The 72089-nt window shown below is 38.2% G+C and overlaps 1 protein-coding gene across 1 annotated transcript; it reads right to left on the minus strand.

The window, feature by feature from the left end:
• Positions 1-8811: 8811 nt before the first annotated feature.
• KLHL13 (kelch like family member 13) lies at positions 8812-41670 on the minus strand. The gene is given in 9 exon segments (XM_079318882.1): positions 8812-10357; positions 11901-12014; positions 18904-19699; positions 25826-26022; positions 26266-26398; positions 27566-27707; positions 40980-41082; positions 41085-41092; positions 41574-41670. Coding segments are annotated over 9 exon segments (2061 nt in total). The 5' UTR covers positions 41654-41670; the 3' UTR covers positions 8812-9869.
• Positions 41671-72089: the final 30419 nt, after the last annotated feature.

The following is a 72089-nucleotide window of genomic DNA, read 5'->3' on the forward strand; positions in this document are numbered from 1 at the left end:
ACTGTTTGCAAGAAAAACATTGCTGCTAAACTGCTGCAGCCCTTTCCAGTGTCTTAATGGTGGAAAAAAGATAAAGTACCTGCTACAGGCCTCAAGAAGGAAAGGGATGAAACTGCTTTAGATTTGCCTCTGTGGTGCACATCTTTACAACCAAATGTTCATGTATAAATCATTAGCTGTGATAAAACATGCACTAAAAATAATTTCCAAAAGGAACATTCAGCTGCTATTTACCCATTTTTTTTAGTCATTCAAGATGGTTTGATTTTTTGTCCCCTTTTTAAAACAGTTCATCCCACTCCACCTTGACATCTTGTTTACAATTTGTTTCTAGCCAGAGAGAGCTGACAGATGTGATGTGATTAGCAAGACAAGACAGCCTAAATACAGAGCAGACAGCACAGCAGACAACACGCAAGGGGCCTTCGAGCTCCTCTGCACACTCCATCATCCCCACCAGCCCTGGAAGTTTCCAGCTGACAGTGGAGATGGGCATTAACCCCTGCAAGTCCACACAAGGGTTGGTTTCAAAGCAGGATGCACTTAGGAGTAAACACAGTTTATGTTGAACTATAGAGAAAAAGTAGATGGCTTGCTGCAGCCCAGCTCTTTCAGACAGGAACATTTCCAGCTCAGTTCCATTATCATTAGCAGAGTTACTAAAACTTTGTTTAAAGTTCTGCTTGTGTGCTATGGCCTTGTCCTTGGTGCCACTCCAGCAGTGCTATGGGAGCAGGAGCAGAGTCCCACAGCTACTCTGAGCTGCAGGAGCAAAGCTGCCTGTGGAGAAACTCTTCCAGTATTCACAGCTGTCAGACATGGAGTCATCTGTCTGTTTTCCAAGCAAAGGGGTCAGGATTGGGAGAGCAAACAGAAAACTGAGGATCTCTCTAACAAACCTAAATAAGCATTTCTGGTGTTGGCAAATTCAGATACCTGGGGTCTCTCTTGCCAGGATCTTTACATTACAATGCTTTAATAAAAAACCTGCTCAAAACCATCTCAAAACCCTCCCCCAATCAAGCAATGGGTAACACATCCAGAGAAGAAGTTACTTTAGACTCATTTGATAGGGTCTTTCCAAAATACTACTCCTCAGTTTTGAAAGGTGCATTAGACCATCTAATATTCACCCCTCAGTACCACATATCTGAGAATATGCTGTCCAGGATCTGCAGACAATGGGATCACAAGCCTCAGCAGATGGCTTTACTTACTACTCTGGTGAAGTGTTTTTACTGAAGGCTATCAAATCCCATGGAAGAAGTCCACAGTTAGAGAGTAGAAACTACAAGTTGAACAAGAGGCATCCCACCTTCAGCAAGAGCAGCACAGGTTGGTTCAGGGACTGATGTTCCCATCACAGCAGCCATGCACAGCATTTTGCAGAGGCATTAACCAACAGGGATGAGTTCAGAGACAGGAGGGGCAGCCTGCACTAGATATTTGATCACAGCAGACTTTCATTCACTTTTGTGATGAATCCAGTTACTTGCAGCAGTTCAAGAGCTGTTTTCATAAAATAACCAGTGGTCATGAGATTCTCCCTTGCCTTCCATAAGTGGCCAATACAGCCATTTGATAGCATAATCTTTGCTGTTGCCATCAAAAATGTCACCTGAGCCCCCATCCTCTTTCAGTAGATCACAAGATGTTAGGGCTTTTGAGAAAAATAGTATCAATAAACATTTGGAGAAAACTAGTCTTTCTATCTTAGCTGATAAGCAACTTCAGAAGAGTGTAATAAATTATTTGTTCCCATTTTGTGTGTAAGGGAATGCAGGCTTCCCAGGTGGCTTAGAAAAGAAACAGGGAAGAGAAAGATCTTCCTCCAGCAAATGGAACTAAGAAAATACAGATGCATGATACCCTCTGACCAAGACCCAGCCTCTGGGTGCCCCTCCCAGACTCAGGCCCTGCTCTCCCCACATCCCCATCCAAACCTGAACAAGTGGCAGTGCTGGTTACTGGGAAGCTGAGAAGCCACCCTGCTGGACATCACCTCTCTCTGGAGGTTCAGGGCACTCCTGCTCTCAGGGCACTGGTTTTGCCCAGCAGCTGCAACACTCAGGGCTTCTTCCAGCAGGTCCCTCTCTCCACTCCCACCACTGTGCCCATAAGATTTAATAATAAATTGAGATTCTTCTGCTTAATCCTGACCCATTTCCAATGGCAAAGCAGTAACAATGAACTCAGGGTAATGGCTCCAGGCTGCAAAGTCAGTTCTACATGGGGTATAGGGAGAAGGCTCAGAGCAGAGGCTTCTGTAAAAAGAAACTTCAGTAATTTTTAGTTTGTTTGCTAATTGAAAAAACTGATTTTAGACTGCTATTTCTTTCAGCCAGTGAACTGTTAAGGAAGTTGGAATTTCTCCTGAAGACCATATGGCACATGTCGTTTCTATCAAGTTATCAAAATTCCAGAAAGTCCACGTTTATAAGTGTGTAAATATGGAAGAGAAAAATGAAATGTGATTCTTTAGGAAGTGTAGTTTCTGCTGCAACCCTAAGTTCCAAGCTGCAGCTGTTTATTGAATGGCATTGGTCTCTCATGCCACATGATATTAAGACAAAAAAAAAATTAACTTAATTTTGAAAAAAACAGCAAAAAATGAAGAGTGGGGTGAAGAATGTGAAGCATCTTTTAAAACTCCCAGCCTGTTGCCTGGTCTAATGAAAATGCTGGTTTACAATAAGGATGGGTTTTCTTTGGGGAGGAAGTAAGGATAGGGAGAGCTAACAAGGTCACAGCTTTTTTCTCAACAGCATCCCTAAGTAGAGGGCACATACTTGGTGACATGAAGAGGTCTCAGTCGTGTCCCTAACTTTTTAAACCTCTGCATAGCCCAGCCTGCCTGGAATCAGACTCACAAAATGTCTGAGAAATATTTAGAGCCTTGGCAGGAAACTGAGGGCAGGGGGAGAAGAAAACTCCACTCTCTTCCAAATCAGTGTCTTGATTAGTGCTAAAACTAGATGAGATCACTCAGAAATGCTCTTAGAGACCTCTAGATGCAATTATTGCACCTCAAATTTGTCCTATGTTTTAGGGAGCCAAGATTCAAAGTATTTTAATGAACAATCAAAGATAAAAGAGAAAATCCTTCCTCCATGCAGGTGGATGAAGGTATTTTTATAGCTGTTGTCAACAGTGGAGCCCTGGTGCCTGCTCAGAGGGGCACAGCAGCACCTGCCTTCCCAAAGTCACATTCCATCCCTTCAGCCTCCCAGGGCCACAGGTTGGAGCCCAGCTGGGACAGAGGTGGCACAGATGGCCCCTGGCTCTGGGCAGCTCTGGCACAGTGGGGACTGGACCCATCCACCCCCCAGGAGCAGGATGGGATTTGAGCTTCAGTGCCCTGCTGCAGGCAATTACCCATTGTTATTCCATGGTGTAAGAAAAAGTCACAGAGCAGGGGATAATGCAAAGATATTTGGTTTTTACTTTCCCAGCACTGTGTCACTGCAGGCCAAATGGAAGCCTCCTGGGTTATTACACAAGATAAATTTGACAAGATTTTAAATCATAAAATTGTCCCAAATGGCAGAGCTGCTGACAGCAGACACTATTATTCAGTTGCATCTGATGTTTCCATTTTTTTGTTTCATCTTGCCACAGGAAGAAACATCCCTTCCTTAAAACTCTGTGAAGTGTAAAGGAGATGCAAGAAACCCACAAAGAACTGAATGATGAACCAAAACTTGACATTTCATGTTTCCTGAGGTTGACTAAATGCAGTAATGCTGAAATAACTAGATACATAAAATCTCTTTTAAAAAGGCTTAGGAAAAAAACCAGAAAAGTGTATCCTCTAATATTCTGTATAATTTTAAAACATTATTCAGAATTGACTAGATAGAAAACACTGTGACTTATGGGAACTAGGGCATCACTTATGTGATATGAGCACTTGAGACATCCCATATACACACAAAGTCAAATATTAATAGTGTGGTGTATCAACAGAAGCAATCTCTATTTTGGGGACAGATGTAGGGATTAATTTTATTGTCTCTATTTACAGCAACAATTCTTTCATTGCTAATATCCTCAACTCCTGACAAAACATGCCTTAGAGACAGCAGCTCTCTCTCCCCTTTTTGGAAACTTGGGCTGTGCTTTAACTGCAATTAAGAAGCTGCTTTGATTTGCATTCCAAGTTCACTGCTCCTGACCCTGGTAGAGCTTCTTGAGTCACAAGGTTGTTCCCCTGAAGATGGAAGAACATCAGTCTCAATGAGTCTTTCTGGGTATGAGTCTTTCTCACAGGCAGGGCCAAGGAAACCTCAGCACCCAGTGCCTTGCCCATATAGGAGCAGGGAATACACACTCAACACAGTGCATTGTATTGTAGGCACTCATTGCAATTACATCTCTGAGGGACAAATATTCAAAACTAAAGTTAACATGCACAGGCCAAAACAATCTGCATTCAAATGTATTAAACAGTGCAGGCCTGTTCTTCAAAGCAATTTTTCTCCAGAAGTGTTAAAGAAAAGAGATGTCCCCTCTTTACCCCAGATATGCAGCACACATCAGCAGGAATTTTATAACTCTGTGATGGTATTTATTGACAGCTATCAAACACTTGGGTAAAAATATGGAAAAATACACTGGCAGGCACTGAGCAAGAAACATGGGGAGGGGACTCAGGTGATCAGTGGTGTGTTTATTTTGGTGCATAAAACATGTAAGGAAAATTATTTCCACATTTCTAAGAAAAGTTTACAAGCAATGAAAAACAAATTTAAAAGAAACCAAGCAATTTTTTTTACAGTAATGTTGAACAAGGGAGGTAAAGGCAAAGTTGTTAATGAAACAGAAGCCAAGTATTTTGAAACAATCCTGGTTAGAAGGAACACCAGTTAAAACAGACTGATTTTTCCTTTATTAATGAATACTGTTCTGTAAAACAATGTTTAGAATCTGAAATGTTCCTACAGCTCTTTTTCCTGCAGTGTTGTGCAGACAGATGAGAATAAACAAACTTGCTCTCTACTGAGAGCTGGAAAGTGTGACCCAATCCTGACCTTCCCTCCCACAACCTCCATCTGGGCTCAGAGGAAGGAGCAGAATCAAAGGCCTACAAGAAGTATGGTTACCCAAAGAGTTCCTGTGTCTGCCCCCTTCCAGAGCACTCAGCAACTCATGTGCACAACTCTCCTTGCAAAAGGGATGAGGATACTCTTGTGGTCTCTAGATGTCCAGGTAACTAAAATTATCAGCCTGAGAGATTTGCCTTCTGCACACAGATTTTAGATGGGTTTGGGAACATCTTGCAAAGCAGTGGGGGGCTGGTGGGGAATTAAATGTCAAAGCCATGACCCTCAAACCACAGCTCCACATGGTCTTTAGCTCCCCATGTACTTTAGATGTAAGAATCCAAGCTCAGATTTCTTTTGGAACTCAGTCAAAAGGCAGTAGGGAAGACAGGAGGTGCTCTTACACGAGGGAACAGATGCCAGACAGCACAGAATACTGTGGTCTGAGGGAGAACACAGCAACAGGCCAGCCAAGAGTGCAAGCAAGTACAGACAACTGAACTTTGACTCACTTAAGCCAACTATAAATTATTTAAAAAAAAAATAAAATATATATATCACTCCCTATTCAGTCTGTGAGAGCTCAAAGTCCAAACTAATCTCTAAACCATGACAACATTCTAAAACATTTCTGTTCCAGTCCCAAACACATTTTCATCTGAGGTCTCTTCACATTGCAAAATGATTTCTCCTAAACATATAGGAAACAGAGCTCCAAATAGAAAGGGTTTAATAACCATGTGGATAGCATGAAGCTCTGAATGAGCCACCTGAACCTTTTAGCTCCCACTACAGACTCAGAGAGGCATTACTCATTTCATGAATAAAAAGTTAAAAACTCAAACAGCAGCAATAAATACTCCCAAAGATGGGGGAAATAAACAGCACTTGAGCCAAAGTAACACATATAGTAGGAGACCATTCCCTCAGGAATGCCAGCCACTTATGGCTCCTGCTGTAGCACCACTCCCAGGTTATCTGGGCTACACAGTCTATACAAATTAAAGGTCATTAAGGAACTCTGGAGGACTCCTGTATGCATGATGATGGAATTCCTGAAAAAAACAAGCCATGTTGTTTCAATAAGACAGGTTGTGAAAACACATCCCACCACGTTTTCCCCAGAGTGGGTAATCAGCAGGTCCAGCAGAGCTGGACATCACAATACAGAGTCTTGGACTGAGAAAAGTTCACTTAATGACCTGTAAAAGACTGGCAACATGAACATGTGAACAGGTGACAGGCAGGAAAACCATCCAGATTTCCTGGCTTGCTCTCAAGCTGCAATCACTTTTTCACAGCTGAATGGGTCCTGCAATACTCATGGGAATAAAAACCTTATCAATTAAGCAAAGTATAACTCTGCCCTTTAAGACTTTTTTCTGACTACATTTGCTCACAAAGAATCATTATTCACATTTAAACTAAGATACAAAAGAAAAAATACTGATAAGCTACATATGGTGTGCAAGTACAGTACACTTTCACAGAGCATGGAAAGCATAAAGTGCCACATGAGAGCCTGACTCTCCCTCCAGATCTCTGGGAATCACTGCACACAACCCTTCACACACCATGAAAAGTGCAAGCCAGGAGGAAACGGGATACACATGACTCCTGCAACATGCACATGCCTTTCACTAGCTTAAAATGCTTTATATTTCCAAGAATACACAAGCTGAATTATGAATACATTTATCAACTTTCTAGTGGGGGAGGAAATCACAGAGAAATGACTATTTGCAGATTATGAACTCTCTGATTCTAACAGGGCAATGAAACTTCGCATAACCTGGATTTTCCCAGGTCTTCTTCCCCATTGTTCTTGTCCTATCTCAAAACACAAAACAAGGGAAATGTCATCTCAGATGTCTGGAGCCAGTGCTGGGTTTTGCAGGGATATCAGATGGGCCTTTGGGCAAATTGTATATGGAAGTGAGCACTTTTGGCATTTGCTGCTAATTGGGCACCAAAAGAGCAAAGTGTGAATGAATTTTGCAGTGTGTGTCTGCATCACTGGGAGAGGGCAGACAGCTCCTGTGGCTCTCCCAGCTGGCACACTATGTAGTCTTAATTTCATTCAAGTCCAATGGCTATAATTGCTTTTTATCCAGATGCTCTTCTGGTTTAGGTACTACAGCTGCAACATGAGAGAATCCAAGATTTATGCAGAGGCAGCCTGACTGGAAATGGAGATGAGTATTTGCTGTATTCATGTGTATACCAACAGCTGTGGATTCAGAGATGGAAAGGGGCTCTTATGCTCTGGTTAAGACAGACACAGTGAGCATCAAGCAATTTTATACTACATTACAGAAGAAACCAGTTTGCAGTTTTGGACAAGTCTTTGATGTTTGCTTTTCAATCCTAGTGAGTAAATGTTAACTAATGTCATTATAAACACTTTAATCCAGAGGGAGATTAAAAAAAAAAAGAAGAACCAAAGATTAATTTGATTGAAGCACTACATTTAATCCACTGATGACAAAATGTTCAAAAATAATTCTTCCACTTTAAGTATAGCAGATAATGAGTCACTTAAAAAAAAAACCAAACCAAAACAAAACACCCTCAACATTGTGGCCATATACCAGCTCCTGGCTATTCAAGGCTCAGACACAAAACTGACATCCTGGCTTTAAGTCACTTCAGAATGGTCAGAACCCATGTAAAGCTTCTTCCAAACAGAAAATACCAGTGAAGATACCCACTTTTAAACACTGTGTCCCTCATCCCCAGCATACAAAGATCAGGATATATTTACATTATCCTAAAGGAATTGTAAGTCCTTCAAGTACTTTTCAGTTTAATTAATAAGAGACACCGAATATGGATTTTGGGAGATTTAAACTCAAGCAGGATATAAAATCTGGTCTCCGAGCTGGAAAAAAAATTAGTAGCATGTGACACTTCAATGACTGACAAATCCTTAAACGACAGAGCAACATTTCTCTATCCAGTGCTTTGCACAGCATAAGAAGATGCTTATAATAATTCTTAGGGTGATGAGTCAATTTATCTTCCCTGACCAGTTTCCAGGAGTATCCTCTGGTGCCACTATTCCACCTGCAACAACCTTGCACAGCCACGTGGAATTGAGACTTGAATTTTTTAAAGAGGAAGAATTGCTTTTGATTTTAACCAAAACAATTATGAAACCTAAAGTTTACACACAGATTTTGGTAGTGACTAATAAACTATACAAAGAATAAATATCAGTACTTCCAAAACTGACACCACAGTAACCCTGCTGCTTGATGCATCAAGCAGGGACAAAACAGAAATTGCAAAGTTCCAACAAAAGTCTATTAAGCTTTACTTGGTTGTTATTAATAGGTAACACAATAAGCTGGTTTAAACAGTTTTCCCCAGAGGATGCCCCTGTGACTGCATTCATTAGCAAAATGACTTGTAACATGATGGGAAGTTCAGAACAAGCACAATGGCATAATCAGAGCTGCAGTTTGTCAGCAGGGCACTGTATTTTGGAGCAGCTAAAAATTCCTGTGAATTTGCACGGCTGCACACATAAGAAGTTCTCCAAGAAAAAAACATTAAGACTGTTTTTTCACCAGTCCCTGACAATAAAATGAACACATCAGACCAAAATAGTTTCTTAAAAGTAGGTCAAAAGTACCCATTCATGATCACTTCTGCATTGGTTTCCTAGCAAATTCATCTACCCGCATGGATATACGTAATGCGTATCCTGGAGACAGTGAGGCAGAGGAAGAAAACCAAATACATTAATGAGGTAGCTTAGACTGGGTAACTGCAGTTAAAAGTTTTATTGAACAAAAGAAGGTAAAACGTGGTAGTCCAGGTTCACTGAGCAAAAGCAGCTCTCTTACTGAAGCTGCACTTTGTGCTAAATAACCTTATTAACTGAGACTATACAGAGGACACGTTATGCAAGTTATCTCAACAGCAAAGGAGAAAGGTAGATTAAATTTGATCAGATGGAACAATTTGGTCAAATTCAGTGGCTTAAGTTACTGTTTCTAGCCCTTAACTACCCATATTCAGTACAGCCATACAACAGAATACACAACTGCACTGAATTCCCATTGCTAATAGTGTGTGCTCCCATGCAAGTGGAAGCCAATTCCTGGAAAAAAAAACAAATTAAAAAACATAAACAGGTTTAGGAAGTTTTGTTTGAAGCATCGTTCAACTGACTCAGGAAAAACACTCAATATATGTAATAAAAAACTCCTGGCCTCTACAAGGTTTGCTCCTGTACAGTGCTATTATTTTAAAATTATTTCATTTCTTCCCTCTGCCTAAGAAACTTCATATGCTCTGAAAGCACCCACAAAGTCAGGTGGGTAAACAGATATGTCAAAAATACTCTGTGTAAAGAGGGAGGTAGCTCAGGCCCCTTGGCAACCTTCAGAATGTTCACATTGATGTGGTCTACCTACCCTTGCAATCTGCAGTCAAAAATGAAAGGAAAAAGGATTTCAACATGAAATTTAGTGACAAGTTCAATACAAATTTGACTCACTGGGCTCCCAAATGTAAGCTATAAGGTACCTCACACCCAACATACAACATTAATAACGTACCTAGTTCATACATTTCATAGACAATACCCTCTCATTTGTTAAACATTTGGCTCGGGCAAGTACATCCTTTTTTGTTAACCACTTCAGAGACATTCTAGGCCAAACAAACAGCACAAATAATTTCAAAGTCTTTTCTTTTTTTCCAGTAATTGTATGAAATGCTGTAGGCTAAGCCTAACAGAAACTACTGAAGAAAAACAATAGAGCCCATGATGCAGTGCAGAGGTGTTACTAGGACATTGTGAGTCAAGGGCTGGTTCTAAGGTGCTGACAGAGGAGACTCTCTAGACGGTGACCCTGTATTGTCCTCCGGAGGGAAAACTGTCAGAGTGCAGGCTCGGATGCCACCAAGGGATTCTGGAAGGTCAAACACTTTATGCCACTCATCTTTTTCTGGATCATACTTCTGAACTATTTCCACCATACACCGGTTATTCCAAGAGTATCCTCCAACAACATAGATTTTATTTTCAAAGACAGCAACCCCAACATCACTTTGCCCACGTAACATGGCGGCAATTGGAGTCCATTGGTCTAGAGTTGGTGAGTAATATTCACAGCTTAGAACATCATCATAATCACTTGTTCCTCTAAAGTGATTTCCACCAATAACATACAGCTTGTCTCCTACAGTACACATGCAATGCAGACCTCTGACTGTCGTCATCGGAGCTTTCTGAGTCCATTTGTCTGTGTCAGGGTCAAAACACATGAGTTCCTTTTGGAAAGTGTCATGGGTAATCCCCCCTAAAGAAACAAGACACGTGTTAGAGTAGTGCTCATCCTAACAAGCATTAAATAAAAAAATACATTTAACTGAAAGAATTTCATCTTCCTTAAATCTTCTTCACTCTAGCTTAGATTACTGTCACAGAAGTACTCCACTTCCAATGCCATTTGTTCCTTTAAATGGGGGTATGGACAGAAGCCACGTCTCACACTGCACCTCGCTACACAATTGAGGCTGGCAGATTAAAAGAACAAAAAACTATTAACTGTGCTTCTAATTTGCAAAATTATTTCTTTGTTTACATTCATTCAGTTTGCTAGTTTTGCTTCTTACCATGAAGAATCCATTTCCCTTTCAAATTTTGATACTATGCGTTTTAAGTATCATATAGTAGAATTTTCATCAACTTCAAGTGACTAGAGAGAAGACACACACTTCAAATATTCTTCAGTTAATAGTTACCTATGGTTCCCTCTACATTTACCTTCTCTACAGCTCCCTGCAAAAGCATTTGGAGAGGCTTCAGGACAAATGGAAAAGAAAAATCTGTGGGATCTACATGAAAAAAACAGAGCAGGCAGCGTATGCACGTGCCACGTGCAGTAAAACAAGCAAAATGGGGAAAACACAACTGACAACAGCACAGCAATTAGGAGCTCAATGGACTTGCTCAAAGAAAAGCAAGTACCTGTACCTTACAGTAAATTCTAAAGCAAATTGCTCCTAATCTACTGGCACAAGGCCCCCAAATCAAGCTGCTCCAGCACATCTCCCCACAAGTTCTGGTCAGCTAAGCAACCTTGTCCCACCTCCTGCCCTCAATCTCAGCTTAATTCTTAAGAGGACATTCTTTAAAACTTCAGTAGGAGAATAAAGGCAGTAATCTCTGCAGCAATCACTGACAGACAGATTGAATCTTCTTTAAAAATTGAGGCAATAGCAAATTTTCAGACAACCCACTTGGAAAAAAAAGGTAATTAAACTACAACCTCAATGACATACAGGACCAAGCATATTCCAAATAAATAAATGGTGAAAGTACAGATAGCACTTATATACTATGATTAACATGAGAACTCAGCCCATTCCATTACCTCAATGAAGGCAAATAATGTTCTTCAAAGCAATAAAATTTCCAATGTGTTCCAAAGTCTATAGCAAGGGTGTGTTAAATTGCATAGCTATATTATATCATAATATATATTATAAATATTTAATACTGTTATACACAGTTATAATTATATAGTATAACAATATTGTATTTCATTATATTGCTATATAAATTTACATATGTGGCTACAGAAAAGTTTATTCTGAATGGCAAAGTGAGTAACTGCTCTAAAATTCACAGCTATTCAATTACTAAGCATAATATTATCTACAATAATTTTGTCAGAGCCTGCAGTGTATGTGCTGACTGACTTCATATGAAACTGCATCACTAACGATACCATGGCAATCCCACTGCAACCACAGAGTAATTTGTACTGTCTGCTGCTGGAACAGAAGAAGTTAGGTAAGCAATTGTTTCACAGAGATGATATCACAGGTATGATTTACCTGAAATGTACATTAACCCCCCATACACAGTTCCAGCGTGACCATAGTGGGGTTCATTCATTTTTGCCACGTAGCTCCACTCGTTCATTCTGGGGTTGTAACATTCCACAGTGGCTGTTGGAGACAAAGGAGAGCATTCAAGTGTTGAAAGCAGCATGGCAGTTTGGTGCTGAGCTCAGTGCAGGGGCACAAACATTCACAGAGGAGGTGCCAACAAGTAACACCTCTCAGCTGGAGCAGTCTCAAGAGAATTATTGAGAACAAATGGGGTTGGAAAGGGCCTCTGAAAATCATCTAGTCCAACTCCTGTGGTAAAGCAGGATCACCAAGAACAGGTTGTGTCCAGCTGGGTTGCAGCATCAGCAAACTTGCTGAGAGAACTCTCTGTCCCTTGCTGACTAATTTTCTATTGTATTGTAGTGTTTTATTAAGGGTTTGCACAGCAACATACAGCATATGCAAGTCACTACAAAAGCCAAGCTTAAAAATTAATTTTTAAAAAAGAAACATCCCTGAATCTGGAAAGGAGATAAGCAGTGTCTGTGTTCATGTACAACTCCATTTGTGCCGTTCTCTTTATGAGCTGGAATGTTGGAATGATCAAGGGTTTTATTAGATCAGAAATCATGGAAGACAAGTGCCAAGTTAAGAAGAAACCCAGCACAGAATGAATTCCTGAGAAGCAAACCTCTCTCTGATTTAAGATGGGAGCTGCAGGAAAAGGGCATGCAACAAGCACTGTGAATACAAATAGAAGGCAGATTCAGTAATGGAGCAGCTCTAGGTACTGGCAGCCTGAATACTACAGTATGATAAGAGGGGCACAAGATCCTCAAAAACTCCATAATATAGTGACTTTATGATGCACAATTGTCAATAATTAAGTTATCTTAAAGACAAATTAAATCTCATTTTAAATAATTAAAGACTGCTTAATCTCTGTTGCATGTTTATGAACTATACACGGAAAAAATCAAATCTGTATTTAAAAGTGGCATTTTACTTGTTCTAGGACAAGGTTTTTGTTGAATCAAGGGTAGAAAAATCTGAGTCAGCTCTGTGGAATCAGTGATGATGACTTAACAGTGCAGGATTACACACCAACCAAGAGAGAAAATACCCTTAGAATCTGAGAAACTTGTCATTATAAAGGCAGAATCTAGTTAGTGTTAGTTTAAGCCTAATTACAGAATTATAGACCAGACCAGTAAAGAACATCAGACAGTAAGACTGACATAGTGAATATAAGGCACCTTACTCTAACTCAAAAGCTATTTTAAAAAGATCCTCTGGATCATTTTGGAAGAATATAGCTATGATCTCAGACTACAGAAAAAAATTCCTAGTCATGAAAAAATTAGTGTAGAGCACATTAGAGTGACCTTCTGAATGCTTTTCAGTTGCTGCATAACTTCCTTATTGTTACAAAACTGGATGATAATACCAATTCCATGCAATTGGTGGCTCGAGTACATGCACTGAAAATAGAAACTTCCAGTTACAATGTCAGAAATACTGTTTGACAGTCAGTTCAGCATCATCTAAGGCTGGAACTGAAAAATAAGTCTATTCTGCACATAAGAATTAAATTGTTACAGCAAGCTGGATTTCCTTCAGCTTTTCCCCACCCAGGAGCTGAACTTCAAATTTATGTAGAAAAGTGACAGTCCAGAACATTAAATTCATGACATAAGGCAAAACACACTAAATTTCTGGTTTTTTATAAACAAATTATATATGTTGACCTGCATGTATAAAATTATTAATTTCATTTTTTTGAAACTGCTTCAAAATAGAAAATGCATCTGGTTCTGTGAGAGTACCTCGCACAAGGACTCCCAGTTTTGCCATCTCAGGGATATATAAATTGGACAAAAAAATAACAAACCAATACAAAGTAACTAAAAGCCATGTGTGTTTGCAGTACTGGTGATATACCAAATTTTTGATTTAAAAATCTTCCCAATATATGGACAAGTTCCCAAGTCTACTCTAAGACATCTGCCTGAGTTGTTTGGGTTGTATTAATAAAGATAGAAATCTCCTCTTAAAAAAAATTGTATTCTTTTCCATTTGATAGGTTGCAGGCCTTCTGCATCCCATCAGGGACTTAGCCATAAATGCAGTGAATGCTGGAGACACTCTCTTGCCCAAAGGTAGGTACAGGCACAAAGAACTTGATTCCACAAATGACACCTAAAATTAAATCCGTAAGTTGTGTTCTGTGCAGTGCCACTTTGACATCAGCAAACCCATGCTCACTCTTGTAAACATATTTATCCATTCCAATATTCTTTTTTTTTAAAGGAAAGCTCCTTTCCACTTTGCTCTATATAGCAACCAGAAGCAAAGATGTGCAGAAGTTTCATAACCAGAAAGAAACAGATTTGAAGTAATTATAGCTGTGCTAGTTCCACCCTAGAGCAGCCCCATCCAACCCCCATTCTCTGCTCCTCTCCACCAAAACCATCCCTCTGCTGCTTTCACAAAAGCTGCATCCCATTCCCAAAGTGCTTCCACTCTGCACCGAGGGCAGGAGCTTGTATTTCCAGCACACCCCAAGGACATGAAGAGCAGAGGCTGTGCAAAGGAAGAGCAGAGCCAGCAGCACCCAAATGAACTTGACATTCAATGCTGGACAGTTTTATCTCACTCTGTATTTCAAACTGCATTTAAGAGAGAAGCCATAGCCAAAATCTCCCTTTAGCAAGAGAAGACAAAGCATGCAGAATCAGTGCCCATTACCACCATCACTATCACCGTGTTGTAAAGACATTTATCTGAGAAAGGATAATGCTGAGCCCAAGACTCATCACTTTCTGATGTGGCTTCAAAACTGCCTCAAACATTCCTAGTACAGCTAAAATACTGTCTGACACTACTTCAGACAAACTATTCCAACTCAAATCTCACATCCACTGTGCTCTAAAACCCAGCTAATCACTTTCCAGCTGAAAAACGCTACACTTCTGGTAGATTGATCTGTATACTTGTTTCCCTGTTACCTTGCAAGGTCATTCACCTTCTCTTTTAGCAAGATATTCCTCTGCACTGAAAAGAAAAAAAAAAATTCAAAATTCCAGCTATTTAAGGTGCCCATAATTTAAGACAGACATCTCTAGAAAACCTCCAGACAGAGCAGAGTTCACAAAACACTCTAAAACTGCTGCTTTAATGCACTTGAGTGAGAGTGATGGATTCATTCTTCTAACACCATGAATGATTCAGACCAGGCTTTATTTATGTTTAACAGTAGAACTTTTGATGTGTTCATTAACATAATCCAGGGAAGACAGGCCTCATCTTAATAGAACTAAGCAATCTCAAAAAGACACAAAGTTTTGGCTATCCCAAGGGATGTTCAGCCTGCACTCATTTTATAGTGCCATCTGTGATGCTATTTGAGGAGTATGCTGATATTTAACAGTTTTCTGTCAGTAGCTTCTAAAGTGTCTTGAGGTCTGTTACAGCAGCATTTAGCGACTCTGTGATCCAGGCTCTTAATTGTGTTACATTATTTCTATAATACAGCTTGTTCCTGTATAACTACAAGCTGACTTGGTTAAATAATCCTGACTAATTTAGTTCTAGCATAGCAAGGAGCCACTCCAAAATAAGCCTCTGCACAAGGTCTTCTAGTTCACACTCTGGTCTGATATTCATGATACTCCTCTGACAGTAAACAGCCCAAGTGGGTACTGCTGCACATCAATCATCAACATTTAAAATATATTAGCTATATCTTTATATAATTATGTACATGTACACACACTCACAGGGGAAGTTTTTACATAAACATGGAGAGTTCAACACCATAGAGGGAATCTGGAAAATAAACACCTTCCAACTTGATGGGCAGAGGGTTAAAAGCACAGGTAACTGGCCTGGCAGTTTTTTCTTTCTGTCTTTATTGCAGTGAGATGAATTAATCTGTGGTTTGATCACAACCCAACATCCCCTAAAGTGCTTAGGAAAAGCTCATATATAAAAATCCCACCATCTACTTGAGTCTATCAACAGCAGAGCCTGAAGTATCTGGAAAACACCTAAATGCACCAGTTTTCTACTACTTACACACACAGCTCCTGCCATCATCAAGCACCACAACTGAACTCTTACAATGAGCTACAGACATCTACTTGTCAGAAGAGAGAAGAGAGATTCCAGTGCTCAGCTGGAATCTGCTGATGTGCTGAGCTTCACAAGTGTCTTTGTGAGCCACACCTGGTTTTCCCTTTGTCTCTTTTTCCAAAGTCCTGGTTTTTGCACACCTGCCTTTCCTCCTCATGCTCAAGTGCTGCTCTCCTGCCTTCTGGGAATACCTCTGGCAGGTACCTGCCTTGACATTTAAAAGGAACTAACCAGAATTATCTACAATCCTTCCAGGAGTGGTGCTTAATTCTGCACAGCCCTAAGCTGTCACAGGGTTGAAAAATCTGAATTATAATATCATAATTCAGGACATTTAAAGGATACATTTACCACATTCCAGCACATGTACCACGCACGTGGAAATTCACTCATCCTGTCCAGTGAACCAAACTTTTCTCAGTGGCATGCACTGGTAAAACAGCAGCTCATTATTACACTAAAGTATTACAGATGTAGAAAGTGGCATTTACAAAGTTCTCAGAAGATTAAACATCTGAAAACTGTTTTGAGAAGGTTTGATAGAAAGCCTCAAAAAGTATAATTTTTATTCCTCTGAATGTCAGTGGGAAAAAAAAAAATCATTTTAGTAACTTTAATCCTTTGGCCATTTTCCATAAGAGCCAATCTTCCAGAAAGCTCAAGTCAGGTTTCAGGATTTTTCCTCTCTAACAACAGACTGAAATTAGTTTGAACCCAAGGGCAACTTCTTTAATATCTGTCCAACACACATTTGACCTTCTCTTCTATGAAAAGACAGAGTTTTTCTCTTCTGAACAGAATGGGAAGTTTAAGCTGGATTGCATCTTCCAATTGTCAAAGATTATGAAAGAAATAGGAAAATGGAAAGTGACTCACCTCACAATTAACAAGGAAAGAACCTGAAGCCCTAAATCAAAGCATCAGGCAGCTACAATATTTAGCATTTAAAGTGCTATTCCCACAGACTGATCCAGTGGCATTTTTCAGGTCTGTGCAAATTGCTACAGGATTTTAATGATATCTTTACAAAGGAATTTTAGATAGGTGATACATTTTGTATTTTAATTAAAGAAAGCAGAAGAGTTGAGGTCAGCAGAACAATACTGCTTGATCTAATTTAATGTAACGCTGTGCTCAAAGCCTCCTTCACACTCCAGGTTGCACTGGCTTAGTGACAATATTATTTCATATTGATTTTGTCAGACTTGCAATTTTTTCACTGACATTTTTATAACCCTACTCTGTTCAGATTGTACATTGCACAAGGTCAGCAATCTGATTATCTGCTATTAATTCATACTGTTAGAAAATAGCTCACTGAAGCTCAATATCAGGTTTCCTGATATTCAAAGATCAATACATGTTAGTTTGTACATAAAGTATTTTAGAGGATATTGAGATTGTTTAGGATATATTTTTAGGTAAATTAAGTGCTACACAATAAAAAATTCTGAAAACCTCAGGATCTGCATCAGAAAATGGCTGTCTAGTTATTGCTAAGCAGTTTCTCTTCTTTGTGGAACAGGAGGTATTTTTAAAGGTCCCACTTCATGAAACGTTGGAATGGATTATAAATTTTTAGCAAAGCCAGGCCACTTTTGTGTGGTGGAAGCAGTGGACAGTATGTTTTCTATGAAAATTTGCAATGTGACAATGAATTAAACCTGTGTATTTGAATAACAGAGATGCAGGAATTTTAAGACAGATCCTGCAGTGCAAATCAAGTTTTGTATTGTGTTTCAATTAAAAACGTTTCTCACTGCACTTAGAGATATCTGTGCATTTCTGAAAAGCAAATCTTAGTAGCAAGAGGAAAAAGCCACAAAGGAACAGCTGAATATTGGGCTGAAAGCAACAAACTAAATAATGAGATGTTATATCTGGTTTAGATACAATACTATGCTCAACGTCCAAGCACAACCTGTGACATTTTAATTTTAAAACACAGGCAAATTTACAGTTGAGTCTCCTACTCCAGACTTGACTAAATGCTAACCACCATGGCTTTGCACAATGCAAAGGATGAATATGGGTCATCCTCTGCAGACTTGTTATCTCCTGGAAACAGATATGACAGGTTTTTCTTCTGTGTTTTTGTTTGGGTTAGTTGTTTTGCTTTGTGTGGTTGGGGGTTTTTTGTTTGGTGGGTTGTTTTTTTTTATTTGGGTTGGGAATTTTTTTGGTCAAGCTAAATTAAATGTCATTTGCAAGGGGGGAAAAGATGAATCATCAGGTCCCAATCATTCAGTCTTTCCTACAAATAAGTTACCTGCATACTCACGAGATCATAGGTGAAATATAATATTTTTAATAATCATAAAAAACATCAGAATATCTGAATCTCACTAATCTGTGAGTGAAACAAATCACACTCATTAGACTAAATTTAAAAAAAAAAAAAACCAACCCCAACCACACATCAAAAAACCCCTTGTCATTTCAAATGCTATTCCAGAAAATTTGTGTCTTTTAAAATGTAATGTTCATTGAACAGTGAGTTTCAGCTAGAGCCATGTATTCCTTAGGAGTGGATTTTGTTTCTCAGCTGAAGTAATGATTAATTTTTTCTTTTTAAAACTGCATTTATATTCCCCCACACTTACACAGGAAGACATACATGAAACATATATATGTTTCATGGTAAAGGCCAACACACACGCATCAATACACAAGACATACGTATTTAGAATTTGTTTTTGTGGGATCCATTCTAAAATTAACTTCTAATAGTACCCAGACAAATTTCTGCATTGGTAGTATTTCCAGAAATCAGCAGCACTGCAATGACTTGAGCTTGTTTCTCCGCAGCCATTTCCTGGCACAGGGCAGTTGCAGGCCAGCACAGGCAAGGGGCTGCTCCAGGAGGACTCACCTAGCTCACCCGCCGCATTCCGACCCCCGACTGCGTACAAATGTCCTTTGAGGGCACTTAGGTGGAAGAAGGTCCGTTTCTCGTTCAGAGATGCCACTTGCATCCACTTGTTGTAGCGAGGATCGAACCTGAACACCGTGTCGACCGCCGTCTTCCCCTTGGTGTCGTAGTTGCTCTGGCCGCCCACCACGTAGAGGAAGTTGCCGATGACGGCGATGCCGTGCTGGTAGCGGGGCGCGTCCATGGGAGCCAAGGACTTCCACTCGTGGGCCTTCTCGTCGTACATGCGCAGCTCCTTGCTGACCACCAGCTGCTGCCTGAGCACTCCCCCCAGCGTCACCAGGTGCGTGCTGTCCGAGCGGATGGCCGTGCGCTCCGACTGCATCACCGGCTGCATGTACGGCATCATTTGGTAATTGCTGGCTTCCAGCAGCAGGTTGACACAGGTGTTGTCAGTTCTCATGAAGTCCACGGTCTGAACGTAGTTGATAAGATCCTGGGGTGTCATCAGGGGGAACCTGATGTTTTTCATGAGCTTTGCGGCGAACTCCATGCGAGGCTCCTCGTAGCGCAGCCAGCGACACGCTGCCTTGAAGAGCTCGAGTTCAGTGCAGTGCTTAAGGCTATTACTTGAAAGCACGAAGGCAAGACGTTCAAAGGGGAGTTTCACAAATTCACCAGTACTTAATAATGCGGGGAAGTTCTTCAGGATGAAATTATTAACATATTTATCCACTTCTGTGAGATTGTATGTGTTGGCAATTCGCCCAACCTCAACACAGTTTTCCAACGAAACCTATTAAGTAAACAGAAGAAGGAATCAAAACACTTTCTTAATTTGGTGTCTAAATGATCATGTAAAATTTAATGAATACTGTAGAATCAGCAATATTTCAGCATTTTGTAGTGCTCAAGGTGATTTACATGTGAGTAAATATTCAATGCAGTATATATATTCATGACTGCAAGGGGAGACCCAATTTATTCCTTCTTTTGAAGAAAGAAATGAGACAAGTAACAAGCAGATGGCATATATTATGTCAAATACCTTATACAATGATGAGGCATAGCAGTTATATAGCACTTCATCTTTGAAAAGCTCTGAAAACATCTTTGTAAGAAAGACACGTAGAAAATAAAGTTAAGGGAGAGGTGATCAGCCCAAGGTTACAGAGAACAAAACAAAAGTCTCCCCATTAGACATTTTCTGACATTAGTAAAATTGTATTCACTTAAAATTAAAGAGAATGGCATAGTTAACCCCTGCATGTCACATATTTCAGACAACTTATATTTACAGTGTTCAATCTTGTGAATGCATTCTTTTAAAACAAAACTTTATCTTTAATAAATCAAGACAATGTTCCTACAGACTCTGTTCAAAATTAAATACATGTCAAAAATAAGACAAAGGTAGTGATTTTAGTTTATACTTCATTTTCTTAAAAGGTGAGCCTAGGAGGATTTCCCCTAAAAATACTCAGCTCATTAAATGCTTTAGCAGTATGGATCACACCCTAATTTAACTCAGTATTCAAGTGACTGTATCTTGATAATCATCTGTTTTACACAGTAGCTGCTTCTACCTTTTTATACCTTTGGCTTCTGAATTTCTAAAGTCATTTTGACCCAATGCACAGGGAGGAAGGAACATGTCAGGTATGGGACACAACTTCTGGTGGGTTTTCAGTGAACCCAGTCAGTTCATTTCAGGAAGCTCTCTGGTACATGTGCCCATCAAGTCACTCAAATGCTTCCTGCAGGGAATTGCAGCTTTTTAGCATTCAAACCTTATTCCAACGCTCACTTCATTTACACGTGTTCTAGTCTCTGTGCCTGTCAATCCTCCTCAGTGTCAACCATTTCCAAAACTTTGTGATTCTCATTACATTTGTAATGCCAGAAGAATTTAAGCTTATGAATCTCACAGCTATTTTTTTTAAAGATTGAGGACTATGACCCAGCTGGAGCCTAAGAATTCAAAAATCAACAAACAACCTTCTGATCATAACAGAAATCAGAAGATTTTAATACCAATTTTAATAATTCAATCTGATTATTGTCCTTTAATACCAGACTATTCAAGTGCATAAAGAGTACAGGAATAGGAGATGCTCTTAATTCAGTAGAAACTGATCTATCTTGCCCTAGAGTTAAGATCCACAGCATCCAAAGTCTTCATTCACACATCCTGAAACGCCTACTAATCCTGTAATCAGGTCCTAGCTATAAAATGAAGGTGCAGCAGACAGGAGTTCTATTTGTGCTTTATATACATGGAAATAATTTTTTATATTACAAGACAGACAATATTTTTTACATCAAAATACAATCCCACCAACTAGCAACAGCCTATAAAATATTCTGTGACTTGGTTTTGAGGATCAGCATCAAACAGGTTGCCCAGAGAAGCTGTGGCTGCTCCATCACTGAAGTTCAAGGCCAGGCTGGATGGGGTTCTGAACATCCTGGTCTAGTGGAAGCTCCCTGTCCATAGCAGGGGGTTGGAATTGAATGATCTTTAAGGTCCCCTCTGACCCAGGCCATTCTATGATTCTAATTTATGTACATTTCCTTTTATGTATTTAATTTACATAAATTAATTGCGTAATGGAAATAATAGCATACCATAAATTATGGAAATGAAACAGAACATTCTTACTTCTAAAATCTCTTTCAAGCTGCATTCCAAAATAAAGCAATGGAAAAATCACCTTAACAAACAACTGTCTTCCAGTATACCACAAATCTTAAATCTTGCTATATAGTTATGTATTTAAAAATCACTTTGGAATACATTAACTGGCACCAAATTAGAGAGATGCAACACTTCCTCCACATCAAAGTAGGCAGGCAGATGATATTGCATACAGGAAAGGCATGCTTGAACTTAAAAGATCAAAGCAAAATCTGCACAGGTTCTGTACCACTGGCACATGTTCAGGATGCAATGAAGTATTTGGAACTATCACTGACTGGCTGCTCCTTACCAAGTGCTCAGAGTGCATTGAGTTATGTATTACCATAATTATGTTATACTGTAAATCTATGCAACTGAGCATATTCCTGGACTTCTTATGTTTGAGAAATTTATTGACACATTAACACTGTTAATGACTGATGAACATGACATCAGCAGTTTCCAGTCAACCCCTGATTCTCGGAAAATTTACTTTATACTGTCTTTATTAATCCACTGGGACTGTACTGCACTCAGGGTTGTTTTTTTAATCTATGATTGCAAGTACTTCCCATTATGCTTATGACATTGTGCACTATGTTTGACTCACTAAAATTCCACCACTCACCTCAAATCAGGGTGATACCTAATATTGTCTTAGAGGTTACTTTTCTTGCAAAATTACTATTACCCTCTTTACTGTGCTATAAGATAATAATCAATGTACCAAACTAAATTATATTGCGAAGACTTAAAAGTCATAAAAATATATATTCCAGAGATGCTTAAATCCTGAGCCAAAAAATAATCTTTCAGCAAAAAGAAATGCTATACCTACATCTATTGGAATATTCAAAACTGGACAGAGTTCAATACAATAATGTTATTGAAATAAATACTTCAGTTACCCAAACATTGGGGTTTAGTTTCTTTGGTTTTGTTTTTGCTTTGGCTTTTTTTTTTTTTTTTTTTTTTTTTTTACAAATTAGACTTATGCTGTGGTTCTGTGTGGATCTGTCAATCAGGAGCACTTCAATGAAGAGAAGGAACTGCTGCTCTGGAAATCCCACTGAAGTGAACAGGAGGAATGGAAATGTCAGGTGAAAATATAAGACTGTACAGTGTATCCAAAAACTAATAAAAATATTCACAAGGAAAGAGCTAAACAGCTAAGCAGCTCCACAAGGAGTTGAGAACTTCATTTAAATAAATCCTATTTTGACTACTGAGCAGAGCTGCTCACTCACATTACTCATTGTAATTGCTCATTACAAAGCAGAAGTTGCAGAAAACACTAAAAAGCTTTTCAAAAAAAGAAAGGTCAAGCACAGCACCGTGTCATGCCAGCCTGAAAAACCCAAAGCAAAAGCCAAAGTACTTTCTTGAGAAAGCAGTTCACTTAATTCTTTGAAATTTTGAAGTAACTCTCAAAAACTGATTATGAAATATGACAAAACTGGACACAGCAAAATGATCACAAGTATGAGAGCCCTGGAGAACAGCTCAGGAAAAGTAACATGCAGAGAAAACCAAGTCCCAAGCCCTCAAATCAGGTATCTAACTTTGTTTTATTTCAGTGACTCTTAGACACTGAAGCACTTAATGCAGAGCTTCAAAGGGTTAAAGTTTAAAAGAGCAAAGACTCCTGAAAACCTCAGTTTTCCTGTGGTTTTCCATTGACAGAAGCCCAGAAAAAACAGTACAGAAATTTGACCAGCTCAGAAACAGAATCCATTGTACCCCTACAACACAAAGTCAGAATCCTTTGGCAAGTGTCAGAGCTGGTGCAAGGGTTAAATCCCATGCTCCCATAAAACAGATTAACCTGCTCCATCCTCAGATAACCAAGTTCATTTGACAAGACAACTTCCAAGTATTAAGCCCTTAATATTTGACTATTTCCTAGTAGTCAGAAAAGTATAAAACACCAAATTATAGAAAGAATATATTATTTTTCCAGGTACATCAACAACACTAATTTTCAATGTTTGGGAATGTTTTCTTTAATTACAGTGTAGCAACCCTTTCCCCATTACCCTGTGATTTTCCTAAGTGCTGTAATTCTTGGGTAAATTTCTCATCTTTCTCCATTTTGTACACTGCTGCTACTTTTGCAAAAATCAGTATTGTGTCTAGAACTCACTACTCTGAAAGCATTTCCATGGCATTTTGATGAATTTTAATTACATTACAGCTCAGTTAGACATGAGCATGAGAGTAGCCCTAGTCCATTGTGCAGCTCTAATTATTTAAAAGCCATAGTGACAGTAAGACTGAAAACATCTTAGGAAGTATTCCATTGTTTTTCTGAGAGCCTGTTTGGTTGCAGAGCAAAGATAATCAAGGTAATGGGCTACTTGACAGCAGGGCTGTAAATGCAGAGGAAATAATAAAACACTTTAAAGTCAGCTACAACTGATACTATTCTTTGAAGGTCTCATTATTTTTGTCACAAAAATTAAGCTGTTACCTTAAGCTTCGGTTTTTCTTCATAAATATTTCCAATACCCTCTTATGAAGTACTCAATTACATTATGCCTTACATAAACTGACTTCTATAATCTCTTTAATAATGGACTCCCCAGACAATTCAAAGACAATTAAGTATTTGTCTGAAATGGTTACCTCAGCTCTCAAGCCAGCTAACTTCAGTAGAAATAAGCTCAATACTTGCTCAGAATATTCATTTAAATTACAGAAATGCTCCTTTGAAAAGAAGCTCATTTGCTCACCAACTCTTGTTTCAACAAATTTAGAAGTAAGGTCATTCCAAAATTCTTTATCTAAGGACACTAAGAACATAACTAAGATAACAGAACAACCTCAGTTTTGTAGTTCCTCTATGGCTATACCATAAATGAAATTATCATCTTAAGCATCGGTCTAAATGAAAGAATTCCCCCCCAAAAAAACCCCAATAAAATTAAGAGAATTGATAAATTCTTCCTCATTCTTTGAAAATGCAGTATCAAGCAAGACATTTCAGAGAATGAGCATTTTCAAAAATAACTGAATTTAATATGAAAAAAAGTTATTTCCTTAACAAAAAACAAACAAGCAGCTGCCCTACCTAGAAAGGGGAAAGGGCAACACAGTATCCCAAGGGTTCAGCTCCCATCAGAGGGAGCCCTTTTCAAATACCTGATTCAAAACACCACCAAGACCTTTTTTCCAAGTTGGCATTTATAGTAATGTCAAACCTGAAGAGGCATCATTTTGGAGAGTGAAAAAACACTGAGCAATATAAAATAGGTGGGGTAAGATTGAAGAGTATTAAGCTTAAATAGATAATTAAATGATAATTAAACATTTAGCACAACATTAACAGATGTCTGGTCAATTAGAAAATACTTCCAACTAAAAAGTAAATTTAAAAAATCAAGGCTAAATATCTCTAATATATCATATAAAACAGATTGCCATTATTACCAGTTTGGAATCCTCTGGTTTGCATAAATCCTGGTACATATTTTCAGTTAGGGAGGTCACATTTCTAAGCCTGTACTCTGCAGAGCAACAGGAATACCTGCTCCTTTATTTCTCATTAGAGAATCCAAAAGCTGAATTCCTAATAATTTTGCAATGTGTGTGGAACACCAGTCTCCCTGTTAGAGTTTGGGTTCTAGTGATGTATATAAGCATTTAACATCAACATTAGAAAACCTCCAGGAAACATTAGAAATAACTGCAGGGTGTCTCTCCAGGCAGAGGTGCTTTGACAGCACAGCTCTTGCACCACTGCTGCTCTACAGCCCCACAGATCCTCACTGCTGGCAGGACAGGAGGGCAAGGAAAGGCAATGGGGGATCCCTACCTGGGAATTGCTGTTTGCTGTGTTTGAGTCAGAGAACAGGTAACTGCAGCCCACTGAGATGGAAGGGCTGTAACTACAGGAATGAAGTAACTGAAGCACAGCTAATGAATGGAATGCTGCAAGCAGACTAATGCTAGAGTGAGTGCAGCCATGCAGGGAGCATGAAACATCTCATATCAGACGTGTAGGGGAAGAATTTTAATGTGGTAGAGCACTTGTATCAAACTCATACTGTACATAATGCCCAGAAGAAAACCAGGTTTTTCAAGGAAACTATAAGGTAAATTTGTTCTCTGTGAATTTAAACTATGAATAATGGCAAGTTTTAGACATAATTTTGACTATTATGTAAGTCAGTGTCATTACAGAAGAAAAAACAAAACTTAATACCAAAGCCTTCAACATAAATGGGAAACAAATCATCTTACCCCAGAGATAAGAAATACTTTACAGAAGTCCAAAACAGGTAAAATCTGCAAAAAACTGGCAGCTTCCAGAGTGTCCTGAAGGTTGTCCATGTTAAGGGAAAGTTTTGCAGTATAGATGAAATCAATGATCTTCTTTAGGCCTATTTTGTTCACACCATGAAGCTTAATGCACATTAAATCCTGTTCCTTCATTCCTCCTGAAATAGACATGAAGGTAAATGTATATGATCATGGGGTTGAAATTACTTCATAAATTTAGAGATTATTAAAATATCATTTTGAAATTTAATTTTAAAACCCTATATGCAACAGCAGAGAGAGATGTTCAGCCCACAGTGTTTGCAATCCTGGACTGATTCACACACAGCACTGAACTTGTGTTTGAGTGTCTGAAAGAGCAATTTGGAGACAGCAGTACAGGGCTTTAATGAAAACACCACCTGTGAACATGGCCTTGAAGTAATCACTTGCAGAAGCCATCATAGCTCTGTGGACAGGAAACACCTCATCACCATCTCCAGGAACAAGTGTCACATCACAGAGCAAACCTTCCACTCGCAGCTGGTCAAAGCCCTGCAGGAAAAGCACAATGCAAAACATCCCTTTGATTTGGGAGCAGAGTAGGAATCTTTCATTTCCCTCATGTAAATATTTCTTTACTTCTATGTACATGTGTACTGTAGGTCAAAAAAAGTGACAAATAATTTGTCATCTTAAAACCATTATCTGTAATATATTCAATGATTATTATTCATTGAAAACAAGCAGAATAATCACTATTTTCCAGATACAGCTGATGAATGCAAAGTACACCAGGGCTAAGAAAGTAGCTTTATTCAAATAATTAGGTTATTTTCAGGAAGGAGTTTCTTTTGTAAGCTTTCACAATAGCAGTTCTTTCAGGTAGGAACTGCTATCTTTTTTGGACCTACCTATTCTGGTGACATTCTAGATATGATTCTGTTCCACAGCAATTTAAGGGGTTCTAACAGGCAAAAGTCTGTGGCCTAAAAGGAAAGCTGTTACCTGGTTCTATGATTACCAAATTTGTTACCAAAGCTGACATGCTAAAAACTCCAAAATAAACTTTCATTATATCTCTGATCTCCTATAAATTACTTATAACATTTATCTGTAATAAAAAAATTACTGTCATCTACAGCAGCATTCTAGAGCAAGATTGCCTCCAAGGATGGGCCCAGTTTTGGATACTGGAGGATGAAATACTCTCCTCCTTCATTCACTGTGGAACAAGCAGAAGCTCAAACATTAAACATTTTCCTTCAAACTGGTATTTTTCTAATACTAGCAAGAATGCAAATATTGGCTCTACAGATGTTCTACCACACAGTCAGACCCAGGACAGGGCATTACACCAAACCTGGCAGGGCTCTGCTGTCCTGGGGACATGCCTAAATTAAATAATGATATTTCAGCAAGCTTCTTTGATACAGCTGTCACCATCAGAGTTTAAATGTTGTTACCTCTTAGAACTTGAGAGTGGACTGGGATATGACCCTAGGAAAAGGCCAGGCTTTGTTCCAAGCTAATGCTAAAAGTTGCACCTCTATCTCAGAGGAAAAGAAATCCCAAGCAAGTCTTGCTTGTGGGCATTGACAGCACAAGAACATGAGAGTTTTGGAGGCTTCATAGACTGATAAAATCTATTGAGTGGACACATTGTTCAGAGCAGCCAAATTCTCAGTACAGCTCAATACAGGCACAAAAACATTGAATTACCTGTAATACCACAGAACTGTGAGTATTGCTGGTGAAAAATCTTGTGGTTCCTGTCTTTGAAGACTGCAGATGGGCAGAGACGCCCATATCGCTGCTCCCAAGAGACACTTTCATATGAGGATCCTCCTCTTCCACCAGAGATCTAAGAAAATTGGAACACACAAACCTTAAGACCAAACTCACTTTCATTCAGTGATCTTTTGTTCTAAGCCCACAGTCTTCTGGGATGAAATGTAACAGCACAGAGGCTACAGGAAAAAAAAATCAGCAGGAATCAGAACCAGTCCTTAGTGGTTCCCTTCAGCTAATTCAAGAAAATGAAGCATTAACAGTCTCTACAAAGGCAGAACTACTTTTTGGCTAGTAAGTTTTTCCTTTTCCTTCTATCTCCAGCTCACTGATTTAGACACTTGCACTCTATATTATTTCTACAATCCAGTATTGTAGGATGTTTGTAGAGGTTTCCTGGTTTCCAAAATCAAGCATCTTAGCTTCTCCTTGGCAAACTGGTCAAACACTGAAACTTCAAGTGTAATATGAAAGAAAGTATTTTCATTCTTACAGCTTGCATTACCTCATTCATGCATGACTATTCATAATAGAAAGTGTACATCCTGGAGTTTCAAACTGCAGTTTTAACCTCTTTTTGAAACACACATTTAGAATTCCTTTAGGACATTATATCCAGTGTTTTGCTACTATGCAGGCAAACACTTGATAATTTTAATTTAAGATTTGATTCCAAGCAATTACTGTCCAAAACTAGACAGGACGTGTCAATTTTAGGTAGAATTGTTAAAGAATTACTGCAGTATTATTAGCCTACTATTTTAATCTTGAGATGAATATTAGGTTACATATGAGAGTCTAACTCTGCAAACCTGAAATTATTGTAGAATGCAAATCAAATATTTCTACAGAAGTATTAACAACAACTAGTTTCTGTAAATTTTGTGATCTAATGTTCTACCTATGAGCCTTTATAGAGGTATAATGAATATGTACACAATTTTTATTAGCAAACATTAGCTATTAATTCACAGAAGAGGGCATCTCCACTGTTAATCAAGACTATATCTTAAAAAATTTATAGCTATTTGATGCCATCATCGCAAATTTCAGATACAAAAAGTTTCCCAAATTTTAAACATGCAGGTTAAAACATTGGCCTTCAAATTAGTTTCAGAAATTACTTTAAGTAACTTTTTGATTATGATCACTATGTAAGGACAAATTTTGGATTTGTGGAAGAAAAATAATTTTCATAATTTCCTTTTTAGAAAAGATATTTGCCCCCACCTTCTTTGGGTACAAAGACCATTGTAGAGCACTTTCTGAAACTCACATATTCCCCTCATGGCATCATGTGCCTTGTTCAAACCCATGAGTACAAAAGGTCAGCTAGGAAAACATATTCAAAACAAATTCACCATTCAACAACGTACATGGGTTTGGAACAGTGAGATTTTATACACACAGACATAACATTGTAGGAACAAGGGTACATCTAAACAGCTGTGACTTCTAATGTACTCAGCTGAATCAACTAATGTGGATGAACTGCAGCATGCAGGATTTGTGCTATTTTTGAAACACAATTATTTCTATTTTATAAAACAAATCTAAAGTAATTTTAACAGTTTCTAGGGTATACCTTAGAAAAGGGCTCTCCAGACTATCTCTGCATCCAACAAACACGACTATGCAACAGAGCAGCAAGCAATTGCTGGCTCACAACCCAAAATATTTTTTTTTTCACTCAGTTCTAGGGTGTTTTGGGTTTGGTGGGTTTTGTCCATTTTAGTTTTCATACAATAGCATGGAGGCAAATCTTACATAATTTCAAAGGACATCCAGTCTCTAAATTTATACGTCTAAGAAGAAACACAAAATAATGTGATGAGACTTTTATGCGTGGGTGTGAAGAACAACAGATTCAACAAGCATGAATCTGACTCTTCTCTCTTGAAACATCTTCCCAAAATGTCAGATCAGATAGATGTTACATGAAGGATTATTTAAAATACTTTCTCTGAACTCAGAAGAAAATAGCAAGTGAACACATCATTTAAAATCATTATGAAAAGAAACAGACAAGTAAACCAACCTTCCTGGCTGTTTGGAGTGGGCTTTTTACCATGTTTGCCACATCACTACTTGACTTCCTGACACACAGCATAATTCATAAGTTTTACAAATTAAGGCAAAGACCTTGAGCGTGATTGATTTATTCCAAGAACAGCTGGGAAAATGGAAGCATTTTTCTGAACATGACACACAACTTCCCACAGCTCTGTTCTCTACAGGTCATTCTCTATAGAACACAATGCTTAGCCAAAAGTGCACAGTCAACAGAGGATAAAATAAACCTTAAAATACTTGCAATACCTAAAAGTAGACATTTGACATGCTGTAAGTGTGGCAATAAGGAGTTACTTCTTCTACCTGATTTTCCATACATAATAAGCAGTTTTCTATATCACACACATAAGCTCAGCAGCTCACCATCTGAAGCTCTTTTGCAAACGAAATTTTCACTATTTCTCTTCCAAATTTGCTGTTATGTATAGACAGAAACTTGCACATGTGAATGAGGCTTTAAAATTGCCAAATTCACACTATAAAACTTCACCAGGGTATAACTTTCACAATTCTAGTCCTAAACATTAACTTGGCAATGTATGATTCCATGTGAATAAAGACAAGCAGGTTATATTAATCCTATATGGCTAAACAACTATGAACAAAAAAACCAAAAATTGTGATGAGTTTTTTTTTGTTTGTTTGTGGGGACTTGGGGATTTTTGTTTGATTTGTTGTTAAATACACCACCTTTCCAACCTAGAGCTTTACAGATCTGGAGGGCTGAGTACCTTCTCCCTTCTGCAGAAAGTGACATTCAGGAGCTGGGCTTGGCAGAAGTTCCAAAGCAAGTCAGCAATAACACCTGGCAATAAAGCACTGATCCCCTGAATTCCAGCCCTGTGACATTCACCAAGAGGGAAAGAGCATTCCCAGAGCAATCAGAAATTATGCCTTTGTCAGTAGCTTTGTAGCAGTTCAGCATTTATCTCCACACAACACGAGAACCTTTCTTTGTAAAACAAAGTGAAACTGCAACAGTGCTTAAGCTCTGTGTTAACAGTAATACAGAGAGCAAAACCCGAGCATTGCATCATATACCTTGCAACAAAATCCTAAAGCATTCAGAATGGAGCTTCTGTTGCAGGGGCTGTAACATTAAGATTCAGAAATAACTCTGCCATTCACACCCAGAACAGATGGGAAATGCACTGAATGTCCAACTGACTTCCCAACAAAATCACAGTAACTACATCTGTCTTCTTTGGACACTTACCAAAGGCATTATTTACATTTATTAACATAGGTCTGCTAAGCACTATAATTAACTCAATAGTAATGAATGTAAACATTGATTTTTTTTTTTTTTTTTTTTTTTTTTGCTTTAAGTACAGTATATCACAATTAAGCATACTACCAGAGGAGAAAGTTAATTCACTTCCTAATTAATTCTATTGTTCTGATCAATAGAAATCATTAAACAAGAAGTGCAGCAGTACCATTTTCAGCTGAGTTTTAAAAAGTTAGGAAACAAAAGTTAAAACAAGTTAAAACTATAGTAACATGTAGTGAGAATTCACAACACACTGCTCTAAAGTGGATGTTAAAATCACCTTCAACACACAGTTGGTCTGGAGAGAGTTAAACATCATAGTGATGAGAACAAGGGAATGTTGGAGCTGCCTGTGAAATGAATATTAACACTGCAAGAGGAAGGCAGAGGAGCTGCCTGACTTTCTGCAACCTCTGAGAAGCAGTGGCTTGCAGTTCAGAGAAAGGTGCCAGAGGTTAATTAGTTGCTATCACAAAGTAGGTTGAATCAGAATTTTCTTTCTACCCTGATGTTGATTCTTTCAAGTACAGCACAGTTTTTTCCTGGAGGCTGCAACCAAATGTGCTTTTCTTATGATTCCAAGTTAATCCTCCAAGTACTTCCAACTGATATTTTTGTAGTGGTGAAATATGGAGTGTTTATTATATGGATATTAACATGCTTTAACTTTCCAGCAAATGCTGACAGATATCACTGACTGAAGTTACAACATGATTCAGAGAGGCAAATTGCTTTCTAAACCACTTAGCAAATATCAACCTGTTAAAACAGTTCAGAGGCATCCAGGTGACCCATGATAAACAAAGACCCATGAAAACTGTGACATATTTTATTCTCAGCTAGAATACTCAAATCATGGAGTTGCCATTTTGTAGACCTTAGTAGCATAAATGAAATAAACCAATATTCTGTTATGATGTTTTCTTAAGAAGTAGTCAAGTTTATTCTGTTGCAACAGAAATAAGACAACTAAGAATATTATTATGAACTTGTTCATTTCGATCAATAAACCATTCATCTATTTCTCAGACTATTGTAGAAAGTCTTTGAAAACAAAGAAAGGAGATCAGCCTACAGCTACAGATATTTTAGAGTGCATGTTCTCCAATTTATTTAAAACCCAGTCTTTACATAACTCAGTAAGAGCTTTGCCAAAGCCAGATTTGCCAGAGAGTGAGTTCTGAAACTGGTGAAGCTCAGTAGCTCATTTTTGAAAGGATTATAACCTTATTTTCTCTGTCAAATCACTGTTCAATGAACCATGACCACAAGTGTTCTGGTCACTGGTAAAATGGCTTCTGATGCAATCACCCCTGGCACGTGCCAGGATTTTGGTATTTATCAGGTAACAATGACAGATTTCTGTTTCATATTAGGTTTTTCTTATTGCAGGCCAAATCTTTATGATTTTATGACCTATCAAAAAAAAAAACAAAACAAACAACTCTGGTACATTCCAGGGCTATCCTTTGCATGCACCTATGCATGCAATTTTCTAATGAACCTATTAATTAAATGGCCAATCAAATACAACAAAACTTTCATTCGCTATTAAAAACAATAGCAATTTTTTTTTTTTTTACTTTGTATGCATAATCTGCCAAAGAGTATTTTAGTAGGCTTAGTCTCAGAAACAAAAAAGTTATTGACTATATTGCTGTTTTCCCACTATGAACAGATGTTCCAACTTCATGACTAATGAAATTAGGAATTCCCCAGCAAAGCAGCTTGAAGTCAGTAAGCAGAACTGATATGGAAGCATTGTATTAAAGAAAATATTATAATATTTTTTTAAGAAATTCAAATATTAATATAATGTAGATGAAAAAATTATGCAGTTATGGTATTTCACATTTCCATCCCATATCTTCTACTCATACAATTTCAAGAAATCCTTTATTCAGACAAAGAAGTTACTTTTATACTTGTCCTCCCCTAAAATATCATCTCTTCCTTTTATTACTACTTTTTATCAAAAATTTCTAATTTAATTCTTCTATGGTATCAGCAACCCAGTAAAACTAACCAGTTTTATCAAGTGCTAATGATTTCTTATTAGAAAAGTTTCTATAGGAAATGCAAGTCCATATTTTAAAACAGATACATATTCCAGCTAGCAGAGAAAAGAGAAATTATTATTTTTGCTCCAATAGGTTGACATGGCAAGTTAACTCCTGTCCACAGACCAAGGAGCAGGTTCAAACTTCAGCTCTTGCTTTGGGGCACACAAGAACTGACACTGCTGCTGCTCAAGAGCCAAATGCAGCATGAACACAGGAGCAACACTGGAAGGCAGGACCTGAATTACTTGGCATGGATCACCTCTGACACACACAGTGCATTAGGAGTGGGAAATATTCCTTTTTTTTCTTTCATCACTACAACCAGTTGGCCTATGCTATCAGCTTCAGATGTCACTGTTTTTACTAGACAGTTCAAAGATTATATTTTTATTAGATGAACTTGAGGCTGCTGCTGAAATTAAAAACACCTTGTATGTGTCAGGCTACTGAGTTTCTTTAAAATGCAATTTAATTCTGTCCATGTGAAGGGGGCCACCACAATCAGAAGCTGACAAACCTTCTGCCTCAAGTGAATTAACATTGCACTGTAACTACTGCAATTGCAGTCTCCTAAAACAGCTATGGCAGCTGGTGGTGAGTACTGCTCACTTTGGACAATGCTCTAATGTTCATATTTTAATATTTCACTTTTTACACCTGATCTTTTTCCATACATTAAAAGAGCAGCAATAGCAGCAGAATATTTTTAAATATTTGCTTAGTAACATCATACTGATCTCCTGAATCTCCACTGCAGGAGAAAGACACAAAGTAAAACTTACGGTTTCTTAAATTAAAAAGCAAACAGATGTCCCATTTTCCACCTTTCCTCTAAACTGAGGGTGTTCTGTAAAAGCAGAACATAAAAACAGGTTTCTATGTAATAGACCAAAGCAGAGAGAAATGGTTTCTTACTTTTACAAGGTAAACAGGAGGTGAGGATACAGGACTTGCAAACCCTCCAAAATTGGCAGAGGACAGAGATCCCTTGTGCACACACTGATGGGCAGAGGCTGGCAGAGCACCAGCTTTTCCTGCTCTGACACAGCTACAGCACAAGATGCTCATTGCAGTGACCAGATGAAGAAGGTGAAGGGAAAGTCAGTGCAGAAGAAACGTACCTGAGCAGCTCTGGCAGCACCACCAAAGGCAGCAAGGCCACGTGGGGAACAACAACCACAACCTCACTTGAAGGACAGGGACAATGACATGTTAACCACAGACAGGCTCCAGGTAGCCAGATAAATCTATTTTGAGAAGCAAAGTTTTGGAGACCAGTACTTAAATGCCAAGCCTTAACCTTTCATTTCTTTTTTCCCTTTTTTTTTTCAGTTCAGTCAAGTTTCTTTGGACTGCAATGTAAAATCACTATATTGTGTCCAAGCACACAAGCCCAATCAACAGAAATTATAAGAGCTACTTCAAACACTTGGTGATTGAAGACATTGTCACCATTCCCAGCACCAGTGGATCTCAAAGGAAAGCAGAACACAGAAACAAAGATACTCCCAACATCACCAAAACCTTTTTGTATCACTTTCTAGTACAGCCACACTGTGACCAAAGCCAGCAGAAGAGAACTGAGCAACATCAGCTGTTTTGGTATGATTTCCCAAGAATATTCATACAGAAAATATTCTCTTCAAAATTCCTTCTTAAGCAACTAAACAATCACAGGTCTCAAGCTGTTTACAGCATAATTACAGCCCGCTGGTTAATTCAAATTTGTTTTCCACAGAAACAAAGCAATATTTGGCTCAGTCAGTGCTATAAAGCTTTTGTTTCTAACAGCATTTAATCTCTCTGGGAGCCTTAGTATCACATCCACATTTATCTGCCTGACAAAGGGTTTGCATTCATTGAGTCATCCGTAGCTTAAATTTGCGGACTCGCATTGTTTAATGATGCTGAATTAGAAACAGTTCACTAATGACTTTTTGAAAAAGTTGGTGTTTGTCTGTTAATTCGTACTATTAGAAACAGAAAAAGCAAAGGGAATATACATTTTGTAGCTTTTCTACATAAGGAGAACCATTATTCCTTTAACATTGAAAAAGGTAAAATAGAACAGTCAGAGACTTCATAGTTTAGGCTGGACTAACACTGCACCTCTTTTCTGCTCTTTATATTTGGTCTTAAGTACTCAAGAGTTATACTTCCTGTGTATTACAAAACACTTACAAAAACCATTCTGCACGCACCAGCAGATTACAGTTGTACCTCATGTGCCCTTAGTTTTCACAGACAGAAATTAGGAAGTTAACAATGGCTCCTTAGAGACCAATATAAGCCTAAGGAGGCACCTGCACGTTCACTGTTTGGTCACAGAACATCCATCCCACTGCATTTCTGCAACCCAATTATGAACTATTCCTTTCAAGAGTGTTAGAGGTTTTTTCCTATATCCTGGTCAGAATAATTCTGATACCTTAAAAGTCAGTAAGATTCTGACATTAGGGTTTGGGTTCTTGTCTATCATTCCCCTTGCTCTGTCACTTCTCACAGATGTTTCAGCATTCCTTTATTGCAGTCTGCTGAGAGGATGTAGAGGGGCATTAATTATTTTCAATTGTAAAGTATTTTTCCCCTATGTGATAAAGCATTTAGATTTATGCATAAGAGGGGCATGTGACATGTTCATCCCACAAAAAAGCCCCACATTTTTGCAATTTAGACATTGATTCTATCTTAGTGCTGGACAAAATATTACAGCAATAATATAGATGTGCACTTCCACTTTAGTGTGATAGCTACACATGATTATACTACAATTGTCATTATTACCATTTTAAACATGCAACTCCTACTTCAAAACCTAAATATTCAGCAAGCACTTCTGAAGATGCATAGGTAGCCCCATGCAAATGTCAACAGAAAATACCACTTTACACTAGAAAAGTCAATGAGTAGAATGTCACTGGAGAACAAGATTTTTTCACAGTAACAAAAATAATGGCAAAAATAACAAACTGGCAGAACTGACATGCTAGTAGGACAGGTTGAGTAACATATTCTAGATAATTCAATAAAGATGCTTTACCATGTCACAACACAAAGTCAATATTGCAACATCCTGCTGTGTGAGGAGAAGTGTGTAATTTTGGGGACCTGTAGGCCACGTCATCCCCTATAAGGTCTCCCCAGAAAAAAACAGTAGCCATGGGAGACTTCATGACAAAGAAATTGGACATGTTTTTTCTCATTTTTCTCAGTTTATTACAGCAATGAAATTTCACATTTCAGACTTAGAATAATCAATTGAAATACCTATTCTATAAAGAGCAAATGAAAGATCAACAAGGCACAAAGGAGAACTCTATACATGAAATTTCTGGGATTAAAAACAGTCTCCTGCCCCACTCATCCAATTCATGTGTCTGCATGTATTGTCAGATCAGTTTAAAAAATATTTGAGGTGAGCTGCATATTGACTTTGAACATGCTGAAATTTGAAGTATATAGGAACCAATGTCATAAAAAGGAAATGTTGCCCAAGACCAGCAGTGTGAATTGTGTAGTCTGTCAAATGCTCAGGAGCCCAACAAAACAGTTCATTTACTAAAAATTACCATTGAAGGCAGCAGACACATAGGGATGCCTCACCAAAGAGAGCTAATACAGGTCTGATCAATTACTCACAAACCTTTTCCCATTTAAATAAAGACCACTGTATAGCATAAATTCAAAGAGTTCATTGTAGAGCAAAGCAAATAGTTAGAAGAAGACACAAAAGCATCAACCTATAAAATCAATATAAGCAGCTAAAATTAATGCTGCTTACTCCAGAGTATTAAGAATGTATTCTACTTTTCTGCGCAGTAACTGATTTCCATTAGAGCAATGCATTTCCTATCAGACAAATTCCAAAAGCACGTGACTCAGGATAGACTCTGTTGCAAACCCTTTGATAGCAGTATATTTGGAATTCTCCTCACATTAGTCAGTTATTTATGAAAACACATGCAAAGGATAGTTTCCATTTATATTAACATACTATTCCATGTGAAAGGATAGAAGGCACTAAGATTACAAGTGGATTATTCTGAATCAAGAACTTTTATTTTACTTGTCTTTAAAATTGTCATGTAGGTGACTACAACCACTTAATTGAACATTTCTAAAAAGCAGCTAAGAATATTCTTGCATGACACAACCGTAATAGAACAATTCCCTGTAAGGTGTTTCTGCAAATAGGATTTTTGCATTATTGAATTCTTAAATGTTATGATCAACATCTACAAAATCTCTCAAGTTTCTACAAACATCTCTTCCATTTGCAATGATGGAAGACGTGTGCAGTTGTCTTTTTTTTTTTTTAATATTACATTACTGGTGTGAATACGAAAGAATTCTCTTAGTTCTCAATGCATGAGGTGCCATGTCCCATGAACAATAATTGGGACTCATGTTCCCTTGTATTTAACAGCTTTGAGATATAACTCAGAACTGTTCCTCACCCTCACTGTAGTAGTGTTTTAATTCTCAACCTCTGCTTATGTCAGTCACTATTGCTTTTTTTTTTTTTCAGCATTTGGCAGCCATGTTAAATAACACCTATAATGCCATGGGACATCACTTTTTCAAGTGTTATTCACTGTCCATGTTATTCACCTTCTCCTTTCCTCTTATTCACTGCTGAAACTGTCCCCATAATACATGAAGTCACGTAGATTTTTCTCCACATAGTCAACACCACCACAAATACAAATATGATTTGACTAGTGGTGCATAAACTTGCTGTAACAGCTTTCACAATGTTTGACAAACAGCATTTATATTCTAAACCCCAGCAAAATAAGTGCCATGAAGAAAATGCAGCCTGACAAAGGTGTGTGCATGCACCCACAGCTGCACATTCCTAACTCGTGCACTAAACCAGCTGCACTACACCTAGAGATATTGGTGTATGCCAGTGTTCCAAGACTAATAGTGCCTATTTTTCCCTAAACAATGTCACTGAATCTCTCCAGCTTGGGAGAAAGGTCAGGCTACTCTGGATCAGTTCCACCAAAAGTTAGGAAAGGTGTGCCTTCCTCATCAACATCCCCCTTCGCCCTCTGCATAACGTGAGGAGTTCCCTCTTGCAGTCAGGATGTCCTGAAGATATCCCTAATAAATAACAGGTGGTAAACAAATCCACCAGCCAAGAGGCAGCAGGTCCCTGCTGCTCCTTCCCATTGCCAGGAAAGGGGTATCAATCCTGCAAACCAACCAGATTTCCAGAGACAGAACCATGTCCTCACCTACAAACTCCTCACACCTCAACTTCTGCAGGTCCTTCATTTCAGGTACTACCCAGCCACAAGTTTCCCACAGCACAGAACTCTCCAAGAGAGATCCTCACACACATTTTCCCCCATCTGCAACTACCACAAACTTCCCAAGCAGCTAAGCCTGCACAGCTGCATGACAGCCAACATTTTGCAGTGGCACTTTGTCCATAGGTGCTTCATCCTAGAAGCCAAACCTGCTCACAACCACCAGTCTCAGCATTTTGAGACAGGGAAACTAAGGCAGAGTTCAGCTATTGGGTACACAGACAAAAAAAAACTCTAATAAAATCTATCTGTCCTGATCATCAGTTTAATCTCTAGATAAGTTGCTTGTAAATCATAAGCAGGGTGAAGCTTTTAAAGCTAAGGTCAACTTTACTTGAGAAACCTGAAAATCTGGAATTTCATTTTAAATACAAGGCGGAAAAGAAACACTTTTATGACCTTCCTACTTTGCGTTCCAAACTACACTGAACCCCCTATTTTGTAAGATTGAGATGTCAAGTATTAAAGGGATTAAAAGCTCAATCATACCTTTGTATACCCTAAATCCAAAATATTTAGTAACAAAGTGTTCATCTGTGAATTCTAGAGTTTTATGGCCATTTATTTTACATCAATTCATGTATTATTTCACACACCACTTATTCCTCAGCTCTTTACTTAAAACATAAGCCCTTTGCCATTGTGCAGAATACTGCCTACAACAGAAAACTTACAAATGCTAATATGAAAAACATGAGATTATATAACAGTATCAAATTTACTGTTATCTCTACAAGAAGGTGATGAATGCCAACACCTATTTTACTGGTCAACCTCAACTACAGGGGATTTCTTTGAATTAGTTGATTTATACTGCCAATTCAAATAGGTGCCATTTTGTCATGTTTCACATTCTTTACAATAAAATATATGAACAATTTTAGCATTAGATATACGAGTCCCCCTAATGACAGGTCTGTGTGCCAATAAAGAAATGTCTTCATAAACATTGAGATACATTGACTCATTATCAAGAGATGATTAAGGCTGCTGATCACATATTTCTCCTGCTCCAGATAAGCTCAGCATCATATAGTTTAAACACGATCACTAAACCTGTTCATACTTTGAACACACTGAGCTAATCAGCCACACGAGCTCCATCACAAAGGCTGGAGCATTCTCAGGGCTAAGATTAGCACTTTAAAGGCGACGCACAAAAGGAATACTCTGTTTCAGCAGCACAGAGATCAGACTAGGCTAGTTCTGATTTTTCTTGCATTTAAGACTACTACAGTTTAAAAACAACAGCATAAGATAAAACACTAACAGCACTGTTTCCCTGAAATAGGTTCTAAAGTCTCATAACTCTTATCACCATTATACTTTCCTTATATTTAAGCCATATATTTTAACAACTCAGAATAGGCAGCAATATATTGGAAATAACTTCTCTTTTGGTAGCCTTAAGTATATTTGATGCTTCCCATAAAAAAGACTGAAGCACATCCACATCTTGTCATAAGATAATTAATCTTAAATGTGAGTGTGCCCAGCACAGGTTTTGTACAGGCAGGTTTGCTCCCTCAGCCTTTCTGCCCGAGAACAATAGTGACCATGCACATGGCGCTGGATTCTCTCAGCCCCACCATAACAATGCCATGCTCAGCAACAACAACAAAAAAAAATGTATTTAGAGAACCTGTGCACCTCTCTTACAGCATGTACCTACTGTAGCTGAAGCAAAAGCCTATCTGCAAGCAGACAATACAAGCTTAAAATTACTAATATTGTAGGTATTAGGCTGGAATACTATTGGAAAGTAGAAGCCTTTACAGCAATTTCCAGATAGAAAAGTCACCTACACTGCTACCTGCACATTTTAAAGCGACTCTTCCTCCTTTTGGAAAAGCTGCTTCCTTAAATAAAGGCAAAAGGAATTCAGTACCCTGAGCTTCATAGTTTTATTTCAGAGAAGGGAAAAAAAGCCACCTGTATATGATAACAGAACTCACAGCAACAAAAGGTGAACAAGAGCTGCATCAGGATTTGGCAAGACAAAGGCAAATTGTGAAGCTACTTTACACTGACAATTTGTATAACTATGTAAGTATTCAGATATGAATGATTTAAATTTATGTTTTAAGCTTTTATTTTAACTTTTTATGAAGACACTGAATTTGTGTTAAGGCTAAGACTTTAAAGAATAAAACAAGACCAAAGCAGGATGATTTCATCTCTACAAGAACTCACACGAACAAAAGTGCAGTACAATACAGCAGGTGATTTCAAGCTCAATATCTAAATGAAATAGTCAGAAGGAGGAAATGTTCACATATAAACTATATAGAAAGCCTGCCAGCCTCAAAGCTTAACTTGTCATTTCAAGATCAGCTCCATAAATTAACACACCACAAACTTTTCAAATGAATATACACAGTATCATTATGAATAGGGCTTAATCTGCACAATTTCTCTACGTTTTAACAAAAAGGGAAAGACTTGACACGACATCCATCATAAAAAACATCCAGGATAAAATGAGGGGAGGAGGTCTACATAGCAAACAAGATAAAATTCTGAGTGCCAATGTCATTTAATATGTAACAGGGTATTTTGCCACAGGGTAGTCTCACGAAAAGAATTCCCACCTTATTATCCTCATTTCTCTCACTTACATGTATGCTGGAGAAAGTGGCGATGACCTGGATGTTTTAAGCACAGGAACTGGGAATTTCCAGATAGCAGGAGAGCTCGTTTTCCATTTCAATGGCATGTTGTCACCACGGTACTACAATAACAGTAAACAGCGTTTCCATAACAGACTACCAACTAGGACTTCCATTCCACACACTACTGACACAGCAGTGGCTGCTGCTAAGAACAAGGAAATGATTCTGCCAATGCCCTTAAACCGATGCTTCCAATCCGTAAAACAGGGCTGTAAGGCATCTCCTTTTAAATCCTGCTGTCCCCTAAAGCAATACGATGATTCTATCCTTCTAACTCAACAATAGTGCCACCTCGTTAGGGAAGCACTGACTGCAGTACATGTTAAGAAAAAAAAAGAAAAGACTGCACTCTGCACACCAGCATAATGCAGCTTTATTAAATAAAAGCAGCTAATTTTTAAAGAACTGTTCCTGATGCTATTGTTCTACCTTAACAGGGACACTGCAGTACTGTACTATATTCTCTTCCTATTAACCTCATTTCTGACCAATGGAAGCAGAAAAAAAAAATGGGTTTCATATGAAAATGAAACAACATACCTACTCAGAATACACTTGTCATCCTCTGAACATTCTTCTTTTGAGCTGCAACAATACAAATGGGATATAAATCTCAGCATAGCCTTAGGCCACGGCTAATAGAGATCAGTGACTAAATTCAGCAGCCTGTTTTCCTCCTGTGCAAGCTCTGACCAAACAATACAAGAATGCCATTATGGAAAAAGCCCATTGCAAAAATCAGTCCTTCTAATCCATAGCTAGGAAGAAAAAAAAATAAAGCAGAAATCACTGCAGGTTTCTGCATGCTCTTCTAATAGCTTCTGGTTCAGGATGCTCTCATTTTCCTATTCTCATTTCCAAGGAGGAAGAGCAAAATCTCATGCATTTTACAACATGATATGGGAACACAAATATCACTCTGTCTTCTGCAGTAGAGAAGCAGAGACTAGCAGGCTGTTAATAGCAGTCTTTGTAGGAACGCTATCAACAATCTAATTCTCAACGCCCCCCCCAGCAGCTCCCAAATTGCCTCCAGAGCTGACGAAGCAGATGGTCACGCAGGTCCCCAGCAGGGACCACTCTGCAACTCTGGGCTCTGCTCAGTGACCTCCCGGGGCTGACAGCAGCAGGGAGCAGGGAAGGCAAGCTATTAAAAAGGGAATGGGGAATTTAATAGCATCTTATGCAGAAGCGGAGCAGGTTTCTAGGGAAAAGAAGATTCAGCTATACTGATTACCTTACAGGGAGAGAAATACATCACCTCTAATGTACTGCCACCGCAGACCAAATCAACACTAAGATATTTAGTCTACAGATTTCAGAATAGTCTCTGTACAGCATGACAATTTTTCTATTTATTAGGACAGCTTAATCCTCTAATTAAAAAGCCAACACCCTGTCACAGTACTTAGCAATAAAGAATAGAACCAGAAGCTATTTCTATAAATTTATTTATTCTAGTAACATTTAACAACACTCTGATAGGGTTTTGTTTTTTTTTAACAGTGGAACATTTTAATTTTCACTGTCACAAAATGTTTTCCACAATATTAAGTTCAATTTTGGGATGAAATCATCAGGGAATAATTGCTGCTCCTGATCACCAGTATTAAAAATATTTGCCAAAAATAGTTTTGGGCATTTGAAACTGTTACCAAAACCAAAGGCAAGGAATTAAAAATCACACCTCACTTAAAACCAGACGCACCCCTTGAACAAACAACTGAGATCCTCTCTCCTGCTTCTCTGAAGGTCTAAATTACAAATGAGCAGCATTAACCCAGGCAACAAATGTCACAGGAACTGCTGCTGGGATGCTGAACAGACACCACTGTGTATGAAAACAGTGTTTATATTATGTGACTATTAAGAAACACAAGCCCTGCAAAAACATATATGCAGTTTTAGCACACAGTCATACTATTAGCAAAAGAATTCAAGTATTTACATGCTAACAGGCACACTTGGCTATGCACTTGGTCAATGTTGTGTCCACTCTATCACACACACACAACACTGGACTGCTACATTGTGCCAGCTCTGCACTGAAGCTCTAGAAATCAGGTTGAAAGAGGTTAGACAGCAGCTATTATAATGACAATTTTAAAAAATCATTAATTTGCATTTATACACTCAACTTAGCTTTTACATTCACCACTATACAGAAAGTGTCTTTAAAAAGCAAGCACTTCCTCACAGAGAATGCAGCCAGTGCAGCCAACTGGTAGCTGCTTGTAAAGTCTCTATCTCACTGCTCTGCCACCCCAAGGAGATCTTCACATGTTTATTTATTAAGAGCAGCATGACTAATTTTTAAAAAACAAATCAGGCTAAAGACAACCAGTGAACCTCTTTTCCAGAAATAACCCCTGAAATACCCTTTTGATCAGTAAAATAAAATCCAACTCAAGCCACAAAGTCATTCCCAAGCACTGACTGACATTTAATTCAATCCACACAGGCACAGAAATCAGAGTTGCTTCTCACTTTTGGCCCCAACAAAATCAGTCACCCTAGAGGGCAACATGAGTCCTAAAAAACCTGCTCTCCTTTGTGTGCTCCTGGCCCCACTTACTTTGCTACTTACTCTACAAACAACGTAAATAAAACCTTTGCAGAAAAGAACAGTAAACATTTTTTTTAAAATACAGGAATTACAAACACTGCCAACCAAATCCCCTCCCAAAGTCCAGAAGAAAATACTCCACAGAACAGCCCATGTACAGAATCTAGAATAGAAGAAAGTAGCAGTGCCAGGTACTCTAAAAATAGGAGAATTCTTGTCACTTGCTAAAGAACAACCATGTGAGAAATGAATCACCTATCTGCACATAAGGAGAAAAAACAAATCAAATCCCATTTTCTTCCTGACAGTCACAGATTGGTTGCATATTCACAAGGAAAAATACTATTATTATGTATTTTATGCTTTACATAAACTATTCCTAAGACAACAGAACATCTCAGTACATAATTCTGATATTTTAATTAAGACTTCAAAAGAACAATTTAGCTGCACATTTAAAAATATGGAAAAGTAATCTGATCTCCTGGAGTGCATTGCACCCACTGAATATGCATTTTCTGTTCTCATATTACATAGCTTTGTCACTCATCCTCAAATAAAGGATTCTGAGGGCCAAAAGCAGCATTACAATTCTGTGCAGAATTCTCCTTGCTGAGAAAACAGTTATTCCCAGACAAGTGCTCTGAAAACACACCAGCCTGGCACACAAACTGGAGAAGTGCTTTAAATGTAAAACTCCTAAATGGTGAAAATCCCATCATAACTGCACAGATTAAATAGAACTTTGGGATCATTTGAGGGGCTTGTTTTCTGTAGTTTTCTCACAAGCAAGTTCACATTCAAAATTAAAAGCATCTACTACTTATACTTGCTTGAAGTTATTTTCTACTTATATCCAAGTCTCCCACACATCCTTTATTCTGTGTTTGGGTTTTAAGGAACTATCTCCATGCTCATGTTTCCAAAGCTGCAGACACAGACCAATAACTGACAGAATATCACTAACTTCTGCACAAAACTCAGCCATAAAGGAAAGGAACAGGTGGCATAAGAAGAAAAAAGCAAATAATTGCACCAAAGGTGAGATCCCAAGGCATCATTTTACAGACCTGAGACATTAGGGAGGCCAGAAGCTATTGACTGGGCTGAACAGCAGTGCAGCTCTGATCCCCCAAAGAGAAGAAACACTGATATGTGCTTGTGTTAAGGGAGGAAAGCATTTCCCAACCCTCTTCCTCCATCTCTGCATCTACATCCTTCTTCACTATTGACCTACAAGCAAAATTTGGCCCCAAAAGAGAAGAGCAGGCACACAGCATCATACTCAGCAAGCACATGACCAAATCACACACAGAGCCTCCTTGCCAGGACACTGATCACAGCATCTTTTCTTCTGCAAGGTCTCCCTGATCTTCAGAGCAGGAATGCAGCAAAAAGCACGTCCCTTGTAACACATCCCTTGTGACTCTCTTCCTTTCTGGGGATATCCTCTTCCCTCCTCTGTGCAGCTTGAATGCTAAGCTGCTACCACGTTGTGTTGCACATACCAACTATCCTCTTACCACTCACTGTGCTCACATTTCTGGGGCATCTCTACATCCAACAAAACTCTAAAACCATCTCTGCATTTCTCATAAGACTTCCCTTCACAGTTGTTCAAAAAGAAGAAAAAGGTACAGGCAGAAAGGTGCACCAGAGCCCAGGATTATAAAACTGGTCTAGTCTGAAGGTATTTATTCTTAGCCTTTGAATGCCTCCTGAAATTTTGTATGAAAACTAAGCAGAATAAAAGTCATTTTCTAGAGATGTTGCTGGAATTTCATCAGTTTGAACAGATAATGAGCGTTACTTTTTTTTTCCCTCAGTTCTTAAACTGTTGAAAATGAAACTGAAAAAATATATGCTCAGTCAAGTGATTTGCTGCAGTTAAAAAAATTGCTGTTCCACTTTAACAGGCTACTTACCTCTCTCCTTTTATTCATCTCTTAGGTGTCAGAGGAACTGAAAGCACTAGGTAAAAAGTAGGGTTATGCTATATCAGAACTTTCTCAAGTCTTTCACACCCTTTCTAGCATGACCTGAAAAGTCTTCTCACTTCTAGAACCTCAGGCTTCTTAAGCTTTCCAGAAAGAAAAACAGTCTAAGCTACAGTGACAGTATGATGTACATCTCCCATTTTCATCTATAAATGTAGACAACAGAAAGGTCTTCATATTTGTGTCAAAAACTACTGATGTAGTACTTATATAAGTAAAGGTGCCAGATTCAACAAGAAAAATGCCTTAAAATGATAATGGTAAGACAGTAATAATTTTCAAATTTTTGAGATTATTTTACCCCACACCTGTGTTGTAAAAATTCATTGATACAAAAACATATTTCCATTTTAAAATGCACACTTGTTACATGATAAAATCCCTGTTTTATGACATTAGCACTAGCAGAGCTCACTCCAAACTCAACACAGAAAATCAATTTCACATAGGGAGGAACTGCTCTCATCTTTTCCATATCTTCAAACCACCAGCATGCTGAGCTGATGCAACCTACACTGTACAAGAAAATAAAGCAGAACCCCCAAAATCCAGTAAAATATTCCCAAAGGCATGGAGCTCAAATGCATTAATCATTTCAATATCAAAATAATTTCAGCAATTTAAATATGGCTGCAAAGGCACAAGCCTAGAAACTGAAGAGGAGCAAATAAAGGTGTGTAACATTTCTCTACAGGGTCCCTAAAAAACTGATGGTGTGATAATTTAATTGGCTTCCTTATTCAGGTCTTTCCACTTCACATGGTTGCTTCTCATGCCTCTACCTCTGGCTTTTCACTCTATTAAACTGCAGCTGTTCCAATTACTGGAATAGAATAATTAAAAATGGTGTTGACAGTACTGCCCTATATATGAGTCAATTAATACAATTTGTTTGACCATATATCATCAAAATAATCACACCAAAATTCATATGAAGGGAAAACACATCTTTGCCTGAGGAGGAAGCCAAAGGAAACCACTGCAGTCACATCTGCAGTCTTCCCACAGCACCACTGTAACATTTCCCAAACACTGAAGTACAGAAAAAGATTGGCAAATATGCACCTGGCAATGCTTTCACTGAAATGGCAATTTTTCTAGAAACAAAGATCTTCTTAAAAAATAGTCTTTGATTTATTCTTTTTTATTTCATTAAGAAATTAGCTTTAAAACTGCTAAAGACAGTTCTGACAATTACATCTGTACTTTGACTTGCTACCTGCTATTCTGTCTCCAATATTTTTTGACTGGGGATAAAAAAGCCCTCAGTTATAGCAGCTTTTTGAAGCAGTTGTACTGTAGACATCGAGGTCCATGTGACCTCATAAATGGATCAGAGATGCTCACAAAATAGTTACTCTCAAATCTTTTAAACTGGGCTGACTGCTCATGGAACAAGGAACAACCATAAATCATAAAGCAGGGAGATAAACTGGGTTTGCAGTCAACTCTTCCTGCTGTCAAAATTCTGTAAGCAGTGCAGCTTCCTGTCTAAAGCAATATGTGGGACCCTTTCTCAAATGAGAAAAAAAAACTTCCAAATCTTTAAATATTCAGTTAAGCAGTCAAGGCATGTCCTATGTGTTTAACAAGAAGTGCCACAGTTTTCTATCTACTCACTCAGCATTTTTTCCTGTAAAAATGAGGAAATTGCTGCAGTGACATTTTAGGATGCACCATTTCAGTGAAAATTATTATACATAAATATACATACACATACTATATATGGGATTGTGTATATAGCATGTATATATACACACACACACTATATATAGACATAGATTATTTTTATATACATTTGACAAATGCACTTTACACTGCATCTGACACAGCCACATGTCCTTCACTTCCACACATGTCAGATAGGGGAGAGTTTCAAAATCATGTGAGAATTTGAATATCAAAGTATGTGCATCTTCTTCAACAAACTAATGATGCTGAGAAGGAAGCATGTTGAGAATTGAGTTTTCCTAGTTCACACATTCTTCAAATGTCCACAACTCTGGTCTTTGCATCATAAAGGAAAAAAAAATCTGATAGTCTAAGTTTGAAATTTCTGAAATTATTCAAGAATGGCAAACATTCAAAAAAACTCACACCATTTCCTAAAGGGTCACAATCAAATATTTTTAAAACTAAGTAATTTTGCTTGAATTTTAAGTCAGATTCCCAAAAACTTACAGGAAAAGGGAGACAAGAAATGCACAAATCCAGTCCCTGCAGTATTCACACTTTTAATATTTGGAATAATTCATTTATTAAAATATTAAAACCTGCCTCAGGTATATTTGGTAACTACACACTGTCTCAAATATTTCAAATGTTCTGAAGTGTGTGTTTCTGACCATGAAAATGGGTTTTGTTTTATGCCACTTATGGATGTCTTGCATTTTTTTGTGTGTATTCTTGGAGAGATTTTTCTGAAATTGAGGTAAGATTTGTCAAGATGTGCTGTTAACTTAAATACAAGTTACAGGTTGTATTTTTTAAAAATCAGCTTTGCTTGGGTAAATTACTGTTATGTAAAAGTTATTAGGTAAAATAAGGTCTTGAGACTCTCAGTAGGAGGTAAAACCAAAGTGAGCTAATGAAGGTTCCAAATTTTTGATGTAAGTCCATGTACTCTACTGACAATGCACTGCTAAGAAGAAATGCTTTTGAATTAGCACCAGTTTATTCAGAACGTGGCTCATCTTCCCCAGGTGATTACATTTAATAAATCAACACAGAAAACTGAATGCACAGTCACAGTAGCCAGACTGACCCTGCTGAAGATAATTGTCTGAAGCAACAGTTATTTTTATTAGGTCAAACTGTGAACTACATAGAATTTATTTCTAAACAACTTCTCCACAGCTGTTATAGTCTGTTAGCTGCTCAATTTATTTTAGTAAAGTATGCCTAAACACATTTACACATCAGACTCAAATGCTGCAAATATATTAAACAATTTAGTAATGGAACAGAAGCAAGGAATGAGCACCAGCCATGAATTGCTTCAGTATTTCCTGCACCACAGACAGCAAACTGCAAACTACAGAAGTCATGTGTTAGTTCTTTGGAAATATTCTTAAAATAAAAGGTTGTAGGCTTTTCCTTTCATTCTTGCATTATTTACATGGAATCTGTTACTCCTCTGGCATTCTCTAAACCCACTGGAGTGTATTTTTGTGGTCCTGCACATCTACTGAAAGTGTCCCTGATGAAAAGAGCTGAAAAGCAGGCAAGAACAAAGCCCTTGATCACTGCTCTTATTTTCTTCTGTAATTACTCAGTTTCATTAAAAGCCAAAAATACAAACTTTTCCTGAACACAGGAATTCCTACTGCATTGTCACCTCTTATGCCTCCAACCCACAAAATCTGCACTGTGGACACTCCTGACACCTTTACCCAAAGGCCAGAATCCCTCAGGTAGGCAGACAGAGAATGAGATTGAAAAGGTTTCAAGAAAGATGCTGGTGCTTCAAGTCCAGGCTGTCAGAAATCATTGTGGAGCCTGGGAGCCATAAAAACTGCAGGCATGCAATTTCCAGGAGACTTGAAGCTGCTGCACTTTGCTGCCCATGGCCACTGCACTGGCTGGCTTGACTCCTCCAAGAAGTCACAAAAGACACACCCAGATACAATCAATTTAATTACCTGCCTTCAGACACTCTGAAGCATACTAGACACAAATTTTTAATGAGATAGTAATTTGACCTTAAAGTTCAGCTTGCCTTCACACAGGGACATGTGAAAGTCTTAAGCAACAAAAAGTTCTATTTCAAATTTGTCACTAATGTTGTTTATAGCTAGTGTTCATTTCTCTCATTCAGTGAGAGAAAAAAATTAATTTCTCTACACTAGAAAAGGAGTTTCAGGAGTTAGAGATCATTTCAAATAAATTCCATGAGAACAGGCAAAATTAGTACCTAAGCAGAGCTGAACAGAGAGTGCAGGAAAAAGAGTCTTGTACTAAATTTTCATTGTACAATCAATGAGTGTTCATGTCACAGAATTAGCCCCATCTTAGTGGTCATCGACATTTAAAAAACAATTGAACCTTTAAAATGCATATCTTGCTTACATTTAGTTTTTTCCAGAAAACAAAAAAAACCCACTATTACAAAAACAATTTTTCGTATGAATGGGGTTCATTTCTCAGAAATACAGCACTGTTCTACTTCTAAATCACTAAATGTTGAAACTCCTTTGTAATAATTAAATTATAGACAGAAAATTACAAACTGCTTTCATCCTTAGCATGAAACATAAATTCAAGGAAAATTCCACATTTCCTAGGCAAAGTTCTGAAAGATGCCAGCTAGTCATTTGAAATTTGTTATGGTGAGCAAATATACATGCTATTAATTCATTTCCAAAAGCAGATCCAAAGTTTTAAGATATTCACTTAGCAGACTGGAAGAACTCTGCAATTGCAATACCCCTATTTAGTGGCAATCTGGATAATTTAGGATCAAATGAGGACATGCTGCTTTGCATAAAATAATTGTACATAGCAAGAAAATTACAAGCTGATTTTAGAAACGCCCGTGGAAGAATGGCAATCTTACTTGCATTTTTTAAAACTATGAACTGTTTAAAGCAAATACTTTAAAGTCTTCTGACTATAAACTTCTCTTTCATAAAACTTCAGACATCTGACTCCCAGCCAAAAGTGCAGTTCAGTGCTTTTACTAATGTCCATGCTTCTATAGATCATGTTACTAGCACTGCACACACTCCTGACAGTTTTCTCATCTTCATAGCATTGCACATGTGGCTACATCCCTTCACCTGGCAAACCCTCCCTTCAGAAACACAGAAGTGAAAATAAATCAATGAAGCTCAGAGGAGGAGAAGACTGCAGAGAGGTGGGTGGGAGGCTCAGCCCAGTGACAGCCACCGCCAGCACAGCTGCACCACTTCATTGCACCCAGACCATTTGGTCAGGAAAAAGGGGTCTGAAAGCTGCAAATAACTCTAGGCTCCTATGCAAAACAGTCACATCACTCACCTGTGGTGCTCTAGTGAATCACAGCAGGCTCAGGAGAGACCACGTTAGAGAAAAATCTATAATCTCTAAATGTGCATGGTGTAGAGGTCGTTGGGGTGAGATAGCACTGCACAGCTGTGATGCACTAAGACACAGTACCATAGTCAGCTAAACCAAGAAATATCTGCATTTCAGCAGCTTCTGCAGCTGCAGTAATGGACTTTTCTTCAGCTGAAGATACCTTTCCAAAGCATACATAGAGAGCACCAAGCAACCGTGATAACTTAGAGCTGGGACAAGCCCTTCTCTGAAATAGTCTCAAGTAAAGCAGTTGTAGTTCAGGGTTTGTCTGCCAGAGGGGGCTGAAGGAAAGAGAAAAAATCCCATGCATCTCATTCCTTCAAAAGTTTCAGGCTTGTCCTACACCAATTAATGTAAGTATTCTAACCAAAAGAGGGTTTAATGTGAAACCAACCCCAGCTGTGCCTGGCACAGCCCTGCACTGACACCCCACTACCAAAACCATGCCCAGTGCACTCACTCTAGGAGTGAGTCCCCCCACAATTTTGAATGGAAACAATATCTCCCTTTAAAGAGTATTTAACTACTTTTTGATCAACATCATAGTGGAGATGACTGCCCTAGAGACAAGCTAATAAGGAATGCATCAAACAAGATGCAATCTAATACCTTCTTACATCAGCTTGTTGGTAAATGCTGGATAACACTGCACAAAGGCTAAGCTCCCAGTTAGAACAAGACATATTATCTGAAAATAGGTTGCCATTAAAAGGGTCATTGGTCTTTTTTGTATGCTCTTTTCACATACTGCTTCTAACACAATGTTGATACACCTAAAAATCTGCCTGTGGTTAGAAATGCTGCCATGCAAAACTATCATTTATATGTTACCATACCAATAACTTATTCTTTTATAGTGCTTGCTAAAGAGCTTAAAATAAACAGGAATTGGTCTCATTTTGCAAATTAAGAAAGCAAGGTATTTAAACAATGTGTTCATGGGAAACTGGAAAGCTCAGGAAAGAATTTCACTGCACACATACTGCATGACACTTTTCTTCCCTCCTGCATTTTCAGGCAAACTACTTCCACCTTCAAAAACTTCACCTATAAAACCAGCACACAAGGGTTTTGCAGTTTGGTGGGGAAAAAAGCAGAGGGGTATACATTTAAAAAACTCTTTTAAATGCTAAGGTCTAAGCTGATCTAGCTTCCCTTAGATCAAAATTTCACTGACAGCTTTAAAATCAGCACAGTAGCACCACAAGCCTTTCTTGCAATCAGAATGCTTTTAGGAAAACCAGTTATGCCACCTTCTGGTATCCACAAGAACTACTCAACAACACAAATATTTTAATACATTCCCATTTTCAAATGGAAAATAAAAAAACCAAAATAGTACAAACAGAAAACTCACTTTATCTATGAAACCAATGAAAAATGCTATTTTTTTTAAGCTTTGGTTGATCTGCGCAACACCACAGCTAGGACTAGCTAGCTTGGACTAGTTTGTACCCAGCCTCCTAAGCCTGTACCACCCAGAAGATGGATTTGATGATCCTTAGGGATCACTTCCAACTCAGGATGTTCTATGACATCTACTGACAAGCATAGCACCCTTCTCACACATTACCTGGTGTGAGACATGAGCTATTCTGCCCTTTGCCCCATTTTGCCAGGTGCAGCAAAACTGGGAAAGGGAGGGAGTGAAAAGGATGAGAAAACTTGTAGAATGGCTTCTGTACAAGAATCAACTTTTAGATTGGACTTAAAAGCATGGAAAGCAGAGAGGTAAGAAGAAATACACTGGGAATATACAGTGTCAGAAAGAGCAGAATAAATGTGGGGTACTTATTCACCAGCTCTCCAACACACAAAAAAAAAAAAAAGAAAGCTTTGCATGAAAATAGCAGGTGCTTGGTGGAAAAAAAAAAATGAAACAGAGGAAATGTCTTCATGTAGCATGCTGCAGATATCCCTCCAGCAGCAGCTTTTCAATAACCATTTATTACAACACAGATTTACTGGAGCAAAGGGAACAAAACAGTTTACAACAGAAGTGGTTTGTACCCAGTGTTCTGTAGGTGACTCCAGCACTCATATAGAAGGCCAAGAATCAAACTTCTCCACCTTACCTCCCACTACCAAAGCACCCTTAATATGGTAGTGGGACACACACAGTTATGTAAAAACAGCTATAAACCCCCTTCCTCCTGTACTATACCTGGATCTATCCAATTTACTTTGTACTGATAAAAATACATAAGAAAATGAATTTAAGCTATGGCTTCAAGAAATTTTTGTGATTTCCAACATATGCCTTCAATATAAAACTCTTTCTAGATGTCAAATTCCTACCAACAGTTTCTGAAGCAGAAAAAGCTTCAGTGAAGGAAGAAAGAAGGCATAAAATTAGGTATGAAATAACATTAACAAATTAAGTGAATAACTGACTCCAAAGTGTGTCAATTGATACCTCACAATCCCTCACAAGACAAACCTTTAGTGATTCTCCAATCTTAGGCAATCTCTGAAACAGAGAGCAGGTATTTCTGACAATCATTTTCCTCTGTAACTGTAACAAAGTTTAACCATATGAATTAAAAAAATTCAGAAACAGTGTAAGGCAGCTGCAACACAAGGACATCTACTTGCATGCCCACTTACTCATCACTCTCCCACAAACCTCTGCATATTCTTTCAGCCATGTTTACTCAGCTCTCTGCAGTATGTGTCCCACGGTATAATCATTTTTTGGATCTCTAAACAAAGCAAAACTTACATTAATCAAAGCTTAGCTTTGAGGTATTCTTCCAAGTATAATATATTTTACTCATTCTGAAGTTTGGCAGTTTCATTTTTGGGAGACACTGAAATTACAATTTTGCCCACACAAGACAGAATGATAATACACAGGAGGGTATACACACACCACAAGAAATACAAAACATGATTTTCATCATAAGCCACACCATAAGTCATGCTGCAAATAGCATCTTATTTGCCTGAAAGGTTTTACAAGAACCTCTGAAATAACTAACCTAACAGCCAAGTTGCACAATAATACTTCAGGAGAATCATGAGAGTTAACTCAGACCAGGCAGAATGTGACTGCAATGACCTGAACATAGTCTTGCTGCATATTGCATAAAGTATTGTAAGGAAAATGCAATGCCATAATTCCACATAACCAACTGTTAAAATATTTTTTTTAAAAAGCCATGCACTGACATCAGTCACACCTGACCTGCTCCTGCCTCCCCATGTATCTACAGGCACTTAGAGCTGGAACTGAATAGATTTCTGCAATTCACCAAAACATTTCTTCACTCACTTGGAACACTGATTCTAAATTTCAAACTTTATACTGAAAGCAGTGTTGGTGTCTAGAGATTCAAAGGCAATCTCAAAGGAACTCAGTACTTTAATGACACTGAAATCCTTGAGAGCTGAAGCCTTTGAACAGCATATACTGAAAACATGAAAGAAGGCAAGATTAATTCTGGGGGAGTGTGGGAAATCTCTGCTGAGACAAACATCCACTACTCCAAAAGCATACAGGATACAGCAGTCAGATTAGGAAGGGAGGAAGGCAGGGCAGCAAACCAGGTATTTATTCAGTAGGGTCACTACTGAAGTCAAAGCAAAATGTAGTTGGTAGCTTAAGATAAGATGAGTATTTGCCACAAGGGTTTCTGTAAACACTGAAATGAAAACTCTTCCGTGAATAGTAAACCTCTGCAGGGAAACCAACAGTTACAGCAACTATGAACCCAGGAGTTTTACATAAACACTATTACAGAAGGCTGTTCTTTCTTTAGTGCTTCACAGCAAATTTCTGTGAACTTATGTTTTGGCTCATATCCTGATTCAAGCAACAACATGCATAAACATACCTTCTTCTGTTTGAGTCTTTCATTAAAGTAGAAAGATAAGCAAACTACCAACACCTTGCTGTCCAAAAAGCAGCTGCTGGGGAGAAATTTCTAAAACATGACAAAATTTTGCTGGATCTTGAAATAAATGTCCATTCAGGGATTTATTTTTTTGCAGGGGATGTGCAGGTGGCACTAACCAAAGATTGATTTATTAAAAGGAAAATACCTATTTGAAGACTACCAAGTATTTTAAATTCAATACATTAAATTGTATTTTACTTTCAATAAATAGTTAAGAAGGTTTTCATAATTTTTAGTCATTGTATCAGGCACATGGGTGTAAAAGAATTAAATCTAGAATTTGTAGATAAGCAGCCTATTTATAATTGGTTTTATCAATACCCTAGAAGAGCACACAAGGAGCAGTGTGACTAAGCTTTTACTTCAGGGCCTTAATCTGATAAAAGCCTATAGAATCCAAAGGGCAGAAGTAAAATTAACTAAAATTATGGAGCCTTAGCTTTCTGGTGTTTAGTACACAATTCTTTTTCACAGCAAATTCCAGCAATGTGATTCAGTTCATTTACTCTTCTCCCCCGCTTTGCTCCCGAGTTGTGCATCAGTTTTCTAACCCAGTTAACTGGCTGGAGAACAAGGCCATTCCTGTTCTCCAGCATCACTGCTCATTACTCCTGAAGCATGTGCAGCAGAGGGATGGCTGCTCCCACTGCACATCAAGCCAGCAGCATCCCATAATTACTCCTCATCAGCCGAAGCCTTTGCCACACCCCACTGCAGAACAGCAATGAAAAGGATTTCCTGTTCCCAATGACAGACCAGGGATGGCCTGGCAAGGCCCTGAGCAAAGCCCAACACACAGAACCATGTACTTTGCTGTATGGGCCAAGCTCTAATTATCTGAAAACAGAACTGAACAGAGTCACATTGGAGCTCTAATTACCAGAGACAGAACAGGAGAGGAGAAAACCTGGCTGTGAGAGCAAAGAGGAACCCAGACAAAGGCCAAGATGCTGCAGCTGGGAGAGAGATGCTTCACAAGGTCTTCAAACTCCTCTGCTCCAGCTCTCATGTTCCACTTCACTCCCACATTGCTCTGACTCACTCAAGTCACATCAATTTCAGCAGCAGCAAACACAGCTTTGCTCCTCATCCAGCTGGGCTTCAAGGGACTTGCTGATTTGTTAATATGTGACCTCTGTGCTCTTTGGGACAGCAGAAGCAAAATGAGACCATCTGAAGATTTAACACAGTCACTTCAAATTAAATTTCCTCCCAGATCCTTGGTTGATCCACCTTCACCTACCCAGCTGTCAGCTTGGATTCAACCACCCTGTAACAGGTGAGCTGGAGCAGAAGAATGAAAGTAGAATTCAGGAATTTGGGACAGGGTAGTTGCATGCTGAAAATGTTTGGAATCCAACATGATGGAGCTGGATGTGATAACCCATCTTGGGAAAATGGAAGGAGATTAGCAAGATGCTCAAGTTTCAGCAATGCCATAGGAAGGTCAGGCACAAATATACAAACAATATTGTGACAAGGCAGAACAGCAGTAGTTATAGCTGAGGGTTTTCTGTGACAGACATGGACATTTAAACAATGCACTGTAATCTTCAGTTGTTAAATTTGATGTTATCCACAGGAATCATACTGATCTTTGGATTTTAGTGTGTGTCTATTTATGGGATTGGAAGTCACCAGACTGTAGAACACACTGTTTGAAAAACTGAGCTGTTTGCCTGAAGAGCCTTCACTGGTCCTGCAGGATATCTGTATAATACCTCTGAAGATCACATGAAAACTTAATAGTTGCTTCAACTTTCATTCTCCAGGACAGGACATTAATGTAAATGTAACCCAACACTCCTCATTATTACAAGACATCCTTAACAACATTAGCAAGCTTAAAGTGCAGCTCATTAAAACAGATCAGTTTCAGATGCAAAACTGATCTCCCCATACAATGAACACAAGCAAGACAATTTTTCCAGTACAGTCTCCACCACTGTGTGATTATTTTCCAAGATATGACTGATTCTGCATCCAGGTGAATGGCAACCTGAGTCAGAGGCATCCCAGATGCCCAATGGCAATGGAATAATGGGAAATCTATTACCAAGCTACACACAGGAACATACACAGGCAGAACACCTCTAGCATTAAAAAAGAGTATGATGTACAGGAAGGGACTTTTTGATTGGTTGAGTTTTATAGTGCAAGGGGTTTTTTGTGTTCAGGTGTGGGGGGTTTTTCTGTTCAAATAAGGTAAAAATGTACACATCCTGCAGTTGTTTTGAGGTGTAGTATGGTTTCTTTCATTTGTTTTAAATATAGGAAGTACCAAACTATTTGGTAACCATGAAGAAAGGGACACTTCTCTTTTCAATATTAGGTCTCTTCTTCTGTTAACAGCAAAATTAAACAAAACAGATTAGACATACCCAAAGTTATATTTATTTTTCCCCTTCCCTTTACAAGCAGCAGATAACCTAATTCTTCCATTTTGACTCAATGGAGCGACATTGATTGGAGCTGAACTTGAGCACCAAAAGAATTTTCTGGGAGTTAGCAATTTAGACAGCATTGTAGCTTTTCAATATTACAACTTCTATTTCAAAAGTGTTCATTTAGATGATCAGCTGCTAGCTAAGGCAGACTAATCTGGGTAATAAAGTGATTCATTTTTGAAACAACGAGTAATTTTTGAATGTTTTGTATATTACCAATTTAAGAACTATGCCAGTCTGTACCCAAATGTGATAACAAATACCATACTCTCTCAGAGGGACAATGCTATATATTCTATGTGAGTAGATTCTTTTAGATTTAGGTCTTTAAAACACCTTACAATAAAGTTGCTTTGGTTAAAACTTGATGCATTCAAATAAACGGCAAATGGAGCAGGGAAACAATTACTCACAACCCTGCAATCACCACTCATCAAGAGAACAACTATAACCAGCAGACACCCTCCAAAGTGACAGAAGACAGAGAGAGGAAACAAAAGGGAAAATGACAATCAGCCTGAGATTACACTACACTGCTAACAGGTGTCATCAGATGGAGAACTTCCCAAAATCAAAGTTTTACAGAAAAAACCTGCTTGCAATATGTTGAACATGCTACAAGCCAGCCAGACCTCCCAAACACCCAGGGCAGTTTGCAAGCTCATCTATCCATTAAAAGCAGCAGTTGACCTCCTTTGAATGAAATAGGAACTATTTTAGATCCACATCTCTCTGCCTCCCACATGAAGTTCAAGTTGCAAACAGTTCCTGTGCAAAAGGCACTGGCTCACCAACCATCCACTAAAGCTGCACTCAGACAGATGGCAGGACCCACAGCCATGTCTAGAGCAAACTGAACTGCATTGAACCCAGAAACATACCCAAAACAAAACCCAGCTTTTAAATATGCAAGAGAATGTTTCTACTTTGAACCACTGCTCTTTCTTCATTACAAAAATAATTAACAGGAGTACACCTGTGTCATTTTCAACATATTCATTAAGCCTGCATTTTAATTTCTAGTCAAAGAAGAAAAACTTTTGCTTTTTTATCAAATATTCCATCAAAAAAAAAACCCATTACTTTTACCTAGCCAATCTTGAAAAAAAGTTACAAGTATTTTCATTCAGGTCAACACTAAAGCTGTGAGTATTCACTCCATTAACCCTTAGGTCATTTTAGTGGTTGGTTAAAAATGAAGGCTATTCAGAGAGCTAAAAGTATTTACTGGAGAAAAACTTTTTACTGAAGAGGTTAATTCTTCTGCTGAGATTAAGAAACCTTTTCCCCATTAACAAGCATAAACACTGTCACACTCAACATACTGAGACCAGATGTAACAAAAACAAGTGTCCAATAAATAAGGTAAGAAGTTTGTCATCTCCTTAAAAAAAAAGTCACTGATTTTTTTTCTAGATCTTTCTCTTTTAATTCTTACATTAATATATTTTAAAAGGCTTCACATGGCAATGGCAACATTCACATTTTGAATGGCAATGGACTCCTAAAGTATTCAAGTAAACATGCCAGGGAACAAAGGACAAAATCATGAACGTAGTGAGGACTGAAAGTATTTGTAACATCACTGATATGAACACACTGATGACTGCTAAATAAAATTAAATACAAAAGAATAACCAGAAGGAAATAGGACTGAGTAGGTACTGGCTGGGATTACTAGAGACTGGAAGCTTTCAGATTTGGAGAGAAATTAAGAACATAACATATATAAGAATTTTGCTTTAAGGAAAGCTTTTCTAGCTTTTTTTCCTTTGGAGTTTCACAGAATTATTCATTAAAGAGACATTTTTCACACTAAGCAGAAATGTGACTGACCAAAATACTGCTAAGAGGTTGTATGCACTCAGAGTGAAAGTCAGAAAAGTGAAACTTGAGACTAAATATGCACAAGTCACCATAAATGCATCCAGCAGACAAAAGGCACTTGTGTGCCTGTTTTGGGGGGGGAAAAAAGAGCAGAAAATCTGTTGCTTCTAATCCAAGATCAAACATGTAAGGAAAAATCCCCCCGGAAGCAGTGAGCAGCATACCAACGAGTTTGGTCATTCTTCAAGACTGATTTAGCTACTGCCAAAACATAACTTCAGTAATTTAAACTGTTGTCCTATGAATTAACTGTTTAGGCTGAGACAGAAGTACACAAAAATCAGTCATTCAGTCAAATACAGAAACTATTAAGATTTCTTCAGTCTAAGCTTGCTAAAAGAAGGTTGCTTAATGTCAATACATGCCTTGGAACAGAAATAATTGAGCATTTATTCTTAAGATGAATGCTCAAAACAGTTAGATTAATCTAGTTAAATGAAAGGTTTAAAATGCCTTTAGCAATCCAAAGGGGAAAAAAAGTGGAAGTCTTAAATGGCAGTAACAGAAAATCCGAGTAATGAATGATGCCTCTTGCTGTAGTAATATTTTCAATCATCTATAAAGGAAAATAAATCCTACCAACATACTGAAACACCCATAGCCAGGCTGTTACATTTCACACAGTGGTGAAGAAAGGCACATAATGAATCCCTCTCACTTTCTCAGACAAACACTAAATCAAAATATTCCTGACAGGATGTAAAATTCCTTTACAAAGTAGTGTCAGAAACTTGTGCTAGCAGCACATTTCATCATCAGCTTAAGATCCCTAATCTTACCTTTCCCATTTAAGTATGATGTCCCTATTCAACTGCAAAATGCATGAAAACTAATAGATATTTTTATTTGTATAACATACAGCTGAAATATTTTTTACAGAAATGTATTGCACTACAAAAACAATTATTTTTCTTGTTTCTTTGAAAGAATGAACACAGTCACTCCAACATAAATTAACCCAATCAGCTAAACTACCATTATGGGTGTGCAAAGTACAGCAGAATAAAATATAAACAAGGTTACAACTTCTATATTCATGATATAAAGAACAATTATGTTTTAAGTGAGGATTTAATTTCAAGAAAAGACACTGAAATAAGGTTGCTGGAATTTCTGTTGGGTTAAGATGATCAACTCTGCATTAAACAATTGCTGAACATCTGTAGGGTCCATCCCCTGTTTATTATAATAAATTAATCTTGTGGTTTCAGAAAAAACTACATCACAGAAACCCTCAAAACAGATGAGACATTCTAAAACATACAATCACAAAGTTTCCAATATCTAAAATTTACTTGGGAACAATTCCTATCTTTTCTACTTCCCAAGGATACACTTATCTCATTTCTTCCATCAAAAATCTCTCCTGAAAACATGTTAAGAACCAAATAATTTTCCAATGAAAATCAATATTAAATCATTTGTCACCACAAAGCATTCCAGACAATGGAAATATTCTGCATTGTAAAAAAGGAGGAAAAATCTACTGAAATTTACTAGTTTTTCTCTTTGCCAACAAAGCGTGAAGAATTAAAATGAAATTCAAAAGCTGAACTAGGCTTTCAGCCATTTTAATGTTATAAAGCCTTGGGTGAAAGTGACAGTATTTATGTCAAAATGGTCTTCTCATTTTTTTCTCTTCTATCCACATTCTCCTCAAGTTCTGGACAGATCTTTATTTATGTCTTTTATCTTGCCTGCAGTAGTAATCACTAGGGATGTGTAGTTTTGCCTGACTAGTAATTCCTCTACTGGGAGCACTAAAGAAAGAGTGTTCTGTTTGCAGGATCCTGTCCCTTGGCATGAGAGTGAAAGCATAGGAAACATGAAGGGTGCTGTTTCTCTAAAAAACTTACACATTCAGACCAGAAAGGACCTTAAAGCAATTACATTGCTAAGCTATTTTTATCAATTTATGTCTTCAGTCAGGATAAAATGGGAAAAAGCCATCTTCTAGAAGTGTATGCTGCAGGTATAAAGAGTTACTTGCAAATAGACAACCATTTTTCCAAAACTTTTTCTACAATATCTTCAAGATGCAGCCTTTTCTGCCTGGTTATCTAGTCAGATAAAATCCATCTTTCACAAAATCAAATTATTCTGACTTCCAACCAGAAGCCCCACATTTCCTAATCTTTGAAACTAATCAACTGTCCTCCTGCCTTGTCTCTTCAGCCACATTAATTTACTACAGCACATCCATCCAATACTCCTGCTTCTCTCACATCCAGCATGGAAAGCTGCTTTCTGCTGCCCTTCAGGGCTCAGATTTGGTGGTTTTGCAGCACCCCTCAATTAGATCAACCTTGGGCAAAGCATCCAACAAACACTTCTGTGTTCTCTTCCAGTGGACCCCTAAGTCACAAAGGCACCAGAAAAGAAGAAGCAACAATAATTTCTCTATCAAAACAACACCAAGCTGGCAATGGCACATGGCACTAGGCAGTCAGACTGATGATATATGGTAACTATCACTTCTTAGGCACTCAAGTTGATTTTCCACAGATCCCCAGACAATCTACAAGCTCTTACAGGAAGAATTGGGAGTTTCAGGCTGGCATAGCACAGGCACAGCATTAAAAGACTAATTAAGCAGCAATTGTTAAGGTAACACTTTGCATCTTGCAATCCCATTATGAAAACTTGGTTATCTCAGATCAAAAATCCACCAAACCTAACCATGATGAGGGGTGCAAGCTGACTGCAGAGCACTCTGCTAGCACACTGACAGCAGAGACACACATCTTTACAATAAAGGCTATTCTGATCCAGCTGCAAACATCCACATGCAACATCTGTGGAGTCAGGGTTTCTCAGGAGTAAGGATTGAAGAGGTCATCAGACAATACTTTAAAAAATATTTCCCATGGATTTTTCTCTTTAACAGAAAATACGACACTGTTCCTCATTACAAAAAGTAAAAATCAACAGAACTATTCAATTTGGCTCCTTGAAGTGAAAGCAATTTTTAATAAGTTGTGGAAAAACTGTCCAAAGACTAAATTTTAAGGAAGCTTTGTTAATATAAAAAAAACTAACACACTTCATATTGCACTGAAGAGTTTATCAAAATTCAGCTGTAGGATAGTAAGCATGCATTGGATCAGTTCAGACTTTCTGAAATGCCATTTGCAAGCAGTGAATTTCAGGTAAGCCACATACACTAAAAAGGAAGCAAGACTAATGGAACAGGATTCACTACAATGAACTTCATAATACAAAACCATATTTTAAATCAGTGCAAGTAATTCTTGTTTTATGTAAACCATTGTACTGCAAAATTAGCTTGTACAGCACACAGGGCACTGCTAAAGCAGCATAAACACCTGGCTTGTGAAAAATACACCCTGGCAAGCAGGAGGCAACTCAGCAAAGGACAATTACCAATGTGCAGAGAGTAAAGCTCCAAAAGATCTTTGCCCTCAGTTCCCTAAAACACTTCCCAAAACAGCTTAGAAGGACTCCTATACCAAATCAGAATACAAGCTGCTTCACTGCATAGCCACTGCAACCTTTAATAAGACATTGTACAGCAGTAAAATAAAACTCTTGTACTAGGAGAAAGGAAAACCCTTCTACAGTCTTAATGAAATCTAATCTATAATCTCAAAACCATTCAGCAATTTCAAGCTCTGCATAACATTTGCAGGAACACAAGTGTGCTTCTGTGCTCCCAAGTTAAACAGGATTATTTCACTGCCTAAGTACACTGGCATTTGGCTCACAAGCCAACCCCTGTCTTGGCAATTAGGGGCCAATTCCTAAACTGAACTCCAAGAGGGACAAGTCTGACAATACCAGAGTCATTGTAAAATTCCAAAGCAAACAGGGTTGCATTTCACATAAAGATTTATGTACCTTAAGTTTAGAAGCAGATCTGTCTGTTAATACATTAGGGGAGATCTAGGACAATACATAGCTGCAACACACTTCTACAAAATTTTAATCCACTATCTCGTGTCTGCCACAAGTCATGTGAGGCCCCTCCTCTTTCTGTACATTGCTTCTAAAGTTTATCTGATCCACATGAGCTCTCCTGTCCATATTAATGGCCTAGAAGATGACACTGCTTCCATCCTGTGCCTTGTGTCTAAGTGAATGGCTCAGCCTGCTGCAGCCTCAGAGCAGGACAGAAGCTCTTCCCACCAACACCTTTCCTCAGATGGGGCAGGCATGTGAAACTCCCCCATTTCTACAAGCAGCAGATAACCTCAGGTCAGGGCTCTGTGCAAGGACAGCCTCAAACCACTGCACTGAACATAAAATATCAGAAAGCAGAATTCTTGCAATGCTGAGGTATGTATATTAAAACACTGTCTTAAATGTTCTTCTAAATTTTAAATCAGATGATCAATCTGGATTTGCATAATGAATCAAATTTAAACTCATATCTAAGGTAAAATTAATCAAATTATTATTAGCTGGCCCAATAGAACCTTATCAATTCAATTTAGAAGTGTTCTTAAAATTTTTGTGAACTTGGGAAATCTCTATTTCCCATCTCTTCAGTATTCTGTAAAGGACTTGCATTTCATCTGCATTTTCCAACCCTCATAAAGCCTCTCCCTGATGGAAGTCACCTGTGGCTACAACTTCAGCATACTAAAGCTCATTCATCATCACCTACTCTTAATAAATCCACAGTGATGAAATAAATTCTGCTGACAAAAGGTTGATTAGATAAGTATTGCATGTAAGAAAAAAAAACTGTACATAAGAAATCCAGCAAAGTGAAAGAAAAACTTTGTCTCCACAAAGACAAAAAGGACCATGACATTTGGGTCCCATCTTTTCTTCACTACCAAGTGAAAAAATCCTGGTATGAAACCAGCTGCTGTCTGTCAATTACTTTAAGAGCATAAAGCTTTATGTGGTTACAGAGAGGAAAGGTCAGCAGAACACATTAATTAGTCCATTCATGAGGAAAGTGAATAGCTTAGATACAGCATGGCCCTTCAGTGTCAAACTTGTCACATACACCCCTGATCTACTGACTACCAAGGGCACAGCTCAAGTACCTTTTACTATTGAATAAATTAGACTCACTCAGAAATGGGCAGATGTTAAGCTGAACAAGGCAACCTCATTCAGCCTGTCTAGAAAAAACATCAGCATTGGGAATGTTGTGCATATCTGCATTTTGGTTGAACTTCGTATTCAGTATTATCCACTACACTTAAGGATTAATATTTAGGACATTTATTAATTTAGGAGTCAATGTTACATGAAAATCAAAAAGCTTTTATTGGATATTTGTTCTTCATTAGCAAAGCTACTTTTTAACTTCATGGACTAAGCTGTAATGTATATTTCAGGCCCTTTAAAAACCTTTTAACATTCAAAAGGTGAAAGGTTTTTCCATTTTTCACCAGAAATTCTATACACCAAGCACACAGTAATAATCACAAAAAGAAGAATGGCAACAGGCAAAAAGCAATTTCCTTTATACAGCCCACAAACTTGATGAATATTTCTCAAGATATTACAGCATAAAGCTTAAAGCTAAGGTTATGATCATGCAGAACTGCAAAAGGAAACAGTTCCTTCAACTCCATCCTGCACCAAAAACTAAATTCAATTCTCAACTTTTCCCATTATATTTTACACATATTCACCCTTACAATAATGCCATAAGACCTAATGGACCTGCCCACAAAGACATTACCTGTCAGCTACTGATGCTGACACAGAGGAGCATTAATGTAGGCAAATCCCAAAACACTCTTCATGGTGGGTGTCATTGGCTCTGAGCCTCATCCACTCAAGTATCAGAGCACAACCTCACCCAGTCCAGTGCTGAAGACCATGAAAAGCTGACTGCTGTGCAATGGAAAGGTCTTTAACAGCAACCATCTGTACAAATTAAATGCTAGCTCCACAAAATAACTGCTGCCTATTTTATAGAAAGTCTTTTCAGAAAAAGACCTTACTAAAATATAGCCAACATTTGTAAATTAGCTCTGGGGAAAATGTAAGCATTATCAATAACTTCAGCATCATCATAAGAACACTTCAAGATATAGAGACTGATAATTGGAACATTTATACCTAAACTTCTTGTTAAATAATTAAAAAAAAAAAAAAAACAATCAAGTCTCAATCGTATTAAGCAGACTCTATTAAAGAGATTTTTTAATATTAAAGAGATTTTAAAATAATGAAATCATGAAGAATATTGCATATTATCATTGCTATTCAGCCAACTGCAGCTAAGATTTCACAGATTTCTTTGTCCACAAGAGATCAACATAACAGAGTAAATCAAATCAACACTATCTCCTGGGTAAGTCAGCTGGATCAGGACAAGGATTTCTCCTACTGCTTCATAAAGAATCCAGCATCTGGCCAGGAGATTGTTATACAGAAATCCTCACACAGCCTTCCTGAACCAGCAAGCAGAGCCTGGAAGAAGCCAAGGGAAAGATAACTACAAGCCAACATTATCTTTAAGCTGATTTTCTCTTGAGTGAAAGCAAAATAGACTTTCAAATCAGGCACTATTTGCAGATGCCAAACCAGAACGAGGACATTAAACAGCAGTGACTTCTTTTAGATTAGTTACTAAATGAATCACAAAACCATATCTAGGAAAAAATCCAAAAGGCTCCAGGAAGAGGGAAGTCTAAAAACCATTTAATCTCTCTTAGATCTAGGTAACAAGAATGGCAAATCACGTGTAGAAACACAAACTGGTTCCTGCCTAGGAGTTGAAGCAATAACTAGTTTATTGTAATAAAAGGATTTTTCTTCAATTTAAGAAAAGAATAAAGAAAAAATTTCACTGTGTAGCTTTAATGCTATAAATATCAGAAAACTTAGAAATAAAGGTGCCTGAGGTAAGAGCAGTTCTTCTAATTTGAGCTCTTTCTTGCCAAGAAAAGCACTGGAGTTGTCCACAAAGGCACTGTTCTCCTAGATAATTATCATTAGAACAAAGCAGCAGCTCCAGAGTATCAAAGTTTATGGTTTAAAAGAAAGCACTCAAGACCACATTACTCATATTATACTTACAACAAAAAAAAAATGAGCACAATGACTATAATGGAAAATCCTAAAATAACATGCTGCTTTAATTCACAACTGTTACTGGAAATCTGGCAAAAAAAAGGAAACACTGGGACTAATTACTCCAAAGGAATGAGCTGGCTGAGGAGCCTACAGCACTAAAAGAACAGAATTTTTATGGAATCCATCTGAAAAATAAGACATTGCATCACCTAATTGTGCCCTCTAAAAATGACCTTGTCTCCACAAAAGTAAATCCTTTAAGCACTTATTTAGGTACAGTTATATTCCATCATGGAAGTTCTTTCTTTCCTGTAATATTTTAGGAGTGTGGTTTAGATGCTTGATCCCAGAATATTGTTATTTCAGCAGACAAGAACTGAAAACCTTCAGGAAAGCTTCTACTGACTGCTACTATTCCCATCATCTTTACAGCAGATATAGCAGAATTGCAATCCAAAACTGGACAAGGACAATAAAGTGTTAAGAACCTGACATGTAGAATAAGCTTCTGTAAGTAACAAGTTAACCCTGCTAAAGGTTCCCCATACCCCACCCTGTCAGGGGTTTTACTGCTGTCTAGAACACTTTCAGCACTTTGTAGACTGATCACTGCAGACAAGTGAAGCACTGTGGTTAATCACTTATGAAACCATACATTGCTCTGTCCTCCAGCTCTTTCCTTCAACCATGAACTTTGTCCATGGTTCCCATGAAGGGCTCTACACTCACAGCTTTCCAGACCCAAATGAAAACGTTAAGACAAATGGCACAGTTATTTTAAGTTAGAGAATTTTTTTAAAAAATTAATTCCCACATTATCATTTTGGGCTTTTCAGAAAACACATGATAGTTACTCACAAAGAGTCTCTCCACATCATCTCTGAGAAGCAGAAATATCTCCTCTGTTCTTCATGCACCTGTAGTCAAACAGAAAAGAACTGAAGCAGGGTCACAGACAGACACCCCCAAATAGCACCTGGCTCTCCAATCCCATGGATTTTTACAAAACAAACCAAGATTTGTTATTCCAAACATTCAAGCACAATCCATCTGTTTTCCCATTTCACTTACTTTCTCTGGTAAAATTACAGAGATGAAAGAGCACAAAAGCAAGAAAAGTGCTTCTTGTTTGAATGCATTAGGCTGCTCTTTGCTGTGGAAACAAGGATGAATTATGAAAACTAATCAAGTGAACAGAGAGCACATGCCCTAGATTTTTCAAATAATCTCTTGGTTTAACCCAGTTGTTTCTGAGGCTGCCTATCCCATGAACAATTTACTAAAATGGAAGCTGTGACTCATTAAAGCCACCTTTTAAGAGAGAGAAACAGCTCAAATTACTTATAAGCAAGACGTAATCACATTAATTTGTATAGAAGAGGCCAAAATCTTAATGACTTCCATTTCTAAGATCTAATACTGTTGATAAACAAACTCCATTTTTTTTGTCACAAGAGTATGGTATCTTACAGCTTTTAACCAAAATGAAAGACTACAGACTATATTCTGGCTTGTGAAATCACACCTCCACTTGAAAGGACAGTGAAAAAGTTTTAACTTTTCTATTTGCTGACATTTATTTATTAGCAAACATTGCAAAATATAATCTATGCAATACCCCCAAAAAGAGCCACACTGCAGATTTTTGGTCTTTCTTATATTTTACATTTAAACATAACTAAATGATAAAAACCTAGTAGCTGTATGTGTTAGGTATTTCTTTAAAGCAATTTGCTATTAATTCACAGCCCAAAGAATAAATTCATTTTTCTTCATCAATACTTTTAGGATACAAAAATCAAATTTTTAGGTAAGGTCACAGCAGAAGTTTATATATAATAGAAAATAAAAGCTTCTGCAAAACAATCTCCCCTTCAACTGCTCTGTACCATGACAAACAAAATTTTGACTTCAGAGAGTAGACATGAGCTCTCCTAATTTAAGAGCCTTTCTAAAATCTTTTTTTGCTAAAACTGACTTAGACATTTATTGGAAGGAAAAAGCACATAGTATTTGTAAGCATGAATTATAAATTCATGTGTGCTTTGCAATACTTTAAACATGCCACAACTGAGACAGCATCAAACAGAATTGTTTAACAGCACCCAACTTGCCCCACTCCCTCCCACTGAGGCTACAGCAGCTGCAGAATAAAGTGGTTCTTAATTCTTGGTGTTGCTACACCTCAGGACATCCTCTTGTTTCAAATAAACTTCAGGTTTTGCTCTGTTAAAGAAGTTTGCTGAGTAAATGGGATGAGTTTCATCCATCCCCCACCACAAAACTAGCATTCAGAAAGTGCCACCTCACCTGAGCTGTTCTCATACCACTCCTAATTTGTGAAGTTCTATGTCATGTGCAGTGTGGTTACTGCAATTAGGATGGGTACTTAAGTCTCAGTCCTTGTTTTACCATGCTGTGGACATTATACAGGCTATTCTAATGAGGCAAATACATCACACAACAGTATGAAAGGATCAAAATAATTCCATGTTAAATTTGAATTTTTCATACTCAGAAAAATTTTAGTTAACTTTCATCTTTGATAATAGAGCTGCTATAATCCTCAGTGTTCATTCTATAAATATCTATAAATTCTGATAAATATCAGGAATTCATACCTCTGGTTATACCTCTGCCACAGAAATGACAAATCTGATCACCAGCACAAACTTGCATCCTACTGCCAGAAGCTGAATTTCTCACAATTGTGCAAGGTCCTGAGGTCTCTGGTTTGCAGGGTTTGCTCTCATAGCTTTTATATTTTGCCATCATTCTTTCAGAAACAAAAAAAGAAGTACTATACTAATGAATAAGGATTAATTTCCTATATAAACCATTACATTTGTTCTAACCATCTTCAGCCTGAATACAGGAAGACAATTTAAAAGAGGTGTGGTTAAGACCCATATAAAATTGTTGAGCATTCCTGAGAAGTAGTAATTTCAAGTCCATAAAGCAAACACACTACATGCATTGTCATATGCAACTCACGTGTGGACACCCTGTGAAACTTATCTTTATTACTAATTTATCTGTCAGGAAGTTCTAGATTTTTCAGGATTGATAGTGTTTATGTAGGTTACTTATATCAGTTACAGCCAACTCTAAAGAAACAACAGCAAATTAGTGACACGAGATGCCAAGGAGTGACAAAGTGTGCAGGGAACAGCCTAGGGAGCCATTAAATGAACAAGCCTCAGGAACAAACGTGAGCATCCAGGGAACATGAGTAACACTCATCAGGTCAGAGGCCAGACCTCAGCAAACATCATTCCTGCAGCAGGCAAGCTGCTTTTAATGATTCTCAGAAATCCCAAAGCAGATTGAGCCTGACCTACAGTGGTAACAGTCCTTCCTCCAGCACAGCAGACAACCTGAACCAAAACCTAACAAAAAACAACTGCTAAAAAACAGAGTGCTGGTGAAATACAAGGGAGCAAGAGGCTGAATTCTCACTAGGGAACACTACTGAGGGCCACAGTCCCATGTTACTTAGTTTCACCCAACTACCACTTTCCTATATTGTGCTGAATCAAGCCACTGAGCAGCACAAGCCAACAGCAAAGGGGACAAGCAATGCTATCCCAGCAAGTGCTGCCTCCCACCAGAGGGACAGGGAGGCCACACAAACCCCCAGCACCCACTGTGCAAAGAGAGGAAGAGGCAGCACTGTCCCTTCAGCAGCAACTGATTAAATCTGACATTGAACTACGCTCTTAAAAGAATGGCTTTAATCTCTAAAAAAGTAATAATAAGAGAATCTCTCTCTAAATAAAGAGAATACATGCCTAAAGAAGTATTATCATCTTAGAAGTCAGATGCAGACCAGCCTGGTAGGCAGTTTTCAGCATGAACTTTGTACACATTTCTGGACAATAGCACAGACTCCCAGTTTTTATAACAGGCATCAGAGTTGCATTGCTCAAGAGCAGTATTAGCCTATATCAACCAGCACCTGATATTCATTACCAAGTAGAATAATTTACTAACTTCCACCCACAAACCAGAAGTATATGAGTACTTAAAATTTTTTCATAAAAATGAACAAAAAGAAACCCCATATTGCAGAAAATACAGCTGAAGGTACCAATTAGCTTCAGTCAGGCAAAGTCCTGCATTTTGAAAAACTCAGTGTCATAAAGGAAGCCAACAGTTGAAATACAGCTCTAGGTAGCAGAATAGATCTTATCCTAATGGAAATTTTGCAATGTGAAGAAGTCTTACCCACCAAAAGCAGTGTTACCATGCTTGTCAACTGCAGTTACAGAAAGGCCTTCATTAATGTACTTTAAAAATATGTTTGATAAAAATGCTTTTAAACTTATTTTAGGAACACAAAATAAAACATGCTCACACAAGCTTAGAAGTCTTCAGTAATACTTCAAGTGTTGAAAAACCCCAGGCTTCTTGGTATAGTATTTCACTCACACAGAAAGAGAAAATGGTTCCCTGAAGCAGATCGAGTCATTAATACACCACATATAAATCACACCTAAGTAAAACACCTGCAGTTTAAAATGACACCATAGGCAAGAAGAAAACACTGTGCTGAGCCAACAGACCTAGGCTGGATGCCTTTATTATACTCTCAACAGAGGGAGCTTCAGCAATTACAGGATAGCATAACCCTGTCCCCCAGAATGAATGGATTTCTCCCCCATTTCCTTGAGCACTAACAAAATCATCTCCCCACGCAGCAATCCCAGCCTGGGACCAAAGAGAGGGGACAAGGAATAGGCTGAAGATGGCACACCACAGTGACAGTGAGTCTAAGATCCAGCACAGGGAGGGGACAGGGATGCAGCAGGGACCAGTGCCCCAAAACACAAGAAACCAAGTGTGAGACAAGCCAGCTCCCTGCCAGAGCCACAATGACCTGAGATTGGTGACTCACCTGGGTTCACATCAGCTCTGTTCCTGGACAGCAGCACTGCTCTGTTTCTTCTGCCCTTGGCACAAATATCTGTACCCTCCTGTCACCCCCAGCTGCAGCTCCAAGCATTGTTCAGATCCATGCACAGCTCCTGGATGGTCTGTCAGTGGCAGCTGTCCAAAATGCTCTTGTCTCTACTGCTGCTCCTACAGCCACAAGGCAGAGCAGGACCCTGCCAGTGACAATGCCCATAACTCCTGCTGTTTGCCCATGTCTAGAATACAGAGCAACTTCCTGCAACCCCTCTCCTAAAGGCAATGTGACCTTCTGCCTCTGTGCTTATGACTGGAAGAAGATTTTTAATTACTGTCTCCCAAGAGCCCTGACACTACAAAGCCAGGAGTCTTACCTCTGTGGATTGCTTCTATTTGCCAGGATCTCTGTTCTGGACAGACTGTGTCACAGATTCAGAGCTACTGATTACTACTCTGGAAGCATTAATGACAAGGCCAGTTCACATCAGAGTGAAAACAAATCATAAAAAAAAGGAAGTAAAAGCCTGTGAAGCTTCCTAGTAAAACAATACACGTACAGTTCAGCAGACTGAAATCTTCCAGTCTTCCCAAGTGACTTCTGGATAGCCAGTATACATTACCTGGCAGTAAAAGCAAAATAGTGCTCAGAACATTAAAGCCCATTTTCCAATTTTCTGCTGTAAAAATTTTTGTCACCCTCTTCTATATCACATACCAGAGTATCAGAACTACCTGCCTCACTGAGAAATTGAATCCTTGGTATTTCCTTACTGCTACCATTCAAGTATCCTTATGACACGCCACCTTGGAATCATTTTCCACTGATCTCCAAACCTTACCACCTGCTGTTACTTCCATCAACAATGTCCTTTACCTACATCCTTGGGAAAAGAAAAATCCAGATATGCAAATCAAGACCTGAGAAAAATGCTCCTAGATCAAATCAGTCAGTATGATTTCCAACACCAGCCGCAAGTTTATTAATTTTGCATTGCTGTTATGGGTGAAGGTGGAAGCTAAGGGAACAGAACTACACCAGGCTGCAGATCAATTTAGAGGCATTAGTTTTCCTTTATTTTTTTTTCTAAAGCTATTTTGAGCAGACTTTGAAATGGCACAAAGACTGAACACATTAGGTCCAGAGCACAACACAGCTCCCACCACTCACAGCCTTATCATAAGCTTCACAAATTGCATGAGAGCTGAGTAAAATGTGCTTCACATGGTGGTTGTTCAGCTTTACTTAGTGGCACGTGGATGTTTTCTAACACAACAGCTTTAAA

The sequence above is a fragment of the Erithacus rubecula genome, assembly GCF_903797595.1.
Source record: "Erithacus rubecula genome assembly, chromosome: 15".
NCBI classification, from domain to species: Eukaryota; Metazoa; Chordata; class Aves; order Passeriformes; family Muscicapidae; genus Erithacus; species Erithacus rubecula.